Here is a 72,089-nt window from a genome sequence, read left to right as displayed (position 1 = left end):
TTAACCTTTTTGGGATCCAATTTCTTCAACTATAAAATTAGGATTGTCTTGCCCATTTTTCATGGTTCTATAAGTTTGACATTACTGAGAAATATGCAATAGTTCTGGGTACAACATGCTCCAAAAGTATTAGTAGGTATTCAATAACCTTATTAATGTTTAATAACCATATTCTTGGAGTATCTATTTCATTTTTTATTATACTTGTGTTGTAGTTATAGTATAGTTTCAGTGCTGTTGCTAGTTGTATTCATTTCCTGTGGCTTCTGTGACAAATTAAAAAAACTTAGTGGCTTGCAGTAATAAAAATGTATTGTCTTACAGTTCTGGAGGCCAGAAGTCTCAAATCAAGATGTTGTCAGGGCTGGCTGTCTTCGGGCTACAGGGCAAAATCTATCCTTGCCTCTTTCAGCTTCTGTTCATTCTCTATGTTCCTTGGCTTGTGTGTGAATAGCTCCAATTTCTGTCTTCATACAATACAACCTTTTCCTCTTTGTCTCCTCCTGTTTTGCCTGCTATAAGGACACTTGTCATTGGATTTAAGTTGCACCCAGATAATGAAGGATGATGTCATCCTGGAGATCCCTAGCTTAATTACATCTGTGAAGATTTTTTTCTAAATAAGTCATATTCACAGTTCCAGAGATTAAGACATGTATATATCCTGGTGGGGACTACCACTTAGCCCACTATACTAGTATATTGTGAAACTACAGTGAGCTAACTTAAAAGATAAATTCAATTCTCTCACTTACATAGGAGGGAGGGTCAAAGCCTTTAAGTAAACTAGGACCCAAGGGGATTCGTAAGAGGTATTGGATATATGAGATAATAATAATGAAAAGTTAGGCAAAGATAGAAGAGACTGAACTTAGGCCAAATTGTCCCCAGTTTGTGATTAACTTGGGTGAAAGGACTTTTACTGGACTTTGATATTAGCAGCTATATAAAATGTTCTATTTTCTCGGCACCAAATATTTTAATACTAATATTCAAGTCTGGCTAGCTCTAAACTGCTCTTCTGCTTGTCTGCAGTAAGTACTGATTTCCTAGAACCTCCTTGGCTCAAATATTTCTGAAAATCCCCAAATAGAAGTAGGGGCATGACAATAAGTTGACTAACATAGTGAATCAGTCTTGTATGTTTTAAAGAACAGTTTGTTTAGCTGGAAATCAGATGTCCCTTTCTTTGAGACTGATTTTCATATAGATATTCCCAAGCAACTAGCCGCTGGATATTGGTGTCCATTATAGTTCCTTGGAAAGATCTCTTTTGTGTCTAGTATTCACTGTTGCAGTATTGGGGAATGCTGTCTGTTTTACCTCTGCACTTTAGATTTAGGGGTTCTCATTATTTCTCGTTTGTAGTGAAAAAGAGAAAATGCATTTGAATAAGGCAGAAGAATGATGCATCATCTATATTATTCATAGCCTAGGTCCTCAGTAAGATAACCCAAGCTCCCAAGGGTTGCAGCTCTTCCAGTCTTACCAGACGGGATGTTGGTGACAAAGTTCTAGTGTCAACTAACATACTTTTCTAGACATGCTGATAGCCTTCAATAATTTAAGCCTTGGTGTTTGGTCTCATGAAGATGTTGAGCCTCACTACCCTCAAATGATCCTGCTTTCCTTCTTTTTTTCAATCTGATCTTCAAACACAATTCCTGTACTTAGAAAATCTATTATATCTACGCATAGGTATACAGAGCTCTGACAGTGAGAATTCCTTTTCATTTTGCCTGTCTGTTTCAACCTATATGCAAAAAGAGGTTACAAATAAACATAGAAAAGTGAAATTCCACTCTTCACCGACTGATAGCAGCCACACTCCAAACATGGCCCAGCCAAAATGTCCCATTATATCAGGCTTCTGCACCTGAATTTTGGAACTGCTGCTGTTTATATCTTCATTTGAAATCATCCACCATCCTAATTTTTGTAAATTTCTTGGAAAAATATATGTAAATTCTGCTTAAAACAAAGAGGAAAATGATTTTTATGGTGACAATAGGAAGTACAAGGATCAATGAGTAAGGTCTCACTAGGGAGGCATACTTACTTTTCCTCTAAATGTTATCTTCTGGAAATCTTATCTGTTGGAATTATAAAGAGACTTGCAACATCTAAGAATAATAAGCTGGGTTTTCATGATTGACCTGAGTATAAGGAAAAGAATGTGGCTCTTAGGACCAGAGAGATCTAGATTAGAATCTTAATCCTAGTTTTACTTTCTCAAAGAAGTTGCTTAACTTTTGATCATTTGCATCATTATTAAGTTGAATAAAATACCATCTATCTCAAAGCATTGCATTGAAGATTAAACAAGAATTGAAAGTTTTAAGCTTCATCATAATAAGAATTTATTTCCTTGTAACTAGGTATAAACTTCAATAATTTAAAGATTGACTATTAATGGTCTCTTTAACTCAGCATCTTTGTTATTGGTCCTATGCCTTTGGCTTGTTGTATTATCATCTTGGGATTTTCAAGCCTGCCATAAAGTTTATTCCCTGACAAGTAACTTGGTGTGTGATGAAGATGTAGATAAAGATACTTCCATTTTCAGAAATCTCTTTTTAAGTAAATATACAAAATTTATATTCTTTCCTTTTATTTGTCTTTAAAAATAAACCAATATAGATAGAAATTTCTGACATACTTATATGCTAGTTTGAGATCCCTCAACTCATTTGCATGGATGACCTCTAGCTGAACTCATTTCATTGGAAATAAAAGTTTAGTGCACTACTAATTCAACGTAGAAAGTAATTGGAAGACTTCAGCAAATGAGGAAAACTCTAATTTTATAGGGACTGGGGACTTAATTCAAATGAAAAAGCTTCATTGATGACATGAGTTAATTGTGTGGTTAACATGAAATAACCTTACTTAGCATCACAAAGACTCTAAAAGCATAATTTGCAGGTATCAATGATTAAAAGATTCCTTAACAGGAAATGACATTTCTTGAATTTTCTCCATGTTGTATATTAAAGGACTCAGTTAATGGTCACTAGGGAATCTAATACTTTCATAATACCATATACTAGAACCCTATTATAACCTCAAAATCTAGGTATAAAGATGCAGCTTCTTCAGATTCCAAGATACCAAAATCCCTCTTTTTGCAATGTTTTTTCCTTCTTTCTCTAACTGCTGGAAATCTCAGGGCTCAGTCCTAGACCCTATAATCTAATTATATACATGCTTGGAGATTTCATCCATTCCTCTGGCTATTAATACCATTCTTATGCTACTGATGTCCAAATTCTTCATCTCTCCAAGGTTGAGTCATATATCAACCTGCCTACTTAACATCACCACTTGGATGCCTCATAGTCATGTTGAAAGTAACATGCACAAAATTAAATTCTCTCTTGTTTTCCCTAGAAGCAGAGCTTCAGGGATTCTCAAGTGATTTATTATATTGATATTGATTTAGTGATAATCAAGTGATTTATTTGGTGAATGCTCTCAGGAGAAAGGGAGGAAGACAGGATAGGGCTGGGAAAAAAGAGCCAAGTGAGATTAGCTTCAGGGTGGTCCCATGGGGAAGCTCTAGAGTGCTAATTGTACACTAAATTGGCCTCACTTTTGGCAAGGAGGCTGTTTTATAACTACATGTCAGTTTTTAGGCTCCCCAAGGCTTGGAGGTTGGAGGACATAACTTCCCAAGCTCTGCACTATTTCACTGAGGGAAATTCTCCAGAGAAGGTGGCAGCTGTGAGCAATTAACATCTGATACTCATGGCATCTGAGGAATGGGTATATCTTTCCATAGAAAGGGAAGAACAGGGCACCGATAGCACTCACTATAGATTCTTAATTGACCCCTCAATATGTAGTCCAAATTCTACCTACAGTTTATATCTATAACCCACCCACATCTCTCCAAATCCACTTCTAATACCTAGGCCAAGCTACCGTCATGTCTTATCTAGATTAGTAAAATGCTTGTAACAGGAGCTCTTATGCCCACCCTTTCTCAAAAAAATATATTGTCCTCATGGAAGCCATAGTTGTTTTCTTTTTTCTTTTTTTTTTTTAGCACAAATCTGATTCTTCAAATTCTTGTATGGCTTCTTTGCTTTCATAATTATTTTCTAATTCAAGTCCACAATCTAAAAGGCACTGAAGAATCAGGACTCTAACCCTAATGCCAACTAAATGATAGGCCTCTCTCCCTCTGATTTTTTTTTTGATGCTGCCATTTGGGCCTTTCATAGATCATCAAAAGCTTCTGCCTTGTGTCCTTTCCTCCTTCTCCAGTTCTCTTTGTTTGTTTGGCTCCTTCTCATTATTCAAGTCTCAGGTTCTAAAACCTCTCCTGACCTGTTTAGGTCATTCACAGCACTAATCACAATATGCAAGGTTATTTGTTCTCTAGAAACCTGTCTAATGAATGAATCAGATTTGGCATATATAGAATAGAAAACACCTTTCTATTAACTTTTATCTATTGATTTATTACCCTCCACAACAATAATCCCATAGCTTTCTCTGTTCCTCTTAGGTAGTAAAACTCTAATCTGGTGAAACATCTATACTTCAATTCTTTTACTTGCATTATTTAAAGCTTTTTAGCTTTCCCCAATGGGCCTGTCTCAGCTGGAAAGACTACATTATACCAAGAGGGTATGATCAGCTTCTTCACTATTTTCCTTAGCTTGTATTCCCCTCATGCCCCCACTCAACTGTGTAGGCTCCCTTTGTCATCTTAGGGGTTAGATCAAGGGCAGAGATGAGTGAGGCATAAAAGGACTTACTTTACCTATAACGGTAACCCGGCATCTATGGGTTGCAGGTCTGCGTGCTTATTTTTTCTCAAGTTAACGACAGACCATCTGCAGTTTTCTGACACTTTATTCAACTACTGGCTTTTCATGGCCTACTCCTCAAAACAAATATATTGGGATCACCTCACTCCTTTGAGTAATTCTCTACTGAGATAACCCAAGTACAGGTCCCTTTTGCAGAGGCAATATCTGAGGCAGGAAAATAATTTAGTCTTGCAATGCCAACCCCACATCATGCAAATCTGTCTCATTTCTTTAAGGCTGCTATAACAAAATAATGTAAAGTGGGTGGTTAAAACAAAAAAAAAAACATTTATTTCTCCATTTTGGCAGGGAATTGGGAAGTCCAAGATGATGGTGCCAGCAGTTTGGTGTCTGGTGAGAAGATTGATGGCCATTTTCTCACTGTGAACTCACATGATGGAAGAAGAGAGGGCCCTCTCTGGGGTCTCTTTTATAAGGGCACTAATTCCATTCATAAGATCTTCACCCTCATGACCTAATCACCTCCTAAAGGCTTCACCTTCATACACCATCACAATGGGGATTTGGTTTTAACATATAAATTTTGGGGGTATACATTCAGGCCATAACAAATATTTTCCAGTGACACCTGCTACTGAAGGTTATGCGAGGTCATCTGGAGGCTTTCAGTCATGAGTATTAAGGTATCAGAATTCAAGTCTCCTAGACCTCAGGTTTTTGAAGATTAAACTTTCTCAAGATAAAACAATCTGCTCCCCTGCACCATGGGCTGCTAAACTGACAACACTCTGTCCATCACTCCTTGCTCTTAGGCTTCTGTTGTTCCTTGTTCTTTATAGCCAGGAGATGAGTGTTGGCAATATATGGCAGAACCAGTTCTGTCCAATCCACTTACTTGCATAGCCAGCATACAGGATCTAACACTTTGATTTGGAGTACACTATTTTTACTGTTCTCAGATGTAGGACCTCAGTTAAAACTCTAAGACGGGGAAAGTCCCACTTATTACCTTGTCATTTCTTCCCATTGGTCTATAACTCTGACTAGAATATACACCATGAAAGTTGATATCCATCTGGTTCTCTGGTTGATCCTCAGCACCTAGCACAGTTCCCAGCACATGGTGTGTGCCCAGTAAATTTTTGTTGAGTAAGATAATGGTGCTGTGTATATAACCTTTTTTTTTTTTGTTTTTGCTTAGTTCCTTTATCTATAAAATTTGTTTAAAACAACTCCCAGGATGAGACAAATAGAAAGAAAAATTATACAACATACAGAGAAAATAGTAAGAAACTGATGTTTAGATTATAACCTTTAGGATTTGAAGATTCTCAGAAACCAGTCAGTATCAGGGATTTACAACTCCCCACTGATTCTCTATGGTTTTTGGTTAAAATACAGACTATTTAGTACTTTTTTTCTTCCCTAGCTCTTGGTAAATTTTCCCCAAGTTATTCATCTCCACACCTGCTCTCCCTGGAAGAATTGTTCAATATAAAGTGGCCCATGTAATTCTGCAAAATAAGAGGCTCCTCCTTTTTTTTTTAACCAGACAAGTATTAATCTCACTGATGATATCCTACTTCGGCTATTCCTGCCTCCCTCCCAAGAGTTCAGAGAACGACAATAATAGCTGTTTTTACTACTGAGGCACAAAAAAAACAGTGTTATCTGGAAGAATTTCTCTATTATTAGGTGTTCAACACATCCTAATTATTATAATAATTATCATCATCATCATTATTATTATGCTATGTTAGCAAACCATCCTGCCTGAGTCTTTTATGTGGTAAAAGTAATGAATCTCCTTTTATCACTGCTTTCCTTTGTCAATACATATTGTTTGTCCAGCTACATAAACAAGCTAATATGTATTTTCATGGTCAGAGTCACAATAAGTTTTGCACAAACAGTTCAAAAGAAATGGGAGCCTCTCTCAAAAAGAGCTGAGGATTCTACTCTGGAAGCTTGGCCATCTGAGAAGAAGGCATCTAGACTCGCTGAGGGGCTCCTTATGTGTCAGGTAATGATTTTTCCAGGGTCAGTGCAGGTGAAAATGCTGTAACTGAACGCTTGAAGAAAATGTCTAAAGGAAAATATATGTGGAAAATCAAATAAAAACAAACACACAAACAAACAAGTATTTGAAAAGGACAAAGACAAAGCCCAGTTCTGAATCCCCACCTCTGACTTAAGTTTCTCTAAAACTAGTGGAAAGAAGAGGAACAAAGAGAGAATTATTTCAAAGGACATCTGTGGAAACCATCAAGTTTATTATAAATGTAAGTGAATACTGGGCCTTTTTGGAGACTGTCAAGATCTAAAAGAAGAATAGGAAGTCAATGCTTTCCCCTAACAAATGGGAGTACCCAGGCTATAAAAATGAAATCCTGTAAGTTCTGGTAAAATAGCTAGAAACTAAGGATCACCTAGAGTTCTGGATTATGTATAGAGGTAGTCTGTTCTTCCCAGAAAAATATATGCCAATGATACCTCATCTTTAGAGACTGTAGTGAGGGTTGGACTTCCATAGGTGAGATATTTACCTTGATTACCTTTTTCATTTCCTACCTCTTGCAACAATACCAACATAGCTAATCATGTGATCACCAATATACTTTTATGTGATCATTGGCCCAACATAAATTCAGTCTTAAAAGACTGAAAAATTGCTGTTTTTTCTTTATGTATGATATCTTATTTTGTTCTCATAATAAACTTTAAGTCACACATCCTTCTGTCATACTTCTAGCACCTCTCTGAAGCCTAATTGCCCAAATCTGTATCCTGGTTTCCCAATCCCTCTGATGGCTACCCATATGGGAAATGTGTACTGATGTGAAAAAAGCATACTTTTCTCAAAATTCTTTACCCCATCTGTCAAAAGTGTCAAAATGCAATGATTTTGTTAGAATATAACACTTTAATGCCAACTTCCAGAAAATTACCCTATTCAATATACAATTCTACCTTGATTGTAATGAGAATGGTGAACACTTAGATGAGACAACTTTTGTGCTATACAATATGCAAAACCAACTTAGTTCTGTTACATTTTAGCTATATGAACTTGTATTATTTAACCTCTCTCTGCTTCTATAAATGAATCCCCAAAGAGGAACACACCAGGACACATTATAATTAAATTACCCAAGATTAAAGAGGAGAGCATCCTAAAAGCAGTAAGAGAAAAGGAGAGTTACCTACACAGAAGTGTCCATAAGACTATCAGCTGATTTCTCAAAAGAAAGCTTATAGGCAAGAAGAGGCTGGAAAGAAGTATTCAAAATCATGAAAAGCAAGGACCTACATCCAAGATGACTCTATCCAGCAAAGCTATCATTTAGAATGGAAGGGCATATCAAGTGTTTCTCAGGTAAGATCAAATTCAAGTTCAAGGAGTTCATCATCACCAAGCCCTCATTATATGAAATGTTAAAGGGACTTATCTAAGAAAAAGAAGAAGATCAAAACTATGGACAGTAAAATGACAACAAACTCACAACTATCAACTATTCAACCTAAACAAAACAAAAACAAACTAAGCAAACAATTTTTTTAAGATTTTATCTTTATTATTTATTTTTAGAGAGGGAAGGGAGGGAGAAAGAGAGAGAGAGAAACATCAATGTGTGGTTGCTGGGGATCATGGCCTGCAACCCAGGCATGTACCCTGACTGGGAATCGAAGCTGCGACACTTTGGTTTGCAGCCTATGCTCAATCCACTGAGCTATGCCAGCCAGGCCCTAAGCAAACAATTAAAACAGGAACAGAATCACAGAAATGAATATCATATGGAGGGTTATCAGTGAGGAAGGGGAGGGTAGAGGATGGTGGAAAGGGTATGAGAAATAAGAAGCATAAATGGTAGGTATAAAATAGACAGGGGAAGTTAAGAATGGTATAGGAAATCGAGAAGTCAAAGACTTTATATATGCGACCCATGAACAAGAATTAAGTGGAGGGAGATGCTGGAGGGAAGGAGGGTGCAAGGTGGGGGGGGTGGGTAAAGGGGAGAAAAAATGGGACAACTGTAATAGCACAATCAATAAAATATACTTAAAAAATAAAAAAATGAAGCCAATAATAGTGTTCTGGGGGTTAAATTAGTTAATACAGTTAATAAGTACATAGGAACTTGACAAATAGAAAACATTTAGTAAATATCAGTTATAATAATCATTCCTAATGTAGAAATAGACCTTGATTTAAGCAGCTTTTCCAAGGATATCCAAATGTTAACAGGAACTGCAGTATGAACTGGGTTAGGTTTCTCTCACCCAATGTTTAATTTCTTGCCCCCACTTTGTGCCAACTCCTGTGTCAGAGATGTGGTCTGTGGTCAAACATCAAAAGCTTTACTTTGTCAACACTGAGTTTTAACTGAATGTTAAGTAGCTGTGTAATAATCTCTTACTAGGAGAGATGGTATAGATGCAATTCTATTTGCATTTATATTTTTAAACAATGAGCAGTTCCCTCCAGAAAATCATGTGGTTCTGCTCAATCTGCAGTTCCTCTTTGTTATCTAACTTCTTGTAAAAAGAGTATCCCATATTTACAACCATGGTTGGTGCTCACTGTAATTAGCCTTTATAATATGATCATTTAGTATAAGAGACCATTCTGTGTGGTGTGGGCCCAACTCCCACTCGGAAAGGCCAGTGGAAAGTGAGGTCTGGTACACAGGACCCATGCCCACGGATAGGTTCTCCCATGGGGAATCAGGCCTTCATTGTACCTAGGCTGTTTTGAAGCTTGCTCTTGCTTAAACTCCCTCACCCTGAATTGAAGCAGCAAACGTTTACTGAATATCTTTAAAGTAACTTCCTGAAATCTATACTAAACCTTTCAAGGAGAGTGTAACCAGTTCAACCACTTTCCCCTTTACATTTGCAAATATCCTTCTTTCTAATGTAATTAGTGACATCTTCTCCTCTGTTTTCTGTAAAAGGTAACCACCTAAAGCAAACCTGTGCATAATAAATGAGGACCATCCTCAATGTAATGTGCCCAGAAAAGCAATAAAAGCTTGTCAAGGCAAGGGTCAGTATGTTCTCCTCTTGAGAGAGTAGCTGTGTCATCCCATTTCCTCCACAGGATTCAGTAGTCCGGGTGAATTTGTCGAGTCTCTTCCACAATGCTGTGGACACTGCTTGGCGATGTCTGCATCATTTTAGAACTATGCTTAATAGCCCTTTTGAAAATTTATGGGTTCTTAAAATCAGAGCTTCAGGAACCCTGGCAATGGATGAGAAACCAATGTGCATGTTCCAGACCAGGCCTCTCACCCACTGTGCCACTTAGAGATGGAGGATAGGGCGCCTATGGGACCTGAAGAAGTGTCAGAGCCCTGGAGGCTTTTCTCCTTGTACTTCTCTTTCTCACTCTCAAGTTCCTGCCATTCACCCAAGAAAAGTCTCCTAGCTCACCCCAACCTGTTAAGAATATGCTTGGCTGTACTTCATATCTGGAAGGTCTCCACACTGCATCTTTAGATCTTCTGGGGCAATTAACTTCTGACAGCTACAGATGAACCAAGTCCCATCTTGTGTGCCTGCTTATGGAGCTGTTTTCCCTCACTTTTATTTCTCTGCCTTCTTCCTGCTCTGTCCTTTATCATAAAGGGTGAAGAGGCAACTAAGGGAGAAGTTATCTAACCCCTGTAGTCTATTTTCCTGAATTCTGCGATAGGTACACAAACACATGCTTATGGCTGGGTTTGGCCAAGGAAGGAACTAATAGAATATTGGAGGTCAGTGGGGAGAAGGCAGAAGCTACCATGCCTTTGCCTGTGGACAGATTTCCAACAGCAGCTGCTTCCCCTCTATGTAATGACCTACCTTATTTACACCATGTGACCTCCCTAGGACTCCAGTGACAACACTCTCTCTTATCCTTTCAAACTTGGGGTCATAGTGGCCTCCTGCCATTGATCATCTCTGTGTTATTATTTTTTTTTGTAATGGGTGGCTTCACAACATCCTCCTTTTACATTACATAACTTTCAAACAAATTCTCTGCATTAAATACTCAGAGTGTTTGTGTTTTCCTGGCAGGAACCTGACTGACAGAGGCTGGTTTAAAAAAGGTGCTTGTGGTGGGGTGGAGATGAGCATAAACTCATAAACATGGTATGTAGAAGAAAGAGTATACTGTGAAAATGATTCTAATTAAAAATAAGATGTTGTTGACTCCTACATGCTGCATGGCAAGAAAGAGGAGGTTAGAACTCACCACCCTAAAACTGGGCCACCATCACACTCAGAGCATTACTTCGAAACTGAGGTGTTCTTTCATAAAAGGATGCAGTACTAGGCTCCCTTTCTGAGAACTGCTTTGTGCTGAGCAGGGAAAGAATGGGCGCCTGCCACTGAGGTAGCAGATGAGATTCTGTGATACTCACAATGGTGATGAGGGTTGAAAACTTCAAAATAGTTACTTCAAAAGCATATTTCTAACATATATTTTACAGGGCCACAGTGTTTGCCCAGTAAAATATTAAGAATAACTGTTTTGTTCAGTCATTCTATAACTATTAGTGAATTCCTCCTATATTCCATTATATTTAAGGAATAGAATAGTGAGCAAGTAAAAAGTACTATGTTTTCATAAGTTTATAATATAGCATTGGGGAATGGAGGAGACAGACTGTAAACAGAATATATAAGTAGAAAAATAATGCAGGGAATTGAATAGTAAATATTGAGATTAGGTGGTTGCAATTCTAAAAATGAAAGTCAAGGAAGACCTCACTTATAGTGGGATTTTGCTTGAGGCTGGGTTTGGGGAAATTAGGAGCTTAGTATTTAGACATAGTAAATTTGAAAATACTGTTACACATTTAAGAACTGATGCCACATAGGTAGTTGCTTCTGTAGATCTAAAACCCGGGGTGGGAGGGTAGAGAGAGAGAGAGAGAGAGAGAGAGATCTTGGAGTTGTCAGCATATCAAAAGTACCTTAATAAATTAAATTTAAACCACCAAGAGAATGAGAGTAAGCAAAGATAAGAAAATAAAAAGCCAAAGATTTAGTTCTTATCAGTCCAAAATTAAGAGGTTGGGATGATGAGGAGAAACTTGAAAAAAAAAAGCTTTATTAGTCAGGGTTCTTCAGAAAAATACAACCAATAGGATTTATATAGAGATAGAGAGCTACATAAACAGTTTCAGTATGAAGAACTGTCTCATGCAGTTATGGGGGCTGAGAAGTCCCATAAATTGCGATCTGCAAGCTGGAGACCCAGGAAAGCCAGTGGTGTAGTGCCAGTCCACACCCAGAAGCCTGAGAACCAGGTCATACTGCTTTACTTTTATGTGGTATCTGAAAAACAAAATAAAGGAACAGTAGACCAGCAACAAACTTATATATAGAGAGAACATGTTGATGGTTGCCAAATGGGAAGGGGATGGGGGTGGATGAAAAAAGAAAAGGAATTAAGAAGTACAAATTGGTAGTCACAGAATAGTCATGGGCATGTAAAATACAGCATAGGAGATATAGTCAATAATGTTGTAATAACTATACTTGATGTCTTGTGGGTGCTGAGTTTTTCAGGGTGATCACTTTGCAAGTTACATAAAGGTTTAATATTATGTTGTAAAAACAGTTCATACTATACAATTTCATTTTTATGAACCTGTAGACAAAGAAAAATTATCTCTAGTGAAAGAAAGCTTATCAGTATATTTGGGATGGTGGGAAAGGTTTAGGAAGGAGGGAGAAGTGGGGATGATCAAAAAGGAACCCTAGGAATCTTTTGGGAGTGATGGATATCTTCATTATCTTTACTGTGGCAATAGTTACATATATGTATACATATACCAAAACTTATCAAACTGTACATTTCAAATATGTGCAGTTTGTTGTATGTCAATTATACCATGGTAAATACAGGATCCAGCCAAAGTAACCTACTTGAGTGTGCTTTGGTAGGGTAATAATATGGGTGTAATAATTTATAGTTTCAATTTGAACATTTTACCTAAATTATCATATGGTATGGTTGAGTGTGATATTGTTATGTTATATAATTACATGCTTATTATTTTAAAATAAAATGTTTTGTAATAAAAAGGAGCATTATTTGTGCTGGACCCTGTATATTTAAAATGAAAAACAGAGAGTGAAATGACATGAAAATGAATGACAATGAATATAGAAACACTTCCAAGGAGAGTTTTTATAAAGGGAAAATAAATAAATGGTAGCTCAAGAAAGAAGTAGAATTAGTTAAACAGAAATATTTTTAGGTAGGAAAATAGTAAGTTATGTTGATAAGTTATTATGTAGATAAAAGCAAATCATGGTTCAGGGAAAAGGGGATAATTGCTGCTGCAATGTTTGAGCACACTGGAGGAGCTGCCACTTAGTTTAGCTGGCAGCAGAGGTGAATGTGTTAGTTCATAGAATGAACAGCGGGTGCACCCAAAGTATCAAGAGAGAAGGCAGAGTATGTTGGGACAGATGCTGGTATGTGAATAGTTATGATGGGAGTTTGCAGAAGTTCTCTTCAGGATGCTTTTATTTTCTCAGTAAAATGTGAAGCTGAAGAGGAGGAGGAACCAAGTCATCAACTAAGAAAGGAGGATGATGAAGAGATATTGGAGATTGAAATAGTCTACTTGCAGGGTGGGAGAGAAATGGATATAGAAATATAATTTCCAGTTAGCATTAAGAGCCCACTTGAGATTAGTGGTCATGAATTTAAAGTGAGGTCATTCATCATGGTTTTATGCTTTCCTTTAGTCATGTTCAGTTGCACAGTTGCAGGCATGGCATAGACAGAGAGTTTGATTTAGTTTGGGCTGTGTTTTTTCTTATTAAGAAGTGAGACAGGGACAAAGAAGTCATGGGTACATGCAAGTAAGGGACTATAGCTTTTGGTCACAGAATTAAGGCTGGATAAGAAGGGGAGTAAATCCAAATGAGTCAGAAAAAGTTAATATTGATATCATTGATAGATTGCAGGTTCTGCTGAGGCCAAATGGATGTTGGAGAGGGGATACTGGAAGGAATGTGCTGGAAAGATAGCAGGTGGTGGTCAGAAAGTGTGATGCTGGAGATAGAGGATTAGAGGGAATATAGTTCAGATAATGACAAGGGCTAGAGTATAATTATGGAAGCAAATGACTCAGGAACATAAACAAGAGGATCATGAGAAGAAATGAGCTCAGGCACTGAGAAGTCAGGCTATTGGTAAGATCATATTAGATTAGGACATTGATATCACTGAGAAGCAGAAATGATATAAAAGAAAGTGACAATAAGCCAGGATCAAAAATCTTCAAAAATTAAAATAATGGCCAGAGTGTAAGTTGCTAACTATAACAAGGAGAAGTGGTATGTCAACTAACATGATCATCTGATATTCAAAACAGAGTGTTTCCATGGAGAAAAAAGAGAAAATAGGAAGAAAGAGGCAACAAGGAGGTAAGAGGACAACCGTCCTTCCTTCCAGGCCAGTATATGAGCATGCAGAAGAGCTAAAAGCTATCATCTGAAAGGGCTTTGGGAGAAGTGGTATCCTCAAGAAAGAGTAAGGGTCCAGAACATAAGCTGTCTAATTATAATGAACCAGGAATTTTAGTAGTCACAGTAGAAGAGTTTCAGGAACTAAATACAGTTAGAAGATGTGATCAGAAAAGGAGTTCATGGGTTTATTGAATAGGGACAGAAGGATAGCCTGGAGACCAGGGCTTCTTATGTGGCTTTCTTTAGTTGAAACTCACTTTTTTTTAAACTACTGACTTAGAGCTTTGATGGATTATGGGGAGACTATTATGGGACAAGGTATATGACCATAAATACATATGTACTGGTTTGTGTTTAAGAGATAATCTCTCTTGAGTTGTGGTGCACTATTTCTAAGAGATAATAATGTATAGAAATTATGTGGAAAGTAGAGTTTGGCTCTGGGTGATGAGATTTCTACTGATTAAGAGAAATTTGCATGGAAGTGAAAAGAAGGGTTACTAGAATGCAAAATATCAAATCTGAAATCAAGCCTGTTTTATTGTTATGGCCATGATCCTTCCACTGTCACACCAACAACAGTATGTCATGTCCTGATATTGGAAATAAAGATTTCAAAGGTAGGAAGAGAAGAAATTGACTTATGTAGATTTTGAGCCTGTTACATGAGTAATAGATAATATTTTGAAAGTCACAAGAGCAAAATTTTAATTTTTTCCCCAAATTTGCCTTACTTTCTGTTGCTTTCAACTTCGTTCCTACCTAATGCTAGAAAATATAATACAACCATTTTGACATAAATGTAGATTGGTAAGTAATAGATTATTTAGTCATTTCAAATAAAAGATCAAAGTCAGAAACTTTTTCTCTACCCATCCTTTTTCTAGTCTGCACATTGTCAGTTAGGGGTAGGGGGAGATTCCGCTTCATTCTGAGGGATGAATATCAAATATACATTTGATATATACCGCACCAGTGATGTGAACAAACATGGTGCCATGGTCTCCATTCACAGTGAAACAAGGTCACTGGCATCCACTGTGCTCTCACTGGCTTCCAGTCCCCCGCCCAGGCAGCCCTCTGTGGTTGCATATTCTCATCATAATATGAGAACTGTTGAGGACTAGTGGCCATGTCCCAGTCCTTGCACATGCATTTGGGGCAGAGCAGGTAGAGGAGTTAGGGATCTGGGGAACACTTGCTCATGACACTCTTAAGCCTGGAGTGTGGTGTCCTCTGTTGCCCTCTTGACCCAGGCTTAACCATGCTGTGCCAGAAGTGACCATTTCACTCTGCAGTAGCTGCCTGTGATGGCACAAAGGTTTCTCTATGAGGTTTGAGGTCTCACTGGGCTCGACCCAGGATGGAAGACCCAGAAACACTGTACTATCAGATCTCAAATTTAACATGGATTTTTTTTGTGTTAGCTCATATATTTGACATAAAGTTGGGCATAGTTTCCCTCCCAACCCCCAAATTAAGAAGAATTGTCTCTGATGTTTAACATTCTCATTTTTCCCCAATAGCCATACTCCCTTTCCTGCCATGTTTAGCTCGTGAAGACATGGGGATGTGGTCAACACAAGAGGAAAAATTATTACTTACTGAAGTCATATGCATTATCTGTGGAGTAAAACACTTGACGCTGTTGTTGTTTGGTTCCCATAAAGAAAAGTCTTTGGAGATATCATGGATAAGACACATGGTAGGTTTTTACTTTCTCCTTAATTATCTATTTTTATTTAGTGAAAAGTTTGGGTTGATAAACGAACTAATATATATGACCATTGTCAAGTTCTTTGAAAAAAAAAGATGCCATTGGAATGGAAATAACTGTTTAAAATTCTTGAGAGTGAGAAAGAGAGAATGGTTAGATGGGTCATCATGCTTTCATTGACTTTCAGGCTGGTTCCAAATGGCAAATTATCACCTAGGCAAATACTTGCAATCAAAATGACCTTACTCCATTTGTTCAGAGTATTTCAGTACTTTGTTGACTGTGCAAATCATGCTCTCCATTATAAAAGGACATAAAATTTGCTACAAAAACCCTGTAATTTAGTGGAGCTCTAGGATGCAGTTTGAAAAGAAAGCAAGTGAAGAAACAGATACCCATCATCAAAGGGCAAAGATACCAACAGGAAGAAAAGAGTCAGAGCACACTGTGGAATTTGAGTTAAGGTGGCAGACTTTTACCTAGGTGTGGACAAACTCTACATGCTCCATTATTGTAGAGACCAGAACTATTTTAAAATGAAAAGATGGATCTTGAATTATGGATTTTATTCTAAACAAGCTAAAGAGAACATTATGTAATTTTGATAGAACCAATCATCTTTATGGTGAAATAACATTCACTTTTTTTTCTTTTAGTTAAACATGAAATCACTCTATTTCGGAATAGCTCTTGAGGGGAAAAAAAGTGAAGCAGAATGACACACAACTGAAGAGCAAAGTACTTGCATGTAAAAAGAAAGAAAAAGTGAAGCATACGAACTCAGTAATAGAACTCAGATTTGGTGGGAACTGGCTATCTCGGTGCTTTCATTTATTACTAGAGATTAATTTAACAACAATAATAGGGGTGCACAGAGGCTAGATTGTAGCACAGCCTATGTAATTAGGTCAGCCCAAGTCTGAATTTCCACTGTACCATATAATAACTGGTATTGATGTTGGGTAGATCTTAACCTTAGTTTCCACATCTTGCTGAAGTATCAGTTTTTCTCTCCATAAAGTGGAAATATTAAAACCCACTTTATAATTTTCAGGAACAAATATATATTATATTGCTTAGCATTGTATCTGAAACATAGATTTAGGACTTTTCATGTAGTTTCTCCCAGTAAATTTCCCATGCAAAGGATTGAACTGATAGTGCCTGAACTATCTAATTTTTCTTTCAAAGATGTTAGGGTATAAATTCAATGAAAGAATCCATTTGCTCTGCTTTTTTTTTTCTACTTAATGATAGATGTCCCAGTGTCCTGTTTGAAGAAGGCTAGAGGGACCTAGACATTAGAGTTTCCCTTAAACAGAAAGCAGATTCATTCCTTCTCACTATGCTTTGGTTGCTCCCCACCCATGTAAGCAATCAGTATCTTCTGGCTATGATTTTGTATTTATCACTTTTAGAAGTTATGCTAGTATAAATTAATCCACTGCACTGAATGCTAGTGGTCATTCCTGAAATAGGAATCTATGTTTCTCCTCATGTTGGGACTTGTCCCCAGAAAAGGGCTTTGCATTGGGTAATGGGGGGTCGGGGGTCTCTAAAGAAAGCAAAATATAAAACAAACAAACAAAAAACTGGAATTCTTCAAGATCCAGCTCAAATATGTCCTGTTCATGAAATCTGTTTCTTTAATTTTCTAGGAATAATTAATTGCTTTATATGCCTTCGGGTAGTTTTTTTTATATGCAGCATAATTTTACACTTCTGTCTTATTTCCTCTTTGTATATTTTTATATATTCTTACTTTATTCCTACTTGTCAGTCTTTCTTAGTTGTCAACACCTCTGAGAGTGAAGCCTAGTCCTTTCCTTCACTGCTGGCTTTCCCATTCTGCCAGCATCAGGTCTTGTGCAGAAGTGTCCAAACAAGGTCAGCGCCTATCAATCACTCCCTCTCTGCAGAACCCCAAGACTTGAGATTCTTGGTCACTGGGACTATGTCCATGAAAATGCATGCACTTAATGTGGGAATTGGGGCAATTTTAAGTATAATCATCTAAAACTCCATTTTGAGATCAAAGTTTGTGGAACCAGGCACTATGTATTGCAGAAAGCACTGGTCCAGCTGATATCCAGCTTCTTGGCTGAGAAATGATGCGGACTGGTGAAGCTCACCTCCAAGCAGACACATCTATTTACACAGCTGTGGCTGTTTCTGTTTCAAATTAACATTTGCTTCTCCAGTGCTCCTCTCCCTTCTCAGGGATGTTTTCTCACTGTTCCTGTAAATTATTTTTTTCAAATTTTTTATCTAAACAGGTGAAAGTGGGTTTTTTTGCAGGAAAGGGAAAAGCACTTGGCATATGTAGTTGCCTTAAATGACTAACTTTTGAGTTTAGTTGTTACCCTCCTAAAAATTAAATAATGTCTTTTTAAGGCACAAAACTGTGACTGTTACAAACTCTGTAGGTATTTATCTGGGCCAGATCTAAACATATTGTTTTTGGTGGGAAATGATTATGTCTTACAGATCCCTTTAATACTATTGTGCACAAGCCAGCAGACCTTTTGTTCATTCTTTTGATTAGAAATTTAAATCATACCGAAGAATTGTTCCAAAGGGTCTTGAGATAAATCCTTGGACACAAAGTTGCAACTCACTGCAGATTCTGATAGTTGAGTTACAACTTACTGAAAACCAGGAGTTTAAAATAGAAGCACTGACAAACCTTCAAGTCAGGGCAGCACAAATGGCGCCTTGATAATTTATAGTCTACAGACAGCTCTTGGGTTTATTATCACAATGACAAATGCACTGTCATTGTTAATAGGATATTTCCCAGCAAGGACTTCTTGTTATGCAAGCCAGGTTTGGTATGTCATGCAGCATGATAGCAATAAAGTCTACAAGAATTTGTAATGAACTTCAATTACTAATAGATTATGGTTAATGGGAAATATGTGCAGTAAAGATACAGGATTTTATATGCACATTCTGGTATTCTACAAGGCAGTGATTTATGCTACAATTTATGTTAACATTTTCTACTATGAAAAGGTCCAATTTGGTAGAAAGTCACCTCACCCATAACAAATATTTAAGATAATTTTGCACATAAAATAAATGACGGTATAAAATTAGATATTAATCTATTTAATTTTAGCCTTTTTGTTTTTATTGAAAAGGGAGACTTTTTTCTCTTGAGTAGTGCTATTAAAAATTCTTGCTGTAAAACAAAAGCATAAGATGTAGTGATGTCTTCGAGTTAAATGTGACATTTGTGTGTGAATGCCTTTGTTTAATTTCCTGCTGTAATTGAGGACACAGTTAAGGTTTGATATATACTGGTGTCTTGCTTATGGAAGTATTATTTTAAATTAAGAAAACATAATTATTCATGTTAAATTAACATGAATTTATAATCCACATCATGGTTTCTTTCACTATAGAGGTAAACAGCTGTGATAGAACATGTGATACACACATGATATCCATATTTAAATGATTTGTGTTTGTGTGTCTTCGTCTCTTTGTGTATCACCCACAAATATGGTCCATATACATATATACACGTTGACAACAATGGACAAAATTAAAAAATGCTAAACACAGCCTAGCCAAGTATACACCAAAAAATAAAAATCAATTATCCTTTTTTGCAGTACATCTACATGGTATATGCTTCTACCTGTCAGGCACTTCCTAGCCCTCCAGGTTATTAGATCACTTGAGGTTGTATCGCAGTGCTGTGTTAGGTGACACACCTTGTTTTATTATTATAATTGTTCTGTTTTATTGCCAGTTATGGTTCATCTCTTACTGTGCCTACTCTATGAATTAAATTTTACCATATTCATCTGTGTTGAGAGAAAACAACAGAGCACGTGTGGGATTTGGTACCATCCATGGATTTAGGCGCCCACTGTGGGTTTTAGAACATAAGCCCCCTGGATAAGGTGGGAGCTATGGTAGTTGACTTCATGCAGATTAAACATCTGAGATACACCTACTTGATACAAGAGGTACACTTCTCATCTTGATATTTTGGCTTTATTTGGGGAAACAAATATTTTCCTTGAAAACAGCCACCCACTCTCCTAGGCCATTATAACCCATGTTGTATGTTTCAAAGTTTTTCTGTTATTTTTCAATGTTCCTTTTGTCCTACTTTATAAATACAAAGAAGATTTTGAAAAAGATAGGAAAGACTCAGGTCAGATTAATTTACTTATGGTAGCTGGGCCCGGGTTCAGCCACTGGTACTGTAAGTTAGCATTGTACATAGGAGGCAGATTGTCATTTTTCTCTTGTGTGGCAGTCCAAGGGTAGGCAGTGCATGCCTGAAGTGGCAACTGCTCCATCAGGTCAGGGGACTCTGCTTCTTTTATATATGGTCTTGCATTTCCTAGGACATTGCCACTGTTGTCTGTATGGTCTGAGATATCTCACTATCACATCTGCATCCCAGTCATCCAGAAGGAAGAAGAACAGAAAGAGAACACACCTTCTTTTGTCTGCATATCCCACAAATTGCTACTTCTTACATCCCATTGGCTAGAGTTTAGTCATAGAACTACATATAACTAAAAGGGAGTCTGAGAAATATAGTCATCTGGGTAGCCATGGACCTAATTTAAGAGAAAAAAACACAGTATGTTACCATAGAAGGGGAGAATTGCTATTAGGAAATAGTTTCTGTCACATTACCTTCAACTCTCTGCCCAGCTAAAGCTACACAGGTCTTATTATTTGCCACTACAAAGTCTCTTGTGTTACAGATTCAAAAACAGATTATATTTACATGAGAACAAAATAATGGATCAATTCACTGGGGTTGTCCTCCCTTACCCAACAGGGTAAGCCATGGTCATACAGGAGCTGCCTTTTGAAAGTAATACATCATTGGACCAAGGTGGTTAAGTTAAACAGGTGTTCTCTTTGTACCAGAGTTGCCAGGTGAGATTAGTCCCCAGGAAATAGAACGAAAATTCAGAAGCTGGGAGAGAATTCTTAAAATTAAACTTGGAAAGCTAGGAAAAAAAGAAACAAAGAAACAAAAAATTCACATGCATCTACACCAGGAGCAGCTAGGATATAGTGGTTATGAAGATAGTCTCCGGGGTTCATCTGCATGGGTTGGAATTCTGGTTCCTGTGTGGGCTGGAAAGCTCTGAGGGTATGGGAGAAGGTATAGAAGCAACTTAGACCTCAGTTTCCTTGTTAACTAAACTGAAATAAAAATAGTAACTAACTCATAAATTTTTACAAAATTAGATTAAATAATGGAACAGTGCCTAATAATATCATAAGCCCTCAATAAATATTAACTATTAATAATGTGGATGCCTTAAAATTCTTAAAGGTTTATTTAATCTAGCAAAGAATCTTCTTCCATGATCAACCCTTTTTCAGACTGGAAATCTATAAATTAAAGAGGCCAAAGAAAATATATGGAAACAAACAAGTGCTGACAAAGTAGTGGAAAAAAGGAAACCCTAGTGTACTGTTGGTAGGACTGTAAACTGGTGCAGCCACTGTGGAAAACAGTATGGAATGTCCTCAGAAAACTAAAGATGAAACGGCCTTTTGACCCAGTGATTTTGGTGCTGGGAATATACCCTAGGAATTCTGAATAATCACTTCAAAGGAACCTATGCACCCCAATGTTCAAAGCAGCACAATTTACAATAGCCAAGTGTTGGAAGCAACCTAAGTGCCCAGCAGTACATGAATGGGTCAAAAAACTATGGTACATTTACACAATGGAATACTATGCAGCAGAAAGAAAGAAGGAGCTCCTACCTTTTGTGATAGCATGGATGACTGGAGAATATTATGCTAAGTGAAATAGGCCAGTCAGTGAAAGACAAATACCATATGACCTCACCTATAAGAGGAATCTAATGAACAAAAGAGACTAATGAAAGAATAGAACCAGAGGTTTGGAAACATGGAACAAACTGACAGTAACCAGAGGGGACAGAGAAGGGGATAATAGTGGAAAGAAGGGGAAGGAACTACTCAAAGAACATGTATGAATGACCCATGGACATGGACAATGGTGTGGGAATTAACTGTGGGAGTGAGGTGTGGGCTGGGTGGAAGAGGTCAAAGGGAGAAAAATTGGGACAACTGTAATGTAATAACAATAAAAAATTTAAAAAGGAAAATATATGGAAGCAGGTAAGCCTGAGAGCCAATGTTTACTTCACCATTCCTAAGACACAGATGGGGAAAGTCATGGATTGCCAACCTTACCCAGGCAAATCCATCCCATGAGGTTTCTTCTGAAGCAGTAAGACCTGGGTAATTTCCTTGTCCTGTTTTCTAGATATCTTTTATACAGTGAGAAATAAGTCCAAATTCTTGTTTCAGTTAGTCCTAGAGAAATAAAAATCCTAATAAAATAATAACCAAAACATATTGCCATTTGCAACAACATGGGTTGTTAGGAACCCATGAAATGTTAGGCTAAGCAAAGTAAGTCATTCAGAAAAAACTAAACCATGTGATTTCACTCATATGTGGAGTGAAGGTGCTAAAACTGAAAGTTATAGGCACAGAAACAAACAATATGGTAGTTAACAGAGGGAAGGATGTGGGTGTAGGGAGGGTAAATGAGGCTGAATATTTTGTGATGGAAGATAATTTGACTTTGGGTGGTAGACACACAATGCAACAGATCATGTGTCATGGAAATGTATACATGAAACCTGTATGATGCTATTAACCAATGTTGACCCTAATACATTTAATAAAAAGCTAAAATAAAACAAAATGCAAAGACTGTAAAGCACCTCTCATTAAAAGCTGTTGTGAGGTAAATGAAACCTCTTGGAAAACATGCAGAACAGTCACAATATCTTGATAAATAGGCCAAGGCCGCAATATGCTTGTGCTGATAATAAGTAGCATGGAACAACTTCCTCCTCTGCCGAACCCTGGGGATTTATGTCCAGTCTTCTCTGGAAACTCGAGAATTAACTCATGAAACTCATTCATCAACACATGGAGAAAAAGGGATCACAGTGTAGAATGAAATTAGCATGGAATTAGTTAGTTGTAGGCCATAAAAAGAGGTACTGACATTTTCCTGCACCTTCTGTATCAAATATCTTTGGAGAACTCATCCAGCTTGGACTGTAGTTGATGGCTTCTGTGATTTATTTCAGCATTTTGTACTCAAGGCAGGTTGTTCACAAAGTCCTTCAAGTATCATTATGATGAGTCAGGAAACATAGATAATTTTTCAAGAGAATGTGATCATGGGAAGACACTGCTTATACAGAATATTCACAATGTGTCATTGCAGCCTCCAGAACAGGCATTGCTGTATTTATTAATCCATTGCTACAGAGATTGTGGCAATCTGACATGGATCCCTAATGAATTTTTGGCACATTTGGAAATTGTGACTGTCATTGCCCAGGGAGCTTCTTAAATCAACCTCTATTTTACTGCAGTCGCCTTTTCATGGTATATATCACATTGACAAATGGATTACACAATCCATAGCTTTAACTACCCTGTATTAGTTGATCTCATACTACAGATGTGTGTTGCACAGTGTATGAATTGTGGCACAGCTAGGATATGGTGACAGATAATTTAAACATGAAATTGATGATGCTTGGGACCAAGTAGGAATAAGAGAGAAATAAAGGCAAAAAAAATAAGGCAAATGGATGGGAGAATCAGGTATCTGTGGTTAGATTAAAACAAACTTATTCATGAAGCACAGTGTTTAGAAAGAGTTCTATCTCACCATTGAATGAGAAGATTTTTTTTTTATATTACACTTTGATTTCCAATTCCTTCTTCTCTTTGTCATCAGATTCCCTTCAGTTTGCAACTGAACATTTGGGGGCAAATGTAATTAGTTCCAGGAAGTCTTAATCTTTAAGAAAAGCTGCATCTGAGATAAAAAAAGGATTGTAAACTTAATTTGCCCAAAGTGTAGACACACAGTATGAAGTCAGATGGTACAGGGTACAGCTTATCTCCTGTTACAAACTTGATTTGAAAGCTGGGCTAAGCCATTTAACTTACCAGTATTTCAGTTTCCTCGCCATCAAAAATGGGATTATAATAACCAACCTTTTAAACTCATTAACAGTGAAATGAGACATTATATACTGTTCTAACTAGGATACTTGGGAAGCAAGAGGCAGACCTAAGAGAAAAGGGTGATTTCAGGATAGACAAAAATCAGAAATGACAAGGACCTTAACTTGAGATAAACTTTCCAAACTTATCACCTGTTTAAAGGCCATGTGGTCTTTATTGTCTCAAGTCAGCTCCATTCCTCTTTCTAACTGTAGCATTCTAGTGAGCTCCTCCCACATATGGGTCAGAGTGACAACTCTGAACTTAAATTTGTTTCATGACCTGTCAGTTTAGCTACTATATAAAGCCACTCAGCTTTCTAACTGTTTTCATGTATGGCAAGGTCATTCCCAAATCAGGGCCTTTGTACTACACTTCATTCTTCCTGAAATGCTCTTCCCCCCTTTGCCAAGCTTGCTCCTTCATTTCATTTAAACTTCTGTTCAAATCTCACCATTTTAAAAAGGCCTTCCCTGACCACTCTGAATAATATACCATCTGGTATTCTCTTCTCTTTGTCTACTTCTATTTATCTTAATAGTGACTATCACTATCTGACTTTTTTTTAACTGCAGTACTGCCCTTGCCTAGAACAATGTCTTACATTGTGATCAATAGTAGTTAAATGATATATTTTATGAACAAGCAATACAACCAATGCCTGATTTCTCCAGAATTATAATTCCAGACTTCTAAGAGAAGAATTAGAAGGATCCATTCCATATTTTTCAGAAGGAACCACTCCAATCAAATGATACTTAGCCAGTTAGTGGACATTGGTCTACTCAGGGACAGAGTTGGGATGGGATCACTTCATATAGTACAGAGTGCAGGTACTTAGTGTCAAGCAGGCAGATTCCCTCAGTGAGGCTTAAGTATCCCAACCCTGATGACACCTTGAGTTTTGTGAAGCACCAGCTCAGCCTCTAATAGACGCAGAGAGGCCATATACCTTTGACTAGAAATGTCAAGGTCAGGAACTAGTTTGGCTCCTCTAGTAACTCTCTGGCCTCAGTCATAATAGACCTCAATTTTACTTTTTGTCTGCTCTGAATTTTATGTTGAATTTTTATGAGCAATTAATAATAATCATAGTTAATATTTTTGAAATATCCTATGAACCTGCTACTACTTTATGAGAATACTTATGTAGTTAACTCCTGAAATCCTAGTTATCCTCTGAGGTAGGTTACTATGATTAACTTCATTTTGAAGACAAAGAAATGTGGGAATAGAGAGAAAATAAGTTTCCTGAGATCTCTTAATGAGTTAACAGAACCAAGATTCAAACCCAGGAAGTCTGGTTCAACCTCTTCATCTAATAGGACTATTTCATACATTAATTCCCCTGTGAGGCTTGGCAAGAAGTCCTTTTTTCTTAGAAATAACATTCTAAGGGGGTAAACACATGCAAATATGCTCTTAAAATGTTAAAATATGTTGGATAAGCTATTATTAATAAACATTTAAAATACATAAAATATACCCTCAGGTCTGTACAGTTAGACTTAAGATCTAGTATTCCCTATGACCCTTGCATCTGTTTTTATGTAGGTATAACCAGAAATTAAAAATATTGTGCCCAAATTGACAGAGTTTTCAATGAAGACATTTGTTAATTTTTTAAGCAAATACCAAGGCCCTAAAACATAGTGCTCCACTTTAAATAAGTTAAGGTTTATACTAAGGGTTTTGTTTGTTTTCTTGAGCTATGTTAAAATAAGAATATAAATGCATAGCTATGAAAGATTCTTGAGAAGTACAGAATTCATTGAATACCTATTATTTAGTATCTTCTATATATGTGGCACCATGTTAAACACTGGGAGATGTACAATGATGTGTAAAAATGTTCCAAACTCATGTTGCAGGCTTTTTTTTTTCTGAATCTCAAGAACAGACTTGAAAAGTCAGTATATGACTACCCTGATCCTTTGTATGGTCTAGTGCACTGTAGACAGAAACCAATAGTTTCATCCTTGTAACTTTTCACCACCAACTGGCAGGTGTTCATGGAGGTTTTATTTTTAAAAAGGCTTGAGTGTTCCTGTTTCATTAAATTGAAGCAAGTGAGAATTTATTTATCCTTGTATTTTATAGTAAGAGCTGTATAGGGATGAGAAAAAGGTTGTATGTATACACAAATATCTATGGACTGCTGTTCTTTTCTTTTAGTAGCATGTTAGTTCTATGCTTTTTTGTTTTGCACATTTGATTTTTTTAAAAGGTCATAATATGCTCTGTAGAGTCTTGATTTCCATCCTTTTGGCAAAGTTGTTCAAGGTCATCATGGTCCATATTCATCAATCATGTGTGCCTCATGGATTTCCTCTGTCAGTAGTACGTATCAATATGATTAATGGTTCAGGGCTCACACTGAGGAATCTGATTGGGTAACTGTCATGTCATTTGTTGAAACTTATAATTCAAAAAACATTAATGAAGTTGTTCAAGAAAAGAGGGCAAAACAAGCCAGTTTCAGTCATGATGAAAAACAAAGCTTAGTCATTTGTTAATGCAAATAGGTTCTGAACTTCGGTGTACTTCTGGGTTTCTCTTTAAAGTGTCTATAGTGCAGCATTAAGTAGTAGCTCTGTAGTGTGAAAGAGTGACTATGATATTGTGTTGAAGGCTTCATTACTTTAAGAATGAGTTCAGGAGCGCTTTAGTAAAGCCTTACATTTGTGTTGTTTCTAACATGAAGTAAAAGTTTTTTACTTACCTTAAAAATATATTTATTAAGAGCATTCTGGCCAACATGGAAGCATAGATAGATATACTTTGCTTCCCCGCACAATCAAAAGAAAGATAACAACCATTTTAAAAACAAAAACCAACCAGAACTGCCAGAAAATAAAACTGTATCAAAGTCCAACCACCAAGGAGTTAAAGAAACATTCATCCAGACTGGTAGGTAGGGTGGAGACAGGAAGCTGGGGTGGTGACGATGTGCAACAAGGTGGTTAGAGGACTGACATATCACATGTTCATGTATGGATAAGCCAGGAGGAATAACCAGGGAGCAAGACAGACCACATGCAACCCAGGGTTCCAGTACAGGAAACTAAAGCCTCAAAACCTCTGGCTGTAAAAACCTACATGAGTTGCAGCAGCAGGAAAAGTACCCAGTCTCAGGGAGAGTCATTGGAGGGGCCCACAGGATCCTAGAATGTACACAAGAGCACCCACCTGGGAATCAGCACCTGAAGAGGCACAATCCTCTTGTAGAAAGTGAAGAAGTGACTAAAAGCAGGGCTAGAGCCGAGCAAGCAGCACTGTTTCCTCTCTGAAGCCTTCCACACATACAGTGCTACAGTGCAGGGAAGTGAGTTGCCCCACCCTGGCAAATACCTAAGGCTCCATCCCTTACAATGTAACAGGTGTGCTGAGATAAAGAAATATGGCCCAAATGAAAGAACAGATCAAAGCTCCAGAAAAAGAACTAAGTGATGAGGAGATAGCCAACCTATCAGACGCACAGTTTAAAACACTGATAATGAGGATGCTCACAGAAATTATTGAGTTTGGTTTCAAAATGAAGGAAGAAATGAAGGCTATACAAGGTGAAATAAAGAAAAATATGCAGGGAACCAACAGTGAAGGGAAGATAACCAGGACTCAAATCAAAGATTTGGAGCAAAAGAAAAACAAACATTCAACCAGAACAGAATGAAGAAACAAGAATTCAAAAAAATGAAGAAAGGTTTAGAAACTTCTGGGACAACTTTAAACATTCCAAAATCTGAATCATAGAGGTGCCAGAAGAAGAGGAAGAGCAAGAAATTGAAGAGTTATTTGAAAAAAAGAATGAGGGAAAGATTCCCTATTCTGGTAAAAGAACTAGACATGCAAGTCCAGGAAGCTCAGAGTGTCAAAGAAGTTGGATCCAAGGAGATACACACCAAAGCATATTATAATTACATTACCCAAGATTAAAGAGAAGGAGAGAATCTTAAAAGCAGCAAGAGAAGAGGAGACAGTTACCTATAAAGGAGTTCCCATAAAATTATCAGTTGATTTCTCAAAAGAAACCTTACAGGTAAGAAGGCACTCAAAGAAGAATTTAAAGTCATGAAAAGCAAGGATCTACATCCAAGATAACTCTATCCAACAAAGTTATCATTTAGACTAGAAAGGCAGATCAAGTTCTTCCCAGGTAAGGTAAAGTTAAAAGAGTTCATCATCACCAAGCCCTCATTACATGAAATGTTAAAAGGGACTTACCTAAGAAAAAGAAGTTCAAAACTATGAACAGTAAAATGAAAACAAATTCACAACTCTCAACAATTTAACCCAAACCAAAACAAAAACAAACTAAGCAAACAACTAGAACAGGAACAGAATCACAGAAATGGAGATCACAGAGAGGGTTATCAGTGGTGAGGGGGAGGGTAAGTTGGGGGAAAAGGTACAGGGAATAAGAAGCATGATTTGTAGGCACAAAATAGGCAGGGGAAGGTTAAGAGTAGTATAGGAAATGGAGAAGCCAAAGAACTTACGGGTTGGTTGTCTGTGTACGACCCATGGACATGAATGAACTAAGGCAGGGGGAATGCTGGAGGGAGGTGGGATGCAGGACAGAGGGGAATAAATGGGAGAAAAAAATTGAGACAATTGTAATAGCATAATCAATAAAATATACCTTAAAATATGTTTATTTATTAATTAAAATTTATTTATTTATTTATTTATATAAAGAGATGTATACTATTTTTATAAGAATCATAGATGCTTATTATTAAAAATAAAATAAAGCACATCAAATAAGTTTTTAAAAATTCCCTGAAATCTTACTTTACAAAAATGACTCTTGTTTAAGATCTTAGAGAGACATAAAGGGGTACAGAGTATGAAAAAAGATTTAATGTTTTCTAGAAATTGAATAAATGATAAGAGGTGTATTTTAAGTCAGTGGATTTTAAATTAATTGTGTTGATATAGCTGGCTTATCTCTTATAGGAAAAGCAGCTATTCTCAATATCACTCTTTTACACTTGTACTAGTTTCAAACATATCAAAGAAATATGTTTTAAAATATAAAACCATACATTATTATAAAATGTTAATCTTTCAAAATGGTTTTAGAAGGCCTTTTAAAATGTGTCAAGAACCCAGAAATTAAAAAAGGAAAAAAAGAAAAAAACTTCAGTATATTAAAAAAAAGAAACAAAACATTATAAAAGTATTAGATGAGACTAAAAAAGAAAACAAGCTGAGAGGAAATGAGAAAGAGTTAATTTTACAATATCCTAAATAACAAAGAGTTAATTTTACAATATCCTAAAAGTGCTTACTTTTAATAATCAATACAAATGAGATGGCAACTACAATAGAGGACTGTACAGACAAATACTTCTTCACAAAAGGGGAAAATCAATACACACTTTCTTAGTGTTCAAAGTATCAATAAGCATATACTTTAGTAGTATTTAAAGAATCCATAGTACATACTTTATTAGTGTTGTAGGAAATTCCAGTACAATCAGCAAATGGAAAGAATTTTATTGTCAATAAGCCAGTGAAACTTAGTTGTCTCATTTTTCCAACCTGGAGAAGGGATGGGATAATATCCACAATATCATTTATACTTAGGTGTACATGGAAGTCCAAGAATGTTACAATTTTCTAGATTTTATACATAAGAGAAAATGTCTTATTTATATTTATGAAATTTATTTGTAATTTGAATACAGAAATAAATGATCATTGTTTACAATATAATTTTTAAGATACTCTCATGATTGATATTTATGCCTCAACCACTATGAAACTCAGATTATTATTAAAAAGAACCTTTCCATCTTTCTTAACACTGAATTCAGGCTCTTGTAGAGCTTTCATAATTTCTGCTTTGAGATCAGGTGGTGCTGTTGTATTAAAGTTGCAGGTTTCTGTCAAAAAATCCCAAAGCAGGACTCCATTTTCATTACCATCAATAAAACAGTCAGATATGTCCATGGTGGAAGGAAGGTCATGACACTCATATTTAATTCCTAAATTATCCATCATCTGGGTGAGATCAGTTGCTGTGATGTACTGGCAGAGGTCATCACGGGGTAAGCGGGATCCGTACTTTTTCCATAGCTTGTCCCAGCCACTGGTTCCTGTGAGACAGAACAAATTTCATGCTTTCATTTATTCTTTCTTTCATTTACCTGCCCTGTGAGGCTTTACATTAGACAATTGGGGTAGAGTAGTCCATTTAAAAAAGAAAAGAAAAAGAAAATATATCCTTGCCCTTGTGTAGCTAAAGTCAAGGAATGAAGAGTTTGGGAGTAGGGAGAGAGAAAGTTAAAAAAACAAATAAATAAATAATCATATATCAGATGGTGTTTAATGCTAATTAAAACAAATCAGAGCAAAGAATAGTAGGGTCAAGGAGTTGGGTGGATTGCTGTTTTATATACAGTGGTCATAAAAAGTCTATCTTATTACATGACATTTGAGTACAGACATGACAAGCCATGTAGATATAATAGAGGGAAGATTATTCTAGGAAGAGAGAAGACCAACTGCATAGGACTTGAGGTGAGAGTATGCTTGGCATGTTTAAGAACTAGCTGGGAAGCCAGTGAAATTGGAATTGAGTGAACAAGGGGGAGAGTGGCAGGACATGAGAAGCCACTGAGGTGCTATCTAGTAGAACTTTCTGGATTGATGGACTCAAAATGATTTACTCAAACTAAAGACTGGGTAGCTTCTCATGTCTATCCACTTACTACATTCTGCCTTGGACTGCCAATAACTAGGTGGATTTCTATAAACTTTGTCCCCTTTAGAATATGTTTTATCAATGTCTGTTGTATTTAATTGAAGACCCAGCCCAGTGTAGAAGCTAAGATATGCAGCAGCTGAGGGGAGAGAGAGACGTAAGTTAGACTATTCTTCTAATACTTCAAAATTGAGATGAGGTTTGTTATTTATTCTTTCAGAATTTCAGTTTTACCATCTATAAGATGGGGATAACTGTACTGACCTCAAATGCAACTCAGAGTTTTAAATGAGGTACTTTAAGTGAATCTATGTACAATGCTGAGCACATAGCAGATGTGTAATAAGTACTGAAACATATATGAACATTACATAAAATAAGTTTGATAATGTATTTCTACTGGTTGTAATCTTGAGACTGAAAAAGCAAATCTCAGACTTCCAGCCAGGATGGATGCATAGGTAGACACACTGTGCCACCTCACACAACCAATATAAGGACAACAACAATTTAAAAACAAAAAACAACCAGTACTGACAGTAAATTGAACTGCATGGAAATCCAACAACCAAGGAGTTAAAGTAGACACATTCGTCCAGACTGGTCGAAGGGGCAGAGTTGGGCAGCCAGGGCAGAGTGGACTTGCAGCAAAGCGGTGGCTGGCAGACCAAGCGAGGCAGCAGATTGTGGAGGGGCGGGGCACACAAGGTCGCTGGCAGACCAGGCAGTCCCACGTTGGCCCACAGATAAATCAGGTGAAACTGGGGAGCAAGACAGACGGCAAAACCCAGGGCCCCAGTGCTGGGAAATAAGCCTCAAAATACTGATTAAAAACAACTGTTGGGGTTGAGGTGCTGGGAGAAACTCCCAGCCTCACAGGAGAGTTCATTGCAGACACACAGGGTCCTAGAATGTACACAAACCCACCCACATGGGAATCAGCACCGGAAGGGCCCAGTTTGCTTGTGGGAAGTGGGGGAAGTGACTGAAATCCTGCAGAGAGCAGAGGAAGCACCACTGTTCCCTCTCAGACCCCTGCCTCACATACAGGGTCGCAACCCAGTGACTAGGTTGCCCGCCCTGGTGAACACCTAAGGCTCTGCCCCTCACTACATAACAAGCAGGACAAGACGAAAAGAAAAAAAAGGCCCAAACAAAAGAGCAGATCAAAGCTCCAGAAAAAATACAACTAAGTGACAAAGAGATAGCCAGCCTATCAGATGCACAGTTCAAAACATTGGTAATCAGGATGCTCACAGAATTGGTTGAATTTGGTCACAAATTAGATGAAAATATGAAGGCTATACTAAGTGGAATAAAGGAAAATGTACAGGGAACCAATAGTGATGGGAAGGAAACTGGGACTCAAATCAATGGAGTGGACCAGAAGGAAGAAAATAACATCCAATCAGAAAAGACTGAAGAAATAAGAATTTTTAAAAATGAGGAGAGGCTTAGGAACTTCCAGGACATCTTTAAACATTCTAACATCTGAGTTATAGGGGTACCAGAAGGAGAAGAGGAAGAGCAACAAGTGAAAAAGTTATTTGAACAAACAAAGGAGAACTTCTGCATTCTGGCAAAGGAAATAGAATTCCAGGAAGTCCAGGAAGCTCAGAGAGTCCCTAAGATGTTGGACACAAGGCAGAACACACAAAGGCACATCATAATTATATTACCCAAGATTAAAGAGAAGGAGAGCATCTTAGAAGCAGCAAGACAAAAGGAGAGAGTTACCTACAAATGGGTTCCCATCAGACTGTCAGCTGATTTCTCAGAAGAGACCTTATAGGCAAGAAGGGGCTGGAAAGAAGTATTCCAAGTCATGAAAGGCACGGACCTACATCCAAGATTGCTCTATCCAGCAAAGCTTTCATTTAGAATGGAAGGGCAGATAAAGTGCTTCCCAGATAAGGTCAAGTTCAAGGAGTTCATCATCACCAAGCCCTTATTATATGAAATGTTAAAGGGACTTGTCTAAGAAAAAGATAAAAAACATGTACAGTAAAATGACAGAAAACTCACAATTAATAACAACCACATCTAAAACAAAACAAAAACAAACTAAGCAAGCAACTAGAACAGGAACAGAACCACAGAAATGGAGATCACATGGAGGGTTAGCAACAGGAGAGTGGGAGGAGGAGAGAGGGGGGAAAAGATACAGAGAATAGTAGCATAGATGGTAGGTAGAAAATAGATAAGGGGAGGATAAGAATAGTATGGGAAATGTAGAAGCTAAAGAACTTATAAGTATGATCCATACGTTAACTAAAGGGGGGGAATGTGGGTGGGAGGGGATGTGCAGGGTGGAGGAGAGTGAAGAGGGAAAATGGGACAACTGTAATAGCATAATCAATAAAATATATTTAAAAAAGAAAGAAAAAAAGCAAATTGCTGTTCAAAATAGCCAAGTGCTGGAAACACCCTAAGTCATTATCAATAAATGAGTGGATCAAAAAACTGTTGTACATTTACAAAATGGAACACTATACAGCAGAAAGAAAGGAGGAGCTCCTACCTTTTCCAAAACCATTAATGAACTGGAGAATATTATGCTAAGTGAAATAAGCCAGTCAGTGAAAGACAAATATCATATGATCTCACCAATAAGAGGAATCTAATGAATAAAATAAATGAATGAGCAAAATAGAATCAGAGGCATGGAAACAAGGAACAGTCTGATGGTGACCAGAGGGGAGGGGAAGGGGGATAATAGTGGAAAGAATGGGAAGGCACTAGTCAAAGAACATGTATGAATGACCCATGGACATGGACAATGGTGTGGGGATTGACTGTGGGACCAGGGTGTAAGCTAGGCAGAGGAGGGCAGAGGGAGAAAAATTGGGACAACTCTAATGACAATGAAAAATTTTAAAAAGAAATCTATAATTATAATAAATAAAAAATGCATATTTATTTGTAGACCTTCTAATACATGCATGTAATACTGGGCTGTTACCTACACAGTCATTACAGTGAATTAAGAGTGGTCATTAAAGCCTGACTGCTTGAGTGAGAAGCCTGGCTTTTCCTCTTACTAGCTGTTTGAACCTGTGTCTCAGTTTTATCAAGTGTAAAACAGGAATAATAATAGAATGTATTCACATAATTACTGCAAGAATTAACTAAGTTAAAAAGGTAAGGCACTTAGTTCCATGACTAGCACATAGTAAACATTGTTGAAGTGTTAGATAATTAAGTTGGACTTGGCTGAAACAACATGAAAAAGAACCTATATTTTCTATGAACTTCCAGGATTAAAGGTGAAGATTACCTTTACACAATGGAATACTATCTTGCTGTAAAAACGAAGGAACTCTTGCCCTTTGCAACAGCAGGGATGGATCTGGAGAATATTTTACTAAGTGAAATAAGGCAGCCACAGAGAGACAAACACCATATGATCTCTCTTACCTATGGAATCTAATGAACAAAATAAACTGACAAACAAAATAAAACCATAGGCATGGATACGTGGAACAGAGTGACAGATCTCAGAGGGCAGGAAGGTTGGGGGGACTCAAAGAGATTAGCCAAAGAACATATAAGGTCTGTCCAGGAGGTATCCAGCCATGTAGAAAGAAAAATAGAGACATTTATTGAAGATACAAGAAACATTATACATAGGACAATGGTGCCTCAGCCTCTTGAAAGTAGGCACCTTGGGACCTCACAGAATTCTCCCAACTGCCATTGGCTTGCCTGTTGTATTTTCCTGAATCTCATCAATGGTCTGAAATCTCTTCCCTTTCAAAGGTGGTTTTAGTTTTGAAAAAACAGAAGTTACAGGGAGCCAAATATGGGGTGTAGGAGGGCTGAGTAACCTGGGTAATTTGATGTTTCACCAAAAAACTCTGCATGATACTTGATGCATGAGCAGGCACATTGTGATGAAGCTGCCAATCACCAGTTGCCCATAGCTGTGGCTTTCTGAGTCATCCAAATAGATTCCACGAAGAAAGTGTCAAGCTTAATGCAACATTTCATGCAGATTCCTTGCTTTACTCTCTCATTTTGAATATGATGGCCACACAGTACACACACTCACTCAACAGTGTCTACTGCCCCCACTGACCAGCACAGTGAAGTCATTATTATTTACACATGCGCATTCCAGTCCACTCTCCTTGGCTGTTTCCTTTGCATGACACTGATGTCATGCAAACCATTCTCATTTTATTAACAATGGTTCTACTTTTTCCGGATAGACCTTGTATATGCATATATGGATAGTCTGTGGACACACACAACACTATGGTGAAGGCTGGGGTGGGGCAGGGGGTGGAGAGGGACAGACAGAAAATTGGGGGACATCTGTAATAGTTTCAACAATAAAACAAGTGAAGATTTCTTGAATTTTTTTGGTTCCCAAACCTCTTTTATGATCTAATGAAAGGAACTGACTCTCCAGAAAAGTACACAAATAAGACACATCCATGTCATTATGCATATAATTACAGGATGCTCAAAGACCCCTGACCCTCATCCATGGACTAGGCTAAAGTTGCCTGATTTAACTCAACAAAAGAGCCTACACAAGGCAGAAAATAGTAAATAATAAATAGCCTAAATAATTGATGTTCCATTTATATTTCAGGAGAGAATGATAACTATAGAATATGCTCTAGGAATTGGAATGAAGCAGAAAAAAATAAAACCTTAGTTCAATGAAAAAAATGAGGGTCATGAGTATGTATTAAAAGATCTCTCATTCCAAATACAGTGATTATCTTCCCAAATAAGAATTTACCTATGAACAAGACTTTATAAGAAGATAAATATTTTGGTGGTTGAGGAGAGCCTCTGCCATCATTATTTTTTTAACCTGGCAGAGAAAAATTAACAAAACACTAATGGCAGAAAATGTGCTGGTGTCAGATTTCTGCAATTGGGTGCCAATTCTGAGCTGAGCAATTATACACTTTCTGACCGATGCATTTTCATAATGTCTCTCGGTGGGCACAACATACGATGGTACTTTTGTTTTCAACATGATCTAAACCAAATTCTTTTTTACCACTGTATTAAAAAGAACACACCATGATTTGCCTCTTTCCTTAGGTAAGGAGAAGGAAGGACAGAAAACTTTAATGATCTAGCTAATCTCCCTTAACCAGATAGATTGCATTTTAATTAGCAACTTATCCAACTAATACCTGGTTACTACATTTGCAGAAAAACACGTCACTTGACACATTTCAGTGTATGATACATCTCTTTTGTTCTTATTTCTTTTATTTCCAAATCTAATCTTTTATCTTCATCATCAGGAACTTCTGCTTGTTATAATTAAGTGAATATTAACTGAAGCTGGTCTAGTTCTGTAATGGATATTAGGAACACATACGGAAGCCTCTCTTCCCTCAAGCAGCAAGTATTCTAACAGGCTGACCAGAAATGCTGTGATTTAATTCTGATTTCAATTTCTCTTTCTTTTCCTAATTAGTTCCACTTGCCTACCCCTCATTGCTTGTATCCACCTATTTCAGTGTGCACTTCATGTGTGCAGATATGTCTTTGTTTTAGATTTTATTTATGTATTTATTTTTAGAGGGAGGGAAAGGGAATTAGAAAGAGAGGGAGAGAAACATCGATGTGCGAGAGAAAAAAAATCGATCAGTTGCCTCTTGCATGTCTCCAACTGGGAACCTGGTCCACAACCCAGGCATGTGCCCTGACTGGGAATAGAACAGGCAAACTTTTGATTTGTGGGATGATGCCAGCCCACTGAGCCATACTAGTTGGGGCTACATGTGACTTTTTATTGATTCTCTTATTTCTGTTTATTAAATCCATCTTCAAATCTCCAGAAGTTTCTATATTATATGATTCCATGTCCATCATGTAGTAAGTTTTAGCTAAAACATGTTTTTGGTTTTTTTGGTTTTTGTTTTTGTTTTGTTGGAAAGACATTTGGAAGTAGTTGTACTTTGGATATCATAAAGGAGAAATAATAAGCAATTATTCAGTTCAATTCAATTACATTTACTGGGAGTCTTCTAGGTGCTAAAGGCTTTGCAAAGATCTGGAACCAGAGATAAGAGTCAGAGCCTCCTTCTCTCAAGGAACTCTCTCATACTCCCCACATGCCTTTGGTAAGAAACTTGGCACACTGCTGAAAGTGTTTACATGTCTGAATCCTACTTTAAATTAGTAGTCTTTCAAAGGCAAATGCAGTTATCTTTGCAACCTTCAGAGCCTAGCAGTGACTGACCACAGGAGATCAATAAAAGCTGGATGAACCAAATCTACACAGCTGTCCTGTGCAGCCAACCTGGAACTGAGTACAGTCTGTGTTTTGAATAAGGCTGAACACACACAGCTCCTGAGCCAAGTAAGGTGCTCTGCATAATTAAATCTAGAAACTGACTCCCATTTCACTATCTTATAATCTAATAAATTACAAAAATGAGTTCTCAAATAACTGAGTGACTCAGTCTAGTCAGAGAAATCATTAGTCAATTCAGTAATTGGTAAGTGTCTGAGATGAACAGGCAAGAGCCTTAGCTGTGTGGCATATTTAAGATGACCACATAGAACAAGATGTTAATCCAGACATCTTTAACTGCCTATATAAGACACGGGCTACATGAATGCTCCTAGAAATGTAATTTAATGACAAAATTTAACTCAGGCTTTACAAATCTGTCTACAATGAGCACTCAGTTTTCTGCCTTGCAGTGTACCTATGAATGACAATATTGCCCTGAGAGAAAGGAAATATACAAACTGGTTTCTTCACTTCTAGGTAATTATAAAGCAGATTCCATTTAGAAAGTGCAAGAAACCTGATAAACACAGGGCCTAATGTGAACCATTTTAGTGTAGGTGTAACAATTTTGGGGGTAATATTTAAATTTAAGGAATGTTTTCATTGGACAAGTATGGAGAATAGGGTTTCAAGAATTACAGACTGGGCTGAGAGGGCCATTTAGGGCAATGGTTTTTATACAGGGGAGGTGGGGAGTTAATTGGGCACCTCAGATGACCTGGACAGCTTTCTCAAACTTCTTTACTAACCACAGAATGGTCTCTCAGATAAGGATTTGAAGTCAAAGTGAAAAAATAAATGCCTAAAGAAATACAGTGTATCAGCACTATAAATGTTGATTGACAATGATATAGGACAAATCTGATTGTACATTTCTTACGATTAAATTTATCTCTACTGTTGGAAACTGATCATGACTATTTTTTCTAAAAGATGACCCATATATTTATATTGGTTTTATTAATACAATGAAGCAATTATTGCTATTTTTAAAAGATGAAACTGCAGCTACTTCTATACACTGAGGGGGCAATATAATTTATCTCATGGAAATATGTGGGTAAGATGGATTTTTAGGTGCATAGGTTTATCAAGGTGAGAGAAAGCAAAAGGAAGTTTGCTCTACATAATAAACATGGGGTGGTAGGGAGAAGTGAGGAGTTGGTATCTTTGCAAAAGTACTGAGCTAACAGGACATGGATGAGGTCTGGAAGAAGTTATGAGTAGGTACAAGGGAACTGGGTCTCAACTGAGGAAGAGAAAAGCTGGAAAAAGAATGGCTGTGAGATGCTGATGCTGAATTCTGTTTCTGTTCTTCCTCTCTATAGATGTCAGCATCTCCCAAAATCAAAGAACAGTGCTTTGGTGAATGAAACAAATAGAGCTACGTCCATGTTTGGGGTAAAGCAGAACAGCATCAAAAAAGATAGCTGTAGCACCTGAAAGGTTTGGCCATGAGAAATCAAAAGTTGAACTGGGAGCAGCAGTTTGGAGGAAACAGTGCCTGGCAACCATCAGAAGAATAACCCCCAGGTTTCCTCAGGAGTCACAGAGGAAGTGAGGGACTACTAAGTTACTTGAGATGAAGGCCTTCAGTTATTTACTTTGGATTTTTAAGCATTAAATATGAGCCTATAGACTAGTGAATCTGGAGACATTCAGATTATACAAAGTTGATGACAATTTTATTTACCTGAATGGTAGAATATTTGCTTTAATTGCAAAGAAAACTATATTCAACAAGGTCATTTGTGTTTTAAAGCTTTTATTCATATATAATAAATTTCTGTACTTAACTCTTCTGGTAAATAGAAGCAATAAAGCTGGAACTTTTAGCCTTAAGAGAGAAATGGAAACTCCAAAATAAAATACCTAAATCTATTTTTTCCTTTTGTTAAGTGGTTCTTTAAGAAGATATATATATATATATATATATATATCATATATATATATATCATATATATATGATATATATATATATATCTTATATATTTTTTTTCCATAGTGTATAAAATATTTTAAGAAAGAAGTATATATGGTAAAGGAAGGAAGGAATGAGAGTCCCTTTACTAATTCACCAACTGTTATCTGTTGCATGCTTGTGTCTAGGAACAGTATCTGTTAATGTTTTCCTCTTTGGGATACCTGTTTACCATATTATGTGCAGTAATGAAAAATTATGAACTTCATGCTAAAAAAGTTAGTAAAATATTTTCCCCATCAAACCACACTGATTGAATAATATTTGATTCAAAATACTTTTTAGATTAAAAAGCTAACTGATTTTTATTAACACTTTTCGTACTTTCTTTGATTTTTCCCAATCAAAATAGATATACATTGTACATATGACTCACATACATTGTACATATGACTCACATACATTGTACATATGACTCACATATATGTACATAGCCCCATCATGCAATATAATGTAGGTATAATTATCTAGAAATAGCCCTTGAGTAAACTTAGATTCACAGACCAAGTTCACATAGCTAGGAAGTGTCTCGGCATTCTTACTTTCATGTACCATCATACATTTCATTGGGCCTGTTTTAGTTTATACATTTCTTGATGCCAATAAACCATGGATTGTACTAACTTATTCATGATATACCCAGCAGAATCCTGTATCCATCAGGGCATTTAGTCAATTCTCAGTTGCTTGTAGACTGTTCATGCCACTTTCTAAACCTAGGCTGGCTTTTTCTTATTGGTAGATATTTACTCAAAGAAAGCTGCCTTTCAATATTCAGATACTTTTTCTGAAAATATTTAAGAAAAGCCAAATATAAGTAAGAGTAGATCTCCTATGGATACTCAATCTATGTTCTAAAAATAAAACATGACTTCTGGATAAATTGGTGTTTCTGTCTGCAATACTTTTTCTGTATTCTTCATACAGATTACCAAAAATAGACTGCTTTCAATGTTGATAACTAAGTTTACTTTTGCATTCCTAAATGCAGAACAAAGTGCTTTACCTAAGTGTCCTAATTTAAACAGAGACTAGCAGGAAGCATCCACTTTCCATAAACACTTCTAAACAGGAAGACAGAACTCTCCCCTGACATTAGCATTTTTAACTAACCAGAGATAAAAATAGTATATCAAAATGTTCCCCTGGGGAAGAGGTTGTTTACAGGAGCTCCCATTTGCCAAACTTCCACATGGGTGCAAACCAGGATTAAGGGTGACAACCATGTTTGTCATCTTTAAAGTCATTCTTCATATCTAAGAAAAAAATGAATTATGTGACATGTCGTTTTTTGAGTATAGGATCTGGTATAAGCTTAAGAAGATATAAACTCTTTTATAGCTACAATTAACCTGCCTAGTAATACATGGTAGCCCCTAAAAATTGAAGAATAAAAGAAGTTATGAATTAATGAATTCAACAATATCAATGTTTCATTTGTTAATATTTACTTATACTCTCTATATGGTACTTACATCCCTGGAAAAACCATGAGAGAATCAAATGTCATCTTTGGAAAATAAAACAACACAAAACAAAACAAGTGTACTGTTTTTAATAGTTATTTGAGAAAACTTATAATGAACAATATTGATAGTGACCCTAGAAATGCAAATTAGCCAAATATAATAGCATCCCAAATATTTTAAACTTTATTTGTTTGTTTGTTTATAAATATCACTGAGGAGAAAGCGACATTCAGGGAGGGAAAAGGAGGTAAACAGAAATATTTAACATCTTTAGTCCCATTAAAAATGACTGTTGTATTTGTTCTATGTTATATAAAAATAATTTATATATAGATAGCAACAATTTTTCTCAGGAGAAAGAAATGAATAGACGTTTAATTCCACGAGGCTCCCTAAATCAAGAGCTGTTGTGAAGGACTTGCCTAATACAGACTCCAAACACATGATTCCGTACATATGTGCACTGTTGCTATTTTCGAATTGAGGCTGAATGAAAATAACTTACCTGATACAACAATAATAAGAATCTTAGCGTTGGTAGCTAAGAGACTATGGAAGAATTTCAGGGTTGCTGGGATGTCTTTTACATAATACAGCATCTAGAAATAAAGGAAAAAAGAAATGAAAGAGTTTTCTATGCAATATCTTTGTGTGCTTAGGCTAGATACTCCCAAGTAGATTTTACTGAACAAAACACTTAAGAAGTTTAAAAATTAAAGATGTAGTGTGGAGAGATAGAATAATATATGAGAAAAATTTTGAGGAAAGGGAAACTATGTTATTTGTTCAACTAGAGCCAAATAGTTTTAAATTTACTCTCTCTGGCTTTAATAACACACACATCTATAGCTGGAGACACTTACTCTCCACTTCACATGGAGGCAATGATTCTGTGCTTACTCTAAATTGTATGAATTGTAGTTCTTCTGGGAGAAATTGGGGCTAGCACCATAAACACAGACTCCATTTCACTGAATGTTGCTTTCAAATGAAGTCCTTTGTGCTAGCTTCACCACACACTCAGATGCTTTTCTTAAATCACAGAAACTATGACAGGCTTTGATGCTAACATACTCTCTAGGACAGGACTAAATAAAACATGAAGTTACATGCTTGGCTACAAGATACTAGGAGTCAATCTACCAATTTTTAATCATTCTGGACCATCCCTTGTGATGTGCAGAGAGTGGTCTTTACACCTAACACAGCTAGAGCTTGGAATTTTACATTGGCAGTAGAAAACTTTTCCGTAGGGCTTATATTCTTGGACTCTACCTCCATAGACATTTACTTCTAATATCTCATCTTTGTCTCTCTTGGACAAGCATTCAATATTTTATGTAGATTCCCAAGGTAGAATTTATTGCATAAAACAAAACCAACTTAATCTATGGCTTCTCGCACAAATAAATGAAAGGAAATGGACTTGTACATGGTCTTGCTGCCTCAGCACCTCAACAGCCCTATTTACTATTATGTCATTCCATGCTTCACCACAGGGTCAATACTTAGATAGGTACCCACATACAGCTAATCCATACGATGGTTAATAGTCTATTACTTGACCTGGTGAAAAAGTGGAGGTGGGCCACAGCAGATACTCTGGAATTTGTTCTGATAGACACAGATTCTCTGTAGTTGACTGTCAACATTAAGATGAAAATGTTATGAGAGTGTTAGGACTATAGAGAACAATGAAGAGACAGAGACACAGCAGAGAAAAGTACAGAGTAGACAGAGAGGAAGAGAGGAATAGAGTCATAATGCAAAGGAAACAGAGTTGTAAGAAAAACCATACAGGAGCTTTGAGAGAAATGGGAGAATGATCTCTGAAGCTGCAAAATTTCATACCTGGCAAAGAATAGATCCAGAATATAACTGTAGGGACTGGCTTTTGATAAAAGGAGGCTCTTGTAATAAGATGAAAGAAAGATATGATGGGTGCAGTTGTACCTATGATTGTAAATTTAGAGGGTAAAGAAAGATGAGTTTCTATCTGATGGCTTCTTCTCTCCCTATACAGAATGAAGTGAGGCCATCAGTTGGGAATGAGTGGTGGGAAAAGAGTTATATGAGGCATAAGGAGAGACAGGGAGGCATGAAATAGTTGTGTGAGGATATGAGAAGCAAGCCTGATAGAGGAATATCATAGGCTTGCTGGGCATTCCCTTATAAGTAAAGGATTTTATCAGCTAAGAGAGCAGAGATGTAGGAGGATTGCCTGAATATGCCAATCTTGGAATCATATCTTTTGTTGATTTCTTTAAAGTTTACTTCTTTGGGGTAACTGTACTTGTGGACTGTAGAAAATAAGGAACATCTTGTTGTTAATTGTGGTATTTCTAAAATATACACATCTTCTAGTAGGTGCCTATATACTCATATGCTATCCAGAAATATTAGTGAAACTATGTCATTATACTATCTACTGAATAGTCATCTCCTTTCCAAGAAATACACTATCAGTGCTGGACCATGAAAATAAATTCCTACTGAATGACTAACTGATATTAATAAAACTTTATTAACCTGAGGAATCATCTAACCTGCCCCTTTTGTCACGTGCACACTACAAGCCAGATCATCAACAGAAGGCAAAAGCAACAGGATTCAGAAAAAATCTGAGACATGGTCCATCCAGACCACTAGAGCTACTGGAAAACTGTGGTAGATATATGTTATTACACTTTCCTGTCCTCAAATATATTTATAAACCGTCAGTCCTACGGGAAGAAAATCAGTAACTCTGGACGTATTTTGAGTAGAGAAAACTGGCTTTTTGAATGTTACAGAGAATTACATAGTAGTAACATCTATATCCTCAATTTGAATATGCTCACTTATAAAATCAGAAATCAGAGTCTTATTTTTCTTTTTAAAGTTAGAATATGAAGTACTCTTCATACATATTTCTTAAAAAATCTTCCTTCTGAGAGTATATAACCATAAATATTTCTTACCTGAATCATATGAATAAAGTCCCACTTCTGAAGTTCTTTTTTCTCCATTATTCTATTTCTATATTCAGATGCTGTCTCCTTATGCCAAGCAAACTTTATGTTCTCAAGGTTTGAAGACTTGGCTACAACCTCTAAAATACAGAAAAGAGGTGGTACACCATCAATTTTAATTGCAAATGTGGAGCCCATTTCCATTTAGAATTTTAATGCAATCAATGTTATATACATAACAAATATAAAACACATTTTTCTTTCTTCCGTAGCTCTGGAAGACCAGAAAGTTCATCCTGATTTTCTTCTCATTTTAAATAAAATTAGAGGTGAGAGAAAGAGTCAATAAGAAGTAATTATAAGAACCTTGATTGAACCTAGGTTACATTATCTCAGTATTAATGGGGAATTAACTGGTGAACTTTATTGAGGAAAAAACTGATGTAAAACAGGTGATATGATTCTGTAACCCAAGAGTCAGCAATCATGGCCCATGGGCCATGTCTGACCCACTACCTATTTTAAATGAACCACAAGCGAAAAACATATACTATTGCCTGTCTTTATTCCTTTCATATCTCATGCTATTAGTTTTAAATGACTGAATGAAATCTTAAGAATACTGTTTTGTTATATGCAAAAATAATATCAAATTCAATTTTCAGTGTAAATAAATAAAATTCTATTGAAACATACCCACAGTCATTAGTTTATTTTTGTCTGTGAATGCCTTTGTACTACTGTGGCAGAGTTGATTAGTTGTGACAGAGATTCAGTGGTCTTCTACTAAGTTTAAAATATTTACTACTCTGGCCTTTTTTCAGAAAAAGTTTTCAGATTTCTACTATAATCAACTAACATAAGCTCTTTAAGGAGGGGGATTCTGATTAAACACTTCTCAGTGAATTACTAAGTCTGTATCTAAGAATAAACATCAAAAAATAGTTTGTACCCTGGCTGGCATAGTTCAGTGGATTGAGCACGGGCTGCAAACCAAAGTATTGCAGATTAGATTCCCAGCCACGGCACACGCCTGAGTTGCAGGCCACGGCCCCCAGCAACTGCACATTGATGTTTCTCTCTTTCTCCCTCCCTTCCCTATCTAAAAATAAATAAATAAATCATTAAAAAATAGTTCGTGACCAGTGAATGGATGGAGAGTCAGTAAATACAGGGGTTTAATTATTCATTGTTTATATTATGAGGCATTTAGTTATCCCTGCCAAGAAAACGAATTAATTAGGTGTCCGAATAAGCTTACAAAGAACATACCACAGTAATGATGCTGTTAATGATCAAGAGGACAAATTTGGGATGATTAGCCTTTTTGGCCAGATTTTAACATATAGCACCAGGAGTTACAGGTACCTTTATACTTGGCAATTTGTTCAGCACTTGGCTCAACAACTTCATTTTTGATAGGAACTCCTGGGTACTGAGCCTGCACTTTGGAGAGAATGTGAAGATCAATTTCACCTAGAATACAAGCATAGGAACAAATCACATCAGTACAGGAAAAAAAAACTATTAAAAATAATTTCAACTGGTTTATCTGTTTTAGTTTACTAGTAAAGTCCAGCATACAAAAGGAATAGTGCTCAGTTGTAGCTCTGCCACATTTTCTATGATGCAGAACAGGTAGGTTATAAGTAGGGATAATAAAGTAATTTGAGGAATGCTATAATTGCTATTTATTGATTCATTTACTCATTCATATAATGTTTATTCAATATCTATTTTTGTATTACATTAAATGTAAGATGCCATTGATTATAGGATGCAACCAACCCTTCCTTTTTTATCACTAAGTCAGAAAAAACACTCTCAATTATAATTTTAAGATATCATTAACTGAAAAATGTATCCCAATTTCACAGATGTTAACATACTAAAAAAACAAACAAACCAAAAAACAAAAAAACCTTAGAATAAACTACACTAGGTCAGAAGCATACAAAAAAGTTAGATGCAAAATATGTCAGGTACAAAAAAGGATATAAAATTTTGTCAGATATCTATCTTCAAAAACACCAGAGTGTAGTGAAGAAATAGACATGGAAAGAATTCTGACTGGGTTGAGCTACGGTGGGAAGAAGGAAGGAGACAGTGAAGGAAAGGACAGACCAGAGAGGTAGAAGGTTTCATGGAGAAAGATTATTCCTGAGTTCTGTGTTACAGAGTAAGAGGAAGTTAGGCCAGAGACTTCTGGGGAAATGAGGAATTGCAAGTAGAGAGGACAGGAAGATGGAGGCATGAAATCAGGAAGCAGAACAGTATACATGGGGACTACTGGCAGTTCAGAATTTTGAAATATTGGGCCAGGCACAGCTTCTAAGAAAGAGGGACACCAGAGAGGTAATTGGATAGAGGATTACAGCAGAATAAATATTTACTCATTGATTCATGCATCAACTATTAACTGATTGTTTACTATGTGCCAGACACTATGCTAGGCTCTAGCAAATGACAAGAAGAGACGTAGATATCTGCCCTGATGAAAATTTAGCCTGTCAGTGATTGCATGAAAGAGATGGTGGTAACATGGATGGAATTGAGTCCCAAAATTGTTTCTCTGCTTACTGGGTATATATAACCTCTGGCAATTTGCTTTACCTCTCCAAGCTATATTTTTCTCACCATAAAAATAGCAGTGATGGTACATAATTTATTAGTTGTGAGGGTTACATGATGCAAGGCATATAAAGCACAGTGCAAGATAGAGTTGGCACCCAATAAATGTTAGCTGTACATTTTTATTATTATTAAGTTTCTCTCCTCAAAAATTTATCTTTCTTCCCTATTACTGATGACTCCAACTTAAATTTTGCTCTTAGGTGGTTATGATGTTGATAGCTTCACTGAAACAGACATATGTGCTGGTAAGTCTAGTATATTAAAATGATGTTAGTCTTTAATATTTTGTCATAAATTACATTAATAGAACCTATTTAAGGTTAGATATAGCAGGCAACAAAAGCACATATCATAAGACTGAGAAGTATGAAAGGAAGATGAAGAAGATAAATTAGGAACAAAACATGCTAATGTAGGAAGAGGAGGGAGTATAACGGTATATAATGAGTGTATAATGGTATAACAGGAGATAGTGAAGGGTTGTGGGGGGACAAAGAGTAGAATAGAAATAGAAATGGAAGATGAAGGAGACTAAGTGACAATTTTCTCCAAAGCTGTCCCCACAAACATGAAACCTGTAATTTCTTCCTTATTAATTCTAGCTGCTACTAATTAGCCACCTACTATTTGTCAAACTATGTAGGGGCTTTACTTGGAACATCTCATTTAATCTTGACCATAATACTATTGCAAACTCCATAAGAGTATGTCCAACAAGAAAAGGTGATTTGAGTAATTTGACACTCAGTAGATACTAATATGGGTAAAGTTTAAGGCACATTTTTTCTGATTCTAAAGTATTTGTTCTAACGATTTCATACAAGAAATAGGAAGATACCAAATTCTTAGAGGACATAGGATGTTTTTATTCTTCTCTACAATAACTATTTCTGAAGGGTAAATAAAATAATTAAGGCAAAGGCAGCTATGAAAAGCTGTAAGTTAACAAGAAATAGAGAGATTCCAGATTGCCCCAAAGGACCAGAAGCCAAAGTTCTGTTCTTGGCTCTATCAGCCTAACCATATATTTTTAAATTTTAAAAAATAACAATTATGAGGATCCTAAATCCAATATTTTAAAACTCAGATAGCTGAAATGCAATCATTTTCCCCCTGCATCTTAATGAGCTCTTCTCCTAAGGTGGATCTGTTTAAATGGCGAAATGCACCCAGCACATCCCATGCATGTTTTAACTTGTCACTTTCCTAACCAGCAGAATGTTCTGCCACAGTCAGAGCCTGCCAGTACCTTCTCCCATGGCAATGATGGAGGACAGAATACTAGAATTGCAATTGAGACACAGAAACCATGGCTCACATAACCTCTAAAATATGACTCCATGTGTGGACATGAGCCATACAAGCATTCACAGCTGGATCCCTAGGAGAAATAAACTACCAACAGGGGTAATAATGAAACTATTTCTGCAGGGGTTAGCATATAAAATCCCTTTCTGACTTCATAAGTCAAGTGACCATACCCTTATTTGCCAGGGACAGTTCCACTTGATGCTTGTTGTGCTGGTGTCACATCTGGATTTATTTCTTATTTTAAGTTGTTTTTATTTCTAACAAAATATTATTGTTAAAATTTTATTTTTGAATATAGGTTTTTAAAAGAACTATTTAATAAATAGACAGATATAACATCTGTCTACCTACCATCTATGATACTTATTCTCTGTACCTTTTCCCCCCTCCCTCCTGCTCCCACTCCCCTGTTGCTAACCCTCCATGTGATCTCCATTTCTGTGGTTCTGTTCCTGTTCTAGTTGCTTGCTTAGTTTATTTTTGTTTTTGTTTTAGGTGTGGTTGTTAATAATTGTGAGTTTTCTGTCATTTTACTGTACATGTTTTTTATCTTCTTTTTCTTAGATAAGTTCCTTTAACATTTCATATAATAGGGGCTTGGTGATGATGAACTCCTTGAACTTGACCTTATCTGAGAAGCACTTGATCTGCCCTTCCATTCTAAATGAAAGCTTTGCTGGATAGAGCAGTCTGGGATATAGGTCCTTGCCTTTCATGACTTGGAATACTTCTTTCCAGCCTCTTCTTGCCTGCAAGGTCTCTTCTAAGAAATCAGTTGACAGTCTGATGGGCACTCCTTTGTAGGTAACTGCCTCCTTATCTCTTGCTGCTTCTAGGATTCTCTCCTTCATTTTAATCTTGGGTAATGTAATTATGATGTGCTTTGGTGTATTCCTCCTTGGGTCCAACATCTTAGGGACTCTCTGAGCTTCCTGGACTTCCTGGAAGTCTATTTCCTTTGCCAGAATGCGAAAGTTCTCCTTTATTATTTGTTCAAATAACATTTCCACTTGTTGCTCTTCTTCCCCTTCTGGTATCCCTAAAATTTGGATGTTGGAACGTTTAAAGATGTCCTGGAGGTTCCTAAGCCTCTCCTCATTTTTTAAAATTCTTGTTTCTTCATTCTTTTCTGTTTGCTTCTTTCTTCCTTCTGGTTCACTCCATTGATTTGAGTCTCGGTCTCCTTCCCATCACTACTGGTTCCCTGTGCATTTTCCTTTATTCCACTTAGCTTTGCCTTCATTTCATCTAATTTGCAACCAAATTCAACCAATTCTGTGAGCTTCCTGATCACCAGTGCTTTGAACTGTGCATCTGATAGGTTGGCTATCTCTTCGTTGCTTAGTTGTATTTGCCGTGGAGCTTTGATCTGTTCTTCTGTTTCGGCCATTTTTTTTTTTTTTTTTTTTTTTTTGTCTTGAGGTGCCTGTTACATATGAGGGGCAGAACCTTAGGTGTTCACCAGGGCGGGGCAACCCAGTTGCTGGGTTGTGATGCTGTATGTGGGGGCAGTGTCTAGAGGGAATAATGGCTTCTGCTCCGCTCTGTCGGATTTCAGCCCCTTCTGCCGCTTCCCCCAAGCAAAATCGGCATTTCTGGTGCTGATTCCCATGTGGGTGAGATTGTGTACATTCCAGGACCCTGTGGGTCTCTCCAATGAACTCTCCTGTGAGATGGGAGTATCTCCTTGTGCCTCAACCCCCACAGGTGTTCAGTGTTTTTGAGACTTTATTTCCTGGTGCTGGGACCCTGGGTTGCACGGTCTGTCTCACTCTCCAGTTTTGCCTGGTTTATCTGCGTGGGACTGTGGGACCACCTGGTCACCCAACTGCCTTGCACATAGTGCCTTGCTTTACAATCGCCACCTCGCTGGGTCTGCTTGTTGCTGCCCCACACCCGGGGTCTGCCAGCCACTGCCTGTGCGCGCAGGATCCGCCTGCTGTGGTCTTGTGCACCTATGATGCCATACACACTGGGTGCCACCACTTTTCGTGCCAGGACCCTTCTCCACCCAGCTGTCCAACTCTGCTCCACCTACTGGTCAGGATGAATTGTGTCTATTTTAACTCCTTGGTTGTCAGACTTCCATACAGTTCAATTTCCTGTCAGTTCTGGTTGTTATTTTGTTTCTAAATTGTTGTTGTCCTTATTTTGGTTGTGTTAGGAGGCACAGTGTGTCTACCTACTCCTCCATCTTGGCCAGAATTCTAAAACGTATTTTATTGATATGCTATTACAGTTGTCCTACTTTCCCTGCTTTATTCCCCTCCACCCTGGACATTCACTCCTACCCATATTCCACCCCCCTTAGTTCATGTCCATGGGTCGTACATACAAGTTTTTTGGCTTCTGCATTTCCTATACTATATCTTAACTTAACCCTGTCTATTTTCTACCTACCATTTATGCTTCTTATTCTCCATACCTTTTCCCCCATTCCCCCTCCCCTTCCCTGCTGATAAACCTCCAAGTAGTCTCCACTTCTGCGATTCTGTTACTGCTCTAATTGTTTGTTTAGTTTGTTTTCTTTCTTTTCTTTCTTTTTTTTTTTTTAGGTTTAGTTGATAGTTGTGAGTTTGTTGTCATTTTACTGTTCCTAGTTTTGATATTCTTTTTCTTAGGTGCCTTTAACATTTCATATAATAAGGGCTTGGTGATGATAAACTCCTTGAACTTGATCTTATCTGGGAAGCACTTTATCTGCCCTTCCATTCTGAATGGTAGCTTTGCTGGATAGAGCAATCTTGGATGTAGGTCCTTGCCTTTCATGACTTGGAATACTTCTTTCCAGCCCCTTCTTACCTGTAAGGTTTCTTTGAAAAAATCAGCTGCCAGTCTTTAGGGGAACTCCTTCATTGGTAACACTCCTTTTCTCTTGCGACTTTTAAGATTCACTCCTTATCTTTGATCTTGGGTAATTAAATTATGATGTGCCTTGGAGTGTACTTCTTTGGGTCCAACTTCTTTGGGACTCTCTGAGTTTCCTGGACTTCCTAGAAGTCTATTTCCTTTGCCAGATTTGGGAATCTTTCCGTCATTACTTTTTAAATAAATTTTCAATTTCTTGCTCTTCCTCTTCTTTTTCTGGCACCTCTATGATTTGGATGTTGGGACATTTAAAGTTGATCTGCCTGGCTGGTGTAGCTCAGTAGACTGAGTGCGGGCTGTGAACCAAAGTGTCGCAGGTTCAATTCCCAGTCAGGGTACATGCCTGAGTTGCAGGCCCTGACCCCCCAGCAACCACACATTGATGTTTCCCTCTCTCTCTCTTTCTCCCTCCCTTCCCTCTCTAAAAATAAATAAATAAAATCTTTAAAAAACCCCACAAGATCTCTAATCTACATTAAAAAAAAAGTTGATCTGAAGGTTCCTAACTAAGCCTCTCCTCTTGTTTTCAAGAATTCTTGTTTCTTCATCCTGTTCTGGTTGAGTCTTTATTTCTTCCTTCTGTTCCAAACCATTGGTACCAGTCCCAGTTTCCTTCCTGTCACAGTTGGTTCCCTGTACATTTTCCTTTATTTCACTTTTCATAGCTTTCACTTTTTCCTCTATTTTGTGACCATATTCAACCAGTTGTGTGAGCATTCTGATTACCAATGTTTTGAATTGTGCATCTGATAGGCTGGCTATCTCTTTGTCACTTAGTTGTATTTTTTTTGTAGCTTTGATCTGTTGTTTCATTTGGGCCGTTTTTTGTTTTTTGTGTTTTTTTTTTGTCTCAGCAGGCCTGTTATGTAGTGAGGGGTGTAGCTTTAGCTATTTGCCAGGGTGGGGCCACCCAAGTCACAGGGATGTGATGCTATCAGTAGGGGAGGGGTCCGAGAGGGAGCAACGCCTCTTGTTCAGTTCTCTTCTGACTTTCAGTCACTTCCACCACTTCCCACAAGCAAATTGGGACCTTCTGGTGATGATTCTCTGGGTGTGTGGGTTTGTGTATGTTCTAGGACCCTGTGGGTCTCTCCAGTAAACTCTTCTGTGAGGCTGGGAGTTCTCCCGCTACTTCTAACTCCACAGATTTTTTCAGTCAGAGGTTCTGAGGCTTTATTTCTCTGCAGTAGAGCTCTGGGATGAGTGGTCTGTCTTGCTCCCTAGTTGTTCCTCCCTGTTTATCCGTACATGAATGTGGGACCACCCGCTCCACCAGCCACTGCCTCACCCATCCCAATCCACCAGCCACTACCTTGCTACAAGTCCTTTCTGCCTGGCTGCCCTACCAGTCTGGATGGATATTTCTTCTTTAAATCTATGGTTGTCAGGCTTCCATACACTTTGAATTTCTGTCAGTTTTGGTTGTTTTTGTTTTTAAATTTGTTGTGGTCAGTTTTTTGGTTGTGTAAAGAGGCACAGCATGTCTACCTATGCCTCCATCTAGGTCAGAAGTCCTGTTAGATGCTTCTTTACTTTGTCTTTCTTATCCCTACAAGCAATGCCCTTGTTCGGGCCCAAATTTCTATCTCCTGAAATACTTCAACAATACCCTAAACAGACAGTCTATGTCTTCTGAACTCTGCTTCCTCAAAGCCATCACTACAACAACCATTTAAAACTCCAAGGTAAACAAACCCATTACTTCCCTGCTTAAAATCTTTAAATGATTAATCAACTCGCTTAAAGTCTAAGCTTCTTAACTAAGCACAGATTACTGCCTAGTTCCTTTTTCTCATGTCTAACAACTTTATATTTTGAAACTAGGAACCCAAAATTTCTTGTATTTTCACCTTTCTCATCCCTCCTGTGTACCCTGTATACCATGTTCTTCCATGCTCCCTGTCTTTTGCCCATGCTTTCTCTTCTTACAGGATTACTCTCCCCTCACTTCCTCACTTAATCTGATTAACTTCTATGCATCCTAAACACTTCCACACAAGACTAATTGCCTTGGTAGTCTTTCCATAGAGCCTGGAAGTATCATCAGAATCCTTCAGACAGAAAGTACCCATCAATTGGCTGGATATGGCAAACCACATAAAAACTTTCTTGTGTTTCTTGATCTTATTTTATTCACTAGCAAAGGTTTGATTCCAATGAATTTGTTAAATAGGATCAAAGATTCTAAAATGATAGGATGAATAATTGAGCAGGTTTGATCATCAATCACTGAGAAGCATATAAGGGGTTATCAGACCCTATAGACCATAAACCAACAATAAAGAGATTTTTTTGAAAAAGGAGGTATTTGTTCTTTCTCAACTGAATCCCTCTGAGCAACAGCAATAACCTTATGAATGTACCCCAGTACCAGACACTGAGTTCTCTATAAAGGCTTTTACAGAGTGCACAAGCCTAACTAATGTGCCAAAAAATAATAGGGGAAGGTAAATTAGAAGCGAATCAATCAAATAGTTCAGAAATTGTGAGCAAATTCAGAGTTTAAACAAAAGAAATGTAAAAGCTTGCAGTCTATTTTTTATTGTACATTGCAAAGCCTTCTGGAAATCTTAAATTTAGATCCAGAAAACAGCATTTAGGGGAATAAGGCGACACATTTTCATTTTATAGTCAGTCTCTTTTCACAAATAATTTCATTAGGCATTGCTTGATCATAACCCTGAAAACTGCAGACTACTTATTTTGATACCCTAAGACTTTAGATATATAAATACGTACATAAATGTCAACAGTTGCTTGAGTTAACTAAAGCTGTATTGTGTGTTTCCTCCTAAAGTTTTGGAGAAAATCTGCAAAGTTTCTTGTGACAAATGGAAAAATTATAATGATTAAACAACTACTCCAATATATCATCTTTCTTTTCTTATTTTCCCCTCCCCCTACCTTCTTTCCCTCATTCCCTCTATCCTTCCCTCTTCTCTCCTCTCCTTTTCTCCCTTTCTTCTTTTGTGACTGCCAAAGCCAATTAATTTTAGAGGCTGCATTTTATGATGATATTACTGATTTTCCCAGTTGATCAATATGTGGAACTTAAGCAAAATTAGAAAAATACAGACATGCATCAGCACCAAACAAAAAATATTTTCTATTAGGCTGGATTGAGGACTTTTTTTTCTGTTCTGTTCAGTCCTGTTTTATTATCTATCAAACAGAATATGCTGACTTTTTGATTTGGAAAGTTAAATAAAAATTAAACTTTAAAACTTTGCTTCCTTGCAAATTTATTTTCTTTATATCATCCTTTCCCTCAAATCAGCTACAACTATAATATTACCTCTCATGTCTCCTTTCTGGACTAGATGAGTGCTCTGCTTAATTTTACAAGGCAATATTTTTTGTGGTTGCAGTAGCATGCTTTCCTATGAGCCACATTTTAAATGCATCAAGTCTATATTTAAAAAGAGACATAATTGACATCCCTGACATGGAGTTTATAAAAAGTTTAAAAACAAGAAGGGGGAGGGTGGGGGAATCTCATCTTTTAGACAACTTTCTCCACTCACTGAATTTCAAGGATATACTTAATGAAATAGCAGAGAATTGTATTTTTTGCTTGGAATCGAAGGTCATCTGATTAAAAATGGAAAAAAATATGAAAAGGAAAATGTTAAAGTCTATAAAGAGAAAAAAATAAACTCAAATATAGTACTCACCAGAATTAATTATGCAAAATTTTTAAGTATCTCTACTCTTTAAATTGTACATTTGTAAATTAGAAATAATATGGTCTATGCAACAGGATCATTCTAAAAGTTTGAGGCATTTTATGGAGATATCTTACCACAGTTCATGATATATAATAATTACTCAATAGATTGAAGCTTTAATGCATTATTTCAAGAAACATTTTTGAGCACCTATTAAATGTCAGGTGCTAATCACTGGAGATGCAGCAACAAATAAAACAGACAAAAACATCCAATGTTTAAGGATGGTGTTAAGTCCCATAGGGAAGAGGCAAAAAAGAGTGAGAGGAAACCATAAAGGGTATCTTCATGATTTTCTACTGGGTGGTCAAGTACACTTTATGGAAACAGTGACATTTAAGAGACACCTGAAGGAGAATGGGAATGAAGAAAATGAAAATTTACCTTTCTAAATGGAAAGCTGCACACTAAAGTGACAACTTGGGAAAAGTACTCATCATGTATTGATGATGGCTTGTCTTCTAACTGAGCCTATGTTACATGAAACAGAAATCCCAAACTTGAGAACCCTGTGGCTTCTCCAAATGAGAAAATCTTCAGGTCAAGACAATGGGGGATTAAAGACTATTGAGGTATCGCCTACTATTTGATTTCCATCTATTCTTGCTTCATTTCTCATATTAAAGTATATGTGAATTCTCTAGGTTATCAGCAGGAAAAATTCATCTTATTAAGCATTGTGTTAAGATTATTATCTTCTTTGTTCCCTCTACTAGAATACAGGCAAACACACAAAAAATGTTTCTAGGGAGAAAAACTGCCCAGATAATCCAATGCTTAGTGGTGAAAACTAATTTCAGCTATGAGTTTGCAACCAGAGCAAGAACAATCTGATTTTGAGTTGCAGTGTGAAAGATAAAATTAAGATTCTTGACAAAATCACTTCTTCCCCCCCTTCCCCTCCCTTTCTTTCTCTTTCCTACCCTGGATGCCTCAGTATTGAAGTAGTTCTGTCAGTATGGGAAATAAGAGAAGAGTATTAAAATATCTGTAGGATATCAGGAAAGGGATTATAAATATAAATTCCAAGTGAAAAGGGAATTGTCATTGGCTTTGGTGTGTATTCTGGCTGTTGGCCCAAGAACAATACTGCCTGAATGAATGCTTTGCACCTGCAGGAGGCCTAAGAAAAGCCATGCTACCAAATAGTTCTACAAAATAGAAACTTAGAGAAAATGCCACAAAGGGAACTCAACACTGAAGTGTAGCTATTTGATAGACAACTCAGAAAAGACTAAACCTTGACTTAACTTTTAATTTATAAATTTTAAACATATAGGTAGTTGTCTGCTTCTTCAGCACATACATAGATAAAATCACATGTACAATATTGTAATAGTTACGTTTTATTGAGCTACTCTTAATGAAGTGCTAACATTCTCCTTTGTTCATACCAATGACAGGATTTGCAACATGGAACTATGTAGACTGACAAAGGTAGTCCAAAGTAACCACCTTGTTGATGAGTTAGCATCAGTGTGCATGTGCTGACTCATGGTCTCTTCCTCTCTCTCACTTAACCTTCACAGTCTGGCTCTCTTCTGAGCATCACTGCATTGTCCCATCATGTAAATAGTGGTTAAAGTGTAAATATTACTGAGGACAATTATTAGTCATTTACACCCTAGTGTGAATACAGAGTTTGAGAGCCTGCTGTCCTTATGCAATAAGAAGCAAGAAATAACCAACAGAAAACTGCAAGTACACCTCAAGGAACAGACAGCAGACAGCTACCACCCTTTGGATCAACAGTATCCTCAGCCTCACCATCATGGTTAATGTACTCAGAGCAGGCAGGGGAGCATGGCTCTGCAGAAAAGCTTGGCTGCAACACAGGTGAGACTGTTCTTAAATAAAGCATTTTTGCACAGGTATAATTCTATTACTGGTGAGGCCGACATGGCCAACTGACCGCAGCTTGTCATGAACACACAGGGCAGAGCAGTACTTTGGGTGTCAAATTGCTGAAGGAGCTGTCAGAAGCCAGTGAGTGAGTCTAAGTCTTTCCCATCACTTCTCATCAACCAAAAAATTATTGTTTTAATTGAGTTCATTTTTGCTATCCTTGGACATAAAATTACTACTATAAAAACCTGAGATATAGACAAAGTATAAGGTAGAAAATATCTCACTTCTAGAAAAAGAAAAGGTTAACCTTTTGTTTATTTCTTCCTAAGGCTCCCCACCCCCATCTCTGAACAAATAATTTTCTTTAGTCTATACAGATTAGATTGTCATGTATATAGATTATTTTGACTTTCTCACTTGAGAGTTAAATCACAAATGTGTCAAAATTTATTTGAATGTGTTATTTGTAGTGGCACTACTATTTTCTAAACATATGTACAAAATTGATTTAATTAACCTTTTATAAATGATATAAAATGTATAAAATATATATTTATATATAGTTTTATGTAGTTATAGATAGTTATACTTAGTTCTAAGATTTTTATTACTATGAGGAACCTCATAACAAACCATGAATTTTTATGCAAAAAAATCTTATTTTTTCAGATTAATTCCAAGACCAGAACTAATGGTTACAATGAGACCCTTGATCTTTGGTGATATGGAAACATAAAACGAAACAAAAACTCGCCCTAAGGGGCCAGCTGCTGGGAAAGGATGCAGGCCGAAGAACCACAGCACACTCTTAGAGGCCCCTTGGGCAGAGCCCTTGGAGGTGGGGGCAGGGTCCAGGGTCCATGGGGGTGGGATGTACAGGAGTCTCAGAGGAGGGACTGAAGCAGCAGTTGGGGCTGTGGTTGGACAGCAGGGGAGTGGCTATTTACAAGTGTGTCAATATTTTAACAAAGGGCATGACCAAGCCTTTGTGTATTAGAAGAATATCAGAACTATTCTTGACACATAATGCCACATTATTTGCAGGAATATTTTGTTTCCTTTCATACCCTCACCTTTTATACATGGAAGCTTTCACATTGCTATAACCTCATCACTATTGCATGTTGGTTTTCTAAATCTTCTTGAATGGTTCTCAGTAAATATTTGGACTTTTCTCCAAATAGTGTTTTAATATTTTATATTACATATATTATTAGCAAATACTTTTTGCTGAAATATATTAGCAAAAAGTATTTTTGTTAATATACTTGCATCAACAAAATATATCTGTACTTTTACATCATTTCTATAGTTCTTTACTGTTAATAGAGACTAAGCTGCAGAAGACACTTGGTATTGATCCCAATCCCTATAGCCTTCAAATCCCTTGTTGCAGGTATTATTAGCTTCAGTGTGTGTAAAGTGAGGATGACAACAGAACCCCTACACCAGGGTTGCATGAGTGCTTGTACTGAACCAAAAGTTTTATTCAACAGTGTATGTCAAGTGGAAGCCTATTCACTGACAGACTGTCCCAAACACACAAAAACTGGCAAGATACAAATTTGTTTTTCAAAAAATTACAGATACACATGCCAGGGACTTTCAGTTACATTGCAGATAATCAAAACTGTGCATGAAAAACACTCAAATGTTAATGACAACAAAAAGAATGTGGATCTACCATTGCATTTTACCTATTTTATTTGTATGCAGGCCATTACTGCATTGTTATTAATTCTAAGGCTGTGCAACTGAGTTTATTTGTATTTCTAAGTACATAGTCATTTAATCTGCCAGTAATGATAGTTTTGTCTTCACTCTGTCCATTACTCCACATTTTCATGTTTCAAGCCTTACTGAATCAGCCAAGACAATCTTGTTTACTCTGGTTTTAAATACAGTGGCTCCAATGTTGTAGCATCATATTTAGTTCTCTCACATCTGAGATGGATCTGTCTTTAACAATCCCTTCATGCTCACTCAAAGTTTTAAATACAATATTATAAAGATAACTATTTTTTGGTAAAAGTATATATGAAGAAAAGTTTATTTTTAAATGCTATCTTTATGATTGCCTTTATATCTGAGGCCCCAAACTGGTTACCTGAAGTAGATAGTTTGAAATCCTGTTATATTAATGAATCACTAGAGTACATATCCTCCTAATCATACAGTAACTGCTAGTATGCTGCACATAAGCAAAACAGTTCTTACTCATTTCAAGTTAGAAGCAGTTAGAGTGAAAACTGAAAAGTGTCTGCATATCCAGAAGTCACATGTAAAGTACACTTCCTGAATAACCAAACATGGTATTAGCCACACCACTCTGGAGAAATGCCTACCCCTTTCTAGGCAGTTACTCATCATACATTTTTTGGACTAAAAACACATTTAATAGCTCAACCACAAAAGAAATCAGCCTAAGTCCCTTCTAAGGCACATCTGAAATATATTTTTCCAGCCTATGCCGACATTCCTAGAGTGACAGATATTTCTTCATCTCCCAAGATGTTTCATTTCTGGACCAGTTTGATCATTAGAAGACTCTAATATTGAACCAAGAAATCTCTCTCTCTTTCACCATTGGCCCTTCAAGGGCAAAGATTCTGTAATTTGATCAACAGGAAGTATTTGAAAATGGCAATAAGCACATTCACATTCTTATTTTCTAGGCAAAAAATTCTCTCAATATCCTATATTTCTGCACTCCTTCCTAATTTGCTGATGTGTTGTTGGCTTACTCTGAACCACTGGAAAACACTAACCTTTACTACTTACCACCTCCTGGCTGCTAAAGTTGACATACTGGATCTTCCGGTTCCAATCCTAATTGTTTCACTTCTATCTAACTAGCTTAGAACACTAAACCTCTGTGTCACCTTAATATGTCACTTATGAAAAGAGAGATTAATAATTTGATAAGACTAGATTTTCAAATAGCTAGTCATAACTGAATAGTTAATTTCTCCTTGACCAAGTCAAAAATTAACTTTTATATTGCTTAGTATAATTTGTTGGTCTGGACTAAAATCAAGAGACCTGAGTTTTGTTCTTCTGCCTTGGTGAGTCTCAGTTTTCTTATTTGTAAAATGAGGGTATTAACGGTCTCTAAACTCTCTATTTTTTAACCTCTGTAGGAATGCTAGTATCCACTGTTGTAGAACAGGAAAACTACTTACCTTACTATGTAGACATATGTCAGAAAAATTATTAGCAAAAAAAAAATGTTATGAGAGAATTCAAATCACCTGTGCTTCATATTGAGTGGCTTCAGTGGATTAAAAACTCTGTGCAATATAAACATACAAGGAGTACCCCCCAAAATGGAATTTATTTATAAAAGTGTATTTATTCTTATGTTTAAACTTTAGTCACCTTCAAAGTGTTCTCCATTTGATGCAATACACACATATGGAGACCATTTTTCCACTGCTCAAAATGGTTTTGAACTCATCAATTTTGAAGCCTTTTAGTGCTTCTGACATTTTTATCTTCCACATCAGCAAAAGGTTTCCCTTTGAGGACTTTTTTCTTCTGGAGAAACACACAAAAAAAGTCACTCAGGGTGAGATTGGTTGAATAGGGATAGTGGGGCACTGAGGTCATGCTGCTTTGCTCAAAAAGTGCTGAACACTCATCATGGTGTGGACAGCTGTGCTTGTAAATCACCCGTTATGAAACAGGCAAACACACTGAAATTCTTCCAAAAAAATTCAGTGAAGCTAAACACAGCCTCTCACAATCACACCAGCAGGTACACTGATACAGATGGGTTCCTAGATCACTCAACTAGTGGGGGAAGCCTGTACTACAAGGGGTCCACCCTCCAGAAGATAATTCAAGGGTTCTTTTGGTGGGTCCCCCCCCTTGTATGTGTGTACTAGTATATTATATAGGGTATAGTAATTGAAATGGTATACAATAGGTTAATATGAACAGAAGGAGAAAGCTGGATACAATAAGATTGAACTATAGTCCATATAACCCATATAAAATTTTCAGCATTTGAACACAAGAACTGAACAGTTCAGCAGATAAAATTATTCTCTTTTAAGCAGAACCCAGATCAAGGAGAACACATTGCCCGCTACTGCCTTCTGGAACTTTTTTCTAAGCGTAAGTTATGCCCCATAAATTAACAGTATTCTTTACCAAAAAGAATGTGGATTTCATTTTCTCTATGTGCCATCTAAACAACACTCTTTAAAAGCTGAATAATAATGGACTCCTGTTGAGTGGCTTAATTTTAGGAAGCATCAATGTTGAAGGTGGACCAAAAAGCATATTCTATAAGATTTAGAATACAATGTAATTGCTCTCAATATCTAAAGAGCAATGCTGAAATGAACTGGGTATGAATACTTCAAGACCTTGAATAAAGCAACCCAGCTGCTCATTGTACTTCATTAGAGCGTACAACATAACTTTATACCTCCCAGTTTGACTTCTGGAAAATCTACATGGTCTGTATATCTGTTTGTTATTTGTTTTTCTCCTGATTTTCTCTCTTTGGGGTAGGGGGGTTTGTCACATTTATTTCATACATCTTCCTGTACAATCCATGAATAGCAGTACTGTTTATCAATTATATTTTATTGATGTGGAAAATAAAGATGACATCAAAAAGTTGGCCACTGATTTCCTTTCTTTTGAACTGCTCAGAGCCCTAATTATTGGTTGGCTTCTAACCTACAGTTGCAAACACCTCTTCAAATACCTTACATTCTCTCTTAACTGTGAAACCTCTTTTCACACAAACACTGACCTCTACACAAGACAGTCAGGAGACAGAAAAGGTACCTGTGGCCCCTGCTTATGTTTCTGAAAAGGAAATCAAATATGTCACCAAAGAACATAAGCATTAAGTGATATAAAAGCAGCAATTCCATGTAGGATTGTTTGCTTCTTGTATTTGTCCAATGTGGTGGGGAGCAGTGGTAGCACTATGAATGTAGAGAGAATATTTGCATCAAAGATATGCAGCATATGATCTGCAGGGTGTCTGGGCATAAAAGAAGAGACTATCTAGAAGGTTAAACCAGACAGGATGATAAGCTCAGACTGAAGTAGAACCTCGTAAAATGCAATATAAGAGCAGAGCCAAAGGTACCAGACAGGGCCAATAACCTTATTTGCCAGGGATTGGAGCTCAGTGACTAATCTGGAAGGATGCTTAAGGTAATGCAAAAGTCTCAGACACAAAGTAGAACTTCTAAGGAAACCATTTCTTTAAGGCAAGGATAGGAGGTTTTTCACATTGTTCTACGCAAGGTGCTTACATGTGGGCAATGACAGTTTATCAGATGAGCATCTCTCAGTGTATGTGCACCCAAACTGAGTGGGCTGTCTTCTCCCTCCAAAACACTGCTCTTTGGTGTCGAGGATATCTAGACCTAGGGATTATAAATGATTGCTTTTGATTTCATGTGGCTTACTTCAACTGTGAAAGCTAAGTATCTATCACTTAAATTTCTCTTGAGTTCTTGTATCTCTGATCAATTTCTTAGGAAGTGTGCCCTTAATGGGCAACCATATCCTGCTCAAGGCACAGTCTGTTCTTAATATAATGTTAGGGCTCAGTCAGAGGAACTGATTCCTTTGTTTTGGTAAGAATTGTTTCCTTTGTTGTGGTAAGTTCTCTATATTAGTTCCTATGTGCACCTCTATGTAAGGAATCACTGTGTGGGCCAAATATTCCTTTTTCTAGGTAGCTTATATGCATTTGGATAAATTTACACTAGAAATTCAATTAACTATTAAAAGGTCAATTAACTTGGCCATGATAGAGATTGTTTATAATTACTTTTCCTTGGCAGTCTTCCCTTCTTTTCCAAGTACAAGGGACACTATCAAATGATAGTATCATTGCCTCTTGGTTGCCTGAAACTCATATGCAAAACACACTGGAAGTGACTATCTTGGTTGAATAAATTAGTAAGACACTCTGGGCAATTTACTACTCTTATAATTGCCAGGACTTAAAATACCAACAAGCAACAATAAAATAATTTTAGCTCAAACATTCTCCTTAAGATCGTTCATGACAATATTCTTTATCATTTGTCTTTGTTTTCTATTTTCTTGGTAAAAGTTGATAATAAATGATTTTAGCACTGATTACATTTTAACACAGTGTATTTAATGAGAAATGAACAAATAATGACATAAAAAAGTAGTTGTCCCATTCCATTAGCATATTCTTAATTATCTTTGTGTTATGTGGGCAAACAATTTACTCATTCTTGTGGTGCTAAAACTCTTACACTTAAGAGACTCAAAAATTACCACTTGTCACTATGTAACATCCATTTGTTACCAAGTGCTAATACTAAGCAGTGATTGTTTCAAAAAAAATAATAAAGAAAGACAAAGTAGGAGGGAGGGGGAGACAGAGAGGGAGGGAGATAAAAATAATATATATGACTGTATTTTATACAGTCATATATTAACTTCAACCTCCAGATGACTACCAACTTAAAAATAAAGCAAACAGAACTCAAGAGCTTGATATGAGGCTAAGTCTGGAGATGAAATTTTTTGTTTTGATTCTGCAGAAGGGAGCAGCCTGTACCTTATAGGAGCAGTAACAATGTGCTAACAACTTTATAAATGTTATCTATAGAATGCTCACTACTACTCTATGAGATATGATTCCTTGTTCCCATTTTATTGATAAGAAGACTGAAGCCTATGTTTCAGGCAAGGTCACATAGTTCATTGGTGGCAGAGTCTGAAACTACATCAATCTGCCTTTCCAGATTTTCCCTTTTCTCGTAAGATAAATGCACGGGCTCTAATAGTGATGCCATGAAAAACTTATAAAAGGGGGCTGAGGAGTGTGCTGAATTCTAAGAGGGCGGTTTTGGAATTGAATCAGAGGAAGGGCATGGTTTAGGCAAGCACAATTCAAAGAGCAGAGCCACAAGAGTGTAAATTAATTATGTCATTAAGCATATTTTCCTCATAGCAATACTTTTTCAGTGATGGGAGCTGTGTGTTTATTCACATTCAGTCCATGCTTATCTCCTCATGGACTGCAAGTTTGCAAACCAGCAGCCAGTCCACAGACCACATTTTAAGTGGGACAAGCCTAAGAAATGTCTTATGAAATTTTCCTTTTTTGTGAAGCTAAATCATTTTGGATAAAAGTTAGCCAAATATATTCTATACGCTTTTCCATTTCTAAGAAAGAAAGCTACATCTTATCCTCTTTACAGATATTAATGAAGGTTGATGTCCTAAACCCTATAAATCTATGGGGTCATTAATCTTAGTTGAAGTGGTGCTGCTCTTTCTAAGTAAGCTAATCTCTTCCAAAGGTAGCTTTCTAAATAAACAAAACAAAACAAAACAGGACGATATTACCATCAAATAACACGGTGTTTGGAATGAAATACAAATTTTAAAATGTTATTCATACCTGCACCTCCGCCAATGCTTAGAATCTTAATTTCTGACTTTTTATCTCCAATCCTGAAAAAAAATTATGTTGTTTAAGAAAAATGTACTAAGTGCTTTGGGAAAATTTTATCACTAAGCCTAGGTGAAAAGGACAGCCTAAAATTATAGTGAACAAAAAGTAGGCCAAAATGAAAATTTCAAATTATTTTAGTAGTTATATTGCTGTCTTTAGAAATATTTAGATATGCAGGTTGCATTCACAAACAATCTTGAACTGGTAGACTTTTAGAAACACTATAAACATCTCAGAGGTAAGGTAAACCATTTGTTGAGAATGTATTGGGAGAACAAGAACAGAAAAAGTGGGTCCTTGAGTCTTGTAATATAATTAGCCATTCATTGTAAATGGGGAAAGGCTGAAGAGATACTATCTCTATAATAGCTGCCTTCTTTCCTTTCTTCTTGCTAGCTCCTTTTCAACAAACAGGTGTTTATTAAACACTTGTTGTATGCATATTCTGAGCATTGAGAATACAAAAATGAGTAATACACTACTTTGCTCTCAAGTGAAATGTGAGATAATAAAGCTCTAGTACTAGAAACTGAGTGAAACTGATGGCCTGGAAACCAACACTACAACTGGCTTTAGGTCAGTGTAAAGGGGTCAGAAAAAAAGTGTTGAGTGCAAAATGCCAGGTTTCCAGCCAGAACGACTTGGTGAAATGTGGTGCCAAAAAGGAAGCTGGAGAATACATCTTGATGGCAAGTTTATGTTTTGTCAGGGTTTTTCTTTTTGTTTTGTTTTGTTTTGTTTTGATAAATCTGAATTCAACAGGCATTTAGGTATGCAAGAGTTAATCTGGGTGAGAGAGATACCAGGATAAACTATGTATTCTGGAGAATTACTGTAATGGTCAAAACTAGGAGAGTAGATTTCACCAACCAAGGATATTGCAAATAGTTAAAACGGCAGTGAGATGATGATGCAATACCAACTTTTTAAAAAGATTTTATTTATTTTTAGAGAGAGGGGAAGGGAGGAAGAAAGAGAGGGACAGAAACATCAGTGTGTGGTTGCCTCTCATGTGGCCCCCACTAGGAACCTGGCCCACAACCCAGGCATGCGCCCTGACTGAGAATCGAACCAGCAACCCTTTGGTTCGCAGCCCATGCTCAATTCACTGAGCTACACCAGCCAGGGCATGCAATATCAACGTTTAAAAGTCACTGGATTATGGGACATACATAAAGAACACAGAGTATAACAGCAAAGCTCAGAGATATGAAAGGAGTAGTAGTGTGGCAGGAAAAGAAAGTCTCATAAAGGTTTCTGTGTTCTGTAGTTTCTTTGATAAACAAGTGCTCTCTGCTCTCTGTAACACCTGCAAGATTTGTCGGGACAAAAGCTGAGTAAAAGTTATTTTTAGGTAAGGAGCCGGGTAGCAGATATTGCTGGGTGACCTTATCCCAAGGCTAAAATGCTGACCTTCGTTTCGCTTCTGCCTCTGTATGCTCCCTTGCTTTAGCAGATGAATCCCCCTCCTCCTTTTTGCCTTGTAACAAGTATTTAAAGGAAACTGTGAGGAGCCCGGATTTGCTCAGAGGATTTGGATGGTTAACCCCCTCTGAGCCCCCGGGTAATAAAGTTTGTGCTTCGTTATCTCCCCGAGTGTGGGTGGATTTTCCGCAACAGTAGAAATGAGAAAGCCATCAGTAGTGTCAAAGGTGGTAAGGTGTACTACTAAAAAATTAAAAAAGAAAAAGTCTCCATTGAATTCAGCAACATAAATATCTTTGACAAATTTTTTCCAGTAGGCTGAGGGCAGAAGTCAGACGGCAGTGGGATTAAAGGTGAAGTGGATAAAGAGAAATAAAGATCTAGAGAGATTGTTGAAATAGGATGAGTGAGAAGAAAAGGGGTGACTGCTAAAGGGGAAACATGAAGTGAAATATGTTTGCTTGTTGGGTTTTAGGATGATGAACAAGTCTGTTTTTTGGCTATTAAAGAGCCTGTGCAGAGTAATAGGATAAAGGCAGAGTTTAAAGCAAGGTTCTTAAGGAAATTGGAAAGTATAGAGTCAAGGACAGTGAGCTGCCTGCCATACTTCTAATTAACTTCTAACTCATAATCGTGAATCTTAATATATCTATTCCTATCTATGATCTTGGTTAATTCTTAAAAATGCTCATATCTGTGGATAGCATAGTGAAGCTATGGATCAGAACACCCACCATGAAATCCCAGCCTACTGATTTGTTACCTTGAACAAGTATTTAATTTCTCTGCATCTTTACTACCTATGAAATAAAAAAAAATACCACCTACCTTATAGGGTTGCAATAATGGTATCTAACACATGGAGTTATGAGAATTAAATGATTTAATCCATGTAAGTCTCTTAGATTGGTATTGGTGTCTTCTCATGACAAGCTCACAACATATATTTGCAATTATTATTATTATACGCACAGCTAAGTGATTTGAATGAATTAACTCTTTGAATCTTCACAACTCCTCTGTGAGTTAGATACTATTACTATCCCATTTCATATATTATGACAGTTAATAATTATTGAAAGCTCACTATTTGGGATCTAAATGAATTATATCAAAAAACAGCAACAAAACTTTATTATTTACAGCTATAAATTGTCATTCTACCTGATTCTTCACCTCAAGATGAAGAATGAATAAACTTACATATATTGACATCTAAGAATCTCCCAGCAAACAGCTGAGTTTATATCAAATTGCCACAGTGAGCCACCCACTCAACAAAATCTTCCCTTATATATACAAGGAGAATCAGAATCACTTTTGAGTGCCTCTTTACCTGATTAGATGGTCAATCAAGGCTTATTAGGCAGTTTGGGAGCTCCCCTAACATGGAAGACAGAGACCAAAACGAGATAAAAATTCAGAAGAAATATGCAGACAGCAGTGGAAATTTTTATAAAAGGTAAAATAAGGTATTACATGTGTGAAAGACTAACAGTGTGCTATAAAAAATAACATTTATGGAAGTTAAAAGTATAATAGCAAAAATTTAATAGAAAGCCTGAAAGATAGAATTGTAGAAAATAAAAATTTAAGAAAATTATAGAATCAATCCTGAAGGTCTGGTGTTTGTTGAATACAAGTTCCAGAAAGAGAAAAAGAGAGGGGAAAAATGATCTAAAAATACCAAAGTTTTCTTGAAGAACCTGAACCTCAACTGAAATGGCCTAAGCAATACCAACAAAAAAAGGGTGAAAAAGACCCACACCACAACTCATTATCTTAAAATTCTATAATGCTAGATATAAGATCCTAAAAGCTTCTAAGTAGGGAAAACAAAAACAAAAAACAAGAAACAACAAAAAGGTGATAAGCCAAAGATGACAAATTTGAATGGTACTGGATTTCTCCACAGTAAATTTAGTAGGTATAAACAATGGAAGAATACATTTAAATGTATAACATAAAATAATGTCAGCATAGAATCATAGACCCAAACTGTCCAAAGATGAGCATAGAGTGAAGGTATTTTTAAACAAAATCTCAAAAAGTTTATCTGTCATACACTCCTTCTTGAGAAGCTATTAAAGGATTAGCTGAAGGTTTAAATAAAAAAGGTGGGGGAGAAGAAAGAAGAAGAAACAAAGAAGCAATAAGATTAAGGAAACCAGAAGGGCACTGGATCCAGAATCAGGGAACCCAATACCAGGAAGATGAGAATTTATAGAAGGTGAAATAAATTTCCTTATCAATAATTGTATAGCAGGCTAAGTGCAAATCACCACAGACTGGAGGAAAAAAGAGTAGAGAACTCTGGAAAAGATGTTCCCATGGTGAAAAAGTAACAGATTACTTGATCTGCTGGAATATATTGAGAGAAGTTTAATTCTTCTGCTTGGAGTATAAGTAATGATAGGTTCATAGAAAACTAAGGAAATCTAAGGCTCATGGAAAACTAAAATCAAGACAATAGTTAACTTTAGGAAAAACAAAAAGGTGGACATGAAAAGCAATGTAATCATAATGTAATGCATTGTTCAAATATGAATAATATGTACATAGGCAAAATGATATAAATACTCAAATTATTTAACAAAAATTTGACATAAATATATTGATATGATAAGGGAGGAAATGTACATATTCATTTAGCTATTTTAACACCAAAAAAACTGAAGAAAATAATAACGTGTTATTTAGAATTAGGAAAGAAAATTTCATAAGAAACAACTAAAAGATTGGAGTGTTGAAAGTAGTTGCCCGTGGAGGGTGGAAGTCAGGGCTAGGAGTAGGTAGGGCAAGAAACCAGTATTTTTTTTTTTTTGCTGTTGTTGGAATACACTTTTTAGAACCATTTGACTTAATTTTTTTAGAATGAAAAATAAAGCAGGCAGGTTGAGTGTTTATATAACTTAGAAACAACTTTAAGCAGCAATTTTAAAGGTCCTTTAGCTAAAACTCATCCCAAATATCACCTTTACAAAAAATTACTTTTTAAATAAGTGATACTATGATTTAGATTATTTCTAATTATATACTACCAATATAATGCAAACTCATTTATATCTTTGAAAGTTTTTCCAGTCTTAAAGGTTTTATTTATTTTTTAGAGAGGGTAAGGGAGGGAGAAAGAGAGGCACAGAAACATCAATATGTGGTTGCCTCTTGCACATCTCCTACTAGGGAAATAGCCTGCAACCCAGGCATGTGCCCTGTCTGGATTCACACCTATGACTCTTTGATTCACAGGCCAGCATTCAACCACTGAGCCACATCAGCTAGGGCAGTTTTCCAGTCTTTTACAAGTTCCACATTCATTATTTCCAATTGGATTGTATATACCTTGAAAAGAATGGTCATCATTTATTATGTTATATCCATTCCTGGTGCCTCTTCAAACCAAACTGATGGCTAAAGAAAACCAAGTGTCTGTATAAGCTATAGGCATGAATACAAATGTTTAGTTCTGCAAAAGAAGTCAGAAACTAACTAGTTACTTTTAATTTTAGAAATGAACAAATAAACCCAAAGAAGTAAACTATAACTAGTTTCCATTTAAGAAATGTTTCTATATTTGCTGTCTGCTTTGATTTTTGCATCATTATTCTATTACTTTTTAATTATTAATAAATTATATAATACTCTACTTTTAAAAACCACATTTAAATTATATGTCAATTGTAATAGGAAAATTTTTAAATATTTTAAAAACATATATAAAAACTAAACCATAAAAAAACAGAAAGGGAAACACAATTCTATATATATCCAGCAATGTCTGCTCTGGTCAGGCAGAGGTACCATCCTGGTGTAAGAATTTCAAGCCTATAATAGAGAAAGCCAGCAAAAGATAAAATTTCAGTCTCCTTTGCTGTTGCTGATTGGATCTACAGTTAGTTATTTCTTCCCAGTTTTCCATCAGTATTTCCTGAAGCAGAGTAAGTTACAGCAATCCACCCCTAGATAGGTGATTTGATTATCTTCAGCATGTGGAATCTGTTACTCTCATAATGCTTATCAGCCCTGGCACAAATTGAACACATTAATCATGAAAAAAAGCAGTCTGCAAGAAGGATAGGAACTGGTGAGTTTCACTGATAACAGGAAAATGCTTTTTTCTTTTGGGCCACATTGCTAATATTAAGTTGAAAGGAGAAGACAGATATTTTTTGGAGCATAATATCTATAATAATGAATAAGAAAAAGGAATTCAAATGGATATTAGGAGAACTGAGAAGCAGCCACTCGATCCTCAGGGACAAATAGTATTTGGTAATTATTTATATTTGACTCTAATGAAAAGAATATTAGACTCCATTTGGGACATTTTTGAATGAGAAATTTAGGAGGGGGGTGAAAAATCTGAGCTGAAAGATTTTCATCTTCTCTCTTCCCAAATGAATATGGATTTGTGCCTTCAAATGGTTAATGCTTATTTCTATGCAGCTGGAAATGCTGCACAAATAGGATCCTTGGAATGTTTAAAGCAAACGTCTAACTAAGACGCCACAGAAAAAAGGGGCACAGTGGGGCAAGGAGGGAGGGGAACTGTCAGTAGCAAGTACTTAATTCCCTTGCCCAGCCTCCAGGGCTGGGCTCCACCCGTCTATCACAGGAAAAAAATCACGGAGGCTTGTCCCTTAGACAAAGTCATTCTTTTTTGTTACCTTGCTATTATGCCTGGCAGCTTGTTGTCCAAAAATTCCTGCATGCACTGGTGTTCCGTAGAATTGTTGAGAAACCTTCGAAAAGATTCAACATATCGGCTGTAATCTGAAACCAAGCTCCTCATGGAAGATGCCATATTTGATTTTCTGAGGAAGACAGGAAGGGAGGGAAAGTTTTAACTTCCTCTCTCGTCTTTTCCCAGTTCCTTTTTTCTCTCCCTACCCCCACCGACTTGTTTTCAAGAAAATAAAAAACCTTGCTTTGAAATGAATAGGCATGGAAAGGCTGGTGTGCAAAGCTCATCGTTACATAAGTGGGACTTTTGCGCTGATACTTGAACCACACGCAGTTGTTTTATAAGAACTGGAGGTAGTAAGCAAGGCAGTAAATTCACTGCTAAAACTTATTTTACTCCCAAAGTTCATAGAGTTGTAAAAACAAACTACAGCCTGATCACTTCCTGTTTTGTCAGCAGCTGCCTGCTACTAAGTTCCAAGTGGGAAAGTAGCTGCTTTCAGGGCCAAAGGTGACAAACACAGGAATAAATATGCCAGCTACAAAACTACAAAGCACTTCCTGAAATTTACAGCTGTTGAAATTTTTTAACATGGGATTACTGCCCTCACTCTCTTGCTTTCTGTGGAGAGTTTCATGCCTTCATGTCCCTCAACAGTTAACTTTAACCTCATCTGCTGCATGTCTTAACATACTGACTAATTTGTTGTGATTTAGGAAGTCTCTTCAGAATAAACAATCAGAGAAGAACCACAGAACTATTAGCTGCAAGGTCTCAATAGCCTATAGGGAAGAAATGAGGGACTGGGAGTGGAATCTGAGGACAAGAATTCAGGGAAGGAGGGTAACGGCTGAGTTCATTGTACAGCTTCACTAAATACTTCTGAAAGTGGAATCATAGGTTCTTAGGGTTGGATGAGCCTTTGGAGGTCCAGTAGTGTCACCCATCAAAAGATTCAGTGTTAGCGTATCCAAATGCCGAACCTTTTACCTAGGAAGTGGTCTTAAAGGAAGCTACCCTTTATCCAATGGAAGATTATTAATAATATTATACAATTCATGGAGGAGTTGTGAGAATTAAATGAGTTAATTTATGTACATCTCTTAGAAATGTGTCTGCATAAACCATTCTCTTTTCTGTTTCATTTCCAAAACGGCCCTCTAACATGCAGCATACTCCCCAACCCTCTTTTACAAGCATTTTATGGTCTCATTACTTTCAGAGCCATAGGTTTTTATCCTAGGGGGAAAATGGAAAATCTGGAAAACAGACTGATGTGTCTGTAGTTCCTGACTTGGCCACTAATGAACTATGTGACCTTGGCTAAAACATAAGTTTCAGTTTTCTCATCAGTGAAATAGGAACAATGCATTATATCTCATAGAGTTTTTGTGAGAACTACAGAGATATTTTTTATAGAATACTTAGCACGTTATTACCATTCCTGTAAGGTGCAGGCTGCTGCCTTCTTCAATCATAAAACAACAACAAAGTTGTTTTATTTATAGGTATCAAAAATTGATTTTCATATCATTTTCACATGTTTTGAAATATTATCACCCTCCTTTGGATTTCCTTCAATTATCTAAATATTAAACTTATTTTTAGCTCATGGGCTGCTAGTACAAAAACAGTTGCTGGGTTGGATTTGGACCATGGACCTTAATTGGCCAACTCGTAATTTAGCTCCTAGGCCTCCATATATTTATGCTTAAATATATGGGAGTTATGCTTAACTCCCAACTCTATCCACCCAGCCTCGTCTTCCTCACACTGACTCTGAGCCTTTGTGTTTTACTATCTTCCACACTTCTTTTTAGAACTTAGTTCAAATCATGTATTTATGAATTCTTTGACTGAACAAATATTTAGTAGGGGTCTAATGTGTGCTATTCTGCTGAGAAGAAATATCATTGATCTTATCTTCAAAGTTCCTACCTTTAACTAAAACCCAGTCTTCTCGTAAGTTCATCACCTGCCTCACTTGTCAAGTCTTCACTAAAAATGTGCTCTTCATATAAGTTTCATTAAGGATTTTCTCTCCATTCTCATTGCTTCCAGCCTACTTAAGACTCTTTTTTTTTTCATTTGCTGTGCTATTTTTCTTTTTCTTTTTTTTTTAAGAAAAATGTAGGGTTTAACACACCCTTTTAATTTGTTTTTAAATATTTTTAAAGTTTAAAAGTTTTTATTTACTTTTTACAATTAACTCCAGTAGAGCTTTATTCTGTTATGATCATTTCCTAGTTTTGTTCTATTTTTTTTTTCAGTTTTTTAAAGAAAGGTAACCAATTAATCTCAACTTCTTTGAATTTTTTATTGTTTTACTTTTTACTGAATTTATTGGGATAACCTTGGTTAATAAAGTAATATAGCTTTCAAGTGTAAAATTTTGTAATGCATCATCTGTATTATGTATTCACCACCCAAAGTCAAGTCTCTTTCTGTCACCATTTATACCCCGTTTATCCTCTTCTCCTTACCCCACCCCCTTTTCCTCTGGTAATACTGTTCATACTCTTGCCTGTGTCTGTGATGTGTTTTTTTCTTACTTCTTTACCTTATTCACCCAGCTTTGCAAACCCTCTCCCCTCAGACAGCTGCCAGTCTATTCTCTGTGAGTTTGTTTCTATTTTGTTTGTTTGTTTATTTTGTTCGTTAGATTCCACATATGCGTGAAATCACATG

At 36.7% G+C, this 72,089-nt stretch overlaps 1 protein-coding gene across 2 annotated transcripts; it reads right to left on the bottom strand.

Moving 5' to 3' along the window:
- Nucleotides 1–29,526: 29,526 nt before the first annotated feature.
- On the bottom strand, nt 29,527–69,752 carry HNMT (histamine N-methyltransferase). Of its 2 annotated transcripts, XM_045860190.1 has the most exons (7): nt 69,641–69,716; nt 69,385–69,531; nt 63,239–63,291; nt 44,795–44,902; nt 43,436–43,566; nt 40,981–41,074; nt 29,527–30,143 (listed from the first exon to the last, which is right to left on the bottom strand). In XM_045860190.1, exons 1-7 carry the CDS (start codon nt 69,661–69,663, stop codon nt 29,788–29,790), a joined length of 912 nt encoding a protein of 303 aa, XP_045716146.1. In that variant the 5' UTR covers nt 69,664–69,716; the 3' UTR covers nt 29,527–29,787. The 2 variants fall into 2 exon arrangements, with proteins under 2 accessions (XP_045716146.1, XP_045716227.1); XM_045860271.1 differs by having other exon boundaries at nt 69,385–69,752.
- Nucleotides 69,753–72,089: the final 2,337 nt, after the last annotated feature.

The sequence above is a fragment of the Phyllostomus hastatus genome, unplaced genomic scaffold, assembly GCF_019186645.2.
Source record: "Phyllostomus hastatus isolate PE091 unplaced genomic scaffold, TTU_PhHast_1.1 phas_contig_1, whole genome shotgun sequence".
Taxonomy (NCBI): domain Eukaryota; kingdom Metazoa; phylum Chordata; class Mammalia; order Chiroptera; family Phyllostomidae; genus Phyllostomus; species Phyllostomus hastatus.
This window is presented reverse-complemented; position numbering and strand designations above follow the sequence as displayed.

Excerpts from the sequence above, each read along its gene's own strand:
- HNMT (XM_045860190.1), bottom strand. The coding sequence starts at position 69,663 with ATGCCTATTCATTTCAAAGCAAG. Across the intron at positions 63,292-69,384 it reads CTGCCAGGCATAATAGCAAG|GATTGGAGATAAAAAGTCAG; the intron begins GTAACAAAAAAG and ends ATTTTTTTTCAG. Across the intron at positions 41,075-43,435 it reads ACTTTATTCATATGATTCAG|ATGCTGTATTATGTAAAAGA; the intron begins GTAAGAAATATT and ends CTTTATTTCTAG.